Source organism: Eschrichtius robustus, chromosome 12 (genome assembly GCF_028021215.1).
Source record: "Eschrichtius robustus isolate mEscRob2 chromosome 12, mEscRob2.pri, whole genome shotgun sequence".
NCBI lineage: Eukaryota > Metazoa > Chordata > Mammalia > Artiodactyla > Eschrichtiidae > Eschrichtius > Eschrichtius robustus.
Window position 1 is genome coordinate 77,170,864 of NC_090835.1, and position 72,089 is coordinate 77,242,952.

At 40.1% G+C, this 72,089-nt stretch overlaps 1 protein-coding gene across 1 annotated transcript; it reads left to right on the forward strand.

Annotated features, from left to right (window-relative positions):
- The first annotated feature begins 460 nt into the window (after positions 1-460).
- On the forward strand, positions 461-49,755 carry CDC5L (cell division cycle 5 like). The gene is made up of 16 exons (XM_068558405.1): positions 461-623; positions 3,952-4,055; positions 5,473-5,634; positions 6,447-6,574; positions 8,027-8,126; positions 13,646-13,864; positions 15,397-15,541; positions 16,649-16,837; positions 25,829-25,977; positions 27,750-27,912; positions 28,423-28,587; positions 29,817-29,897; positions 31,036-31,278; positions 33,893-34,090; positions 46,872-47,084; positions 47,857-49,755. Exons 1-16 carry the CDS (start codon positions 579-581, stop codon positions 47,959-47,961), a joined length of 2,409 nt encoding a protein of 802 aa, XP_068414506.1. The 5' UTR covers positions 461-578; the 3' UTR covers positions 47,962-49,755.
- The last annotated feature ends 22,334 nt before the right edge of the window (positions 49,756-72,089 follow it).

Sequence of the window (72,089 nt, forward strand, 5' to 3'; positions counted from 1 at the left end):
ACTATTATTACCTCCAGGTTAGGAAATTTAGGCTTAAATAAGCTGTTGCCTTTTCCTGAGTATTCTGTGAATAAATTCCTATCAGTTAAATGCCTAATAAAGTGCTAAATTAATAAATTGACAAAGTTCTTTTTAGACCAGCTGGGCTTAAACTCTACACGCGTCACGTTCCTATTCTCTGCCACTAGGTGACGTCACAACCAACCGCAGCACTACATTCTCTGCCAAGAGCCACCGCCGATATCTCGCGAGAGCCATGGCTTCTTCCAATCTATTTTGGGCATGCGTGCGGCGTAGGGCGCTTTGGCTTAGAGTGGTTTGATGATTTTCTGTCAGTCTTCTTAGAGTAGAGCTTTAACAACAAAGCACTTATTTCCTTTCAGTCACTCGAGTTCTCGCGAGACTTGCTACTCATGCTTCTCCCCACCCCCCCAACCCCGCCTTGCGCCTGCGCAGAGCTCTTCAAGGCAGAAGGTTGCGCTCGGAGGAAGTGACGGCTTTGGGTGCCGTGGCCGTAGCGCCGTTACTACTTCTCAGAAGCTTCACTCGGCCGCTTGCCGAGACACCCCGCCGCCAAGATGCCTCGAATTATGATAAAGGGGGGCGTGTGGAGGAATACTGAGGTAAGTCCCCTTTTCCCGCCGTCCGCTGCCCTCCGCCCCTCCGGCTGCTGGTGCGCAGGCGCCCGGAGGTCGGGGAGGCGGGGAGGTTGCCTGCGGGGTCTGCGTGGGGGGCGGTGTGGGGCCGACCCTCGGGGCCTTTACCTTGTGCCCGGTCCCATGTTATCTGAGCACCTCAAGGACGGGGACTGTGATTTAACCACTTGATTACCTGCCGGGCACTCGTTAGGCCCTCAGTGAACATTTGTTGAATTGAGGACGCGCCCTCTGCCCTGGTGGAACTCACAGTGTGGAGGGAGAGCTAGGATAACCGCTAGAGTCGGTCTTTGGGGCACCCTCGTTCCTCAGCCCAGGCATCGTGCCTCTCTCTGATATTCAAAAATGAAGAAGTGCTGTGGCGACAACTTTGTTTTTTTCTTGACTTCCTTGCAGACGGGAAGCAGTTTGAGTGCCAGGTTCAAAGTGCCCGTTTATGCCCGCATCCCTGCGGTCATCTGTTATCAAGGCATAACTTGTCCGCCCTCCCGTCAGATCCCAAGGCCTGTGTCTTCCTGTCATTCCGCTTCAGCTTGGATAGAAGCCAGATAGGCCTACAGTAGTCTCTTTGCTTCCAGAAATGTAGTGGATCATGCCATTGGTGAGCCAGAGAACAGTAGAGAATGAGTAAAATAGAAACGAGGTTTTAGTGGAGTTGGTGTTAATAGTGCACTGAATTTGTCAGTTTCCCGAGAACACCATATTTTTTCATGCTCTGTTTCTTTTAACATCTTATGCCTTCTTGAAATATCCTCCTACTGCTTGGCATCTTTCTGACCTTCCTTCAAAAACCAGTCCAGAGGGCTTCCCTGGTGGCGCAGTGGTTGAGAATCTGCCTGCCAATGCAGGGGACACGGGTTCGAGCCCTGGTCTGGGAAGATCCCACATGCCGCGGAGCGACTAGGCCCGTGAGCCACAATAGCTGAGCCTGCGCGTCTGGAGCCTGTGCTCCGCAACAAGAGAGGCCGCGATAGCGAAGAGGCCCGCGCACCCGATGAAGAGTGGCCCCCACTTGCCGCAACTAGAGAAGGCCCTCGCACAGAAACGAAGACCCAACACAGCCAAAAATAAATAAATTAAAAAAAAAAAAAAACAAGTCCAGAAACTCCTCTGGAATTTTTGCCTATTCATCCTGTAAAAAGTAGTTGCACTCCCAGTGGTCCTATGACAACTCTTTCATCCACTTGTTATAGTTTGCTTTGTCTTCTTGCAAGCATCACATCCTTCTGTGTGATGCTGGGAGGGTTTCTTAACCTCTCAGAGCCTCAGTTTTCTAATGGGGATGATGATAAATACCTACCTGTCTTGGGGACTAAATGAGTCACTACATTTGGAACATTTAGAACAGGGTCTGTCACATAGTAATCTTTTAGTAAGTGCTAGTTGCTGTTTCTTTTCCCCAGTAGACAGCACTGCAAGAGGGCAGGACCAGATCTTGGTATCTTTAGAACCTAGGACAGTACCAAACAAAATTTGCTTGGGAAATTTTGCTGAATGGATCTAGTAGGGTAGATAACTGTTGTATATACTTCCTTGAAGATGTGATTAAGTATAGCAGTACTGCAGCAAAGTTACACATAAAGTCAGTGAGAACCTTGCCTCAGCTTGCACAGAGGGAACCAACCTAAGTTGGAGAAGAGACGACTTCTGTGGGAGAGACAGGTGTACAAAAATCAAGTAACAGCAGGATTCCTATGATGTGGCCCAAGCCCCACAGTCTTTGAGTCTCTGATGATAGGGGTGTGGAGTGGTGTGGAGTGGCTTATGTATGAGGCATGTAGCTCAAGTTCAATGTGGAAAAAAGCCTAAAAGTAAAATGCGCCAAGTGCATTCTTCTAATATCCCTGGTGTCTGTGATTTAGCTTGCCGGCCTCTCCTGGGATTGGTGAATTCCATATTGGAATGGGTGCCCTGGTGAAATAGTATCTAGAGACTGGGGGAGTCTGGAGACAGAGTTGACTGGTGAGTTAGGGGGAAATACTTAATTCTTAGGTTAGACCTGAGATGTGGATTCTTGGGTCAGAGTTGGGGTTATGGGACTGAAGAGAAAATGCTGTTCGTAAGCTGGAGGCAGGAAGCCTGGGTTAGAGATTGGATTCACCTCAGTCTTTTTTTTTTTTTTTTAAATTTAATTTTATTTATTTATTTTTGGCTGTGTTGGGTCTTCGTTGCTGTGTGCGGGCTTTCTCTAGTTGCGGCAAGCGGGGGCTACTCTTCGTTGAGGTGCACGAGCTTTCTCATTGCAGTGGCTTCTCTCATTGTGGAGCACGGGCTCTTGGAGCACGGGCTCTAGGCGCGCGGGCTTCAGTAGTTGTGGCACGTGGGCTTCAGTAGTTGTGGCTCACGGGCTCTAGAGCACAGGCTCAGTAGTTGTGGCACACGAGCTTAGTTGCTCCGCGGCATGTGGGATCTTCCTGGACCAGGGATCGAACCCGTGTCCCCTGCATTGGCAGGCGGATTCTCAACCACTGCGCCACCGGGGAAGCCCTCACCTGAGTCTTGACTTGCTTCTTGAGGGCTGGATATGTGCTCTTTGATTCTCTTTCCCTAAGTACACAAGACCTGGTACAAGGTTGGTATTCAGGGAATGTTTTTTGAGTGAATGAATGAATGAGCCATATTTTTTTGAAGAGAGTAACAGCCACACACTGTACCCACTCCCAATTATTGGACGGGATAGGGAAGGGGTTGTGTGTAAGGGAGGGTAGGATGTCCTTCTAAGGGAGTTCTTTTTTTTTTAATTAATTAATTTTATTTATTTATTTTGGCTGCATTGGGTCTTCGTTGCTGTGCGCAGGCTTTCTCTAGCTGCGGCGAGCGGGGGCTGCTCTTCATTGCATTGCACGGGCTTCTCATTGTGGTGGCTTCTCTTGTTGCAGAGCACGGGCTCTAGGCGCACGGGCTTCAGTAGTTGCGGCACACGGGCTCAGTAGTTGTGGCTCGCAGGCTCAGTAGTTGTGGTGCACGGGCTTAGTTGCTCCATGGCATGTGGGATCTTCCCAGACCAGGGCTCGAACCCGTGTCCCCTGCATTGGCAGGCGGATTCCTTACCACTGCGCCACTGGGGAAGTCCCTCTAAGGCAGTTCTTAATTTATTGCATTTCACTGATTCTGGCTTGCTGTTTTTTTATTATTGTAATGAAGTTTTGTACTTTCTTCTTAAATCTAGGATATATGTGTGTGTTGATATCTCTAATTCTCCATAGCACAACTCTGTTAGAGTTAATTTTAATTTTGTCTTTTCTCACTTGGAGTTTTGTGATTGAATACACTGTTTTTCTTCAACAATTTACAGGATGAAATTCTGAAGGCAGCGGTAATGAAATATGGGAAAAACCAGTGGTCTAGGATTGCCTCACTGCTGCATAGAAAATCAGCAAAGCAGTGCAAAGCCAGATGGTATGTACCAGTTAATGAGTGGAAAACACAAAACGACCTTAATTATGATGAGGAAAATGTCATTTCTTTGAACCTTACCAAAGAAAGCAGGCATTGTGATATAACAGAAGGTATGGAGTGGGAGATGGGAACTTAGATTTAAGAATTAGCCGTCATTTGCTTCCTATGTGATCTTAGGCAAGCCATTTTCTAGCCCCTCTTTCCTGCCACTATTTTCTCCCAACTGGGGATAATACTTGGCCCTAACTGATGGAGATGTGAGGCTCAAATGAGTTAATGTTGTTTGAGGGTGCTTTGTGAAGCATGAAATAAAACTACTTTTAGGTACAGATGGGCCCTAGCTTATAAATGGATTGTATTCCAAAAGTTTATAAGTGGATTGTTTTAGAACTTACTTTCCCAAAGAAATAAATGATAAATAATGGTTAATTTTCTAGGCTAGCTTACAGTAGTTGAGTTGCCTCATGAATGGTTGAAACATTGTATATTTGCTTCCCCAGAATATAACATAACCCAACATTACATCTGTGGTGTCCCCTTTGAAGTCACAGGGTAGTGGACATATTAAGTTTTTTACATGTATTTTTGGCATGAGTGATCTGGCCCCAGCCCTGACCCATGTGGTACTAGGATCATATTTTGGATTGTATAAGAGTGACCTAATTTCCTGGACACCTGGGTAGGGGAAAGGATCAGAATGTAGAGATTGGCCCACAAAGAGGAAGATGGTCCTCAGCCTGCATAAGTGGTTCTGATTTCTGCTTCTGTTAGTGGAGCTAAGCTCCTACCGCTGTGTTTGGTAAGGCTTATATATTGTTTGCAGGCCTCTCATCCAGCTAAGTAGACTGGATGTGGAAAGGTGGGTCAGGTGGAGCATGAGGAAAGACAGAGCTGACATAGTAGTTTTACTTAAATTAAAAAACTCACCAAACAAATACAATTTTGAAAAGCATTTAGTGAGTGTAAGTCAAATGCTTAAAGAAGTAAGCCAAGGTGTTGTAAGAATCAAATCAAAGCACCAGAAAGTACTATGAAAACTAGAAACACTATGAAAATATGAGGTGGTTTTTGTCTTATTTATAAATGCAAAATGTCTAATAAAGTGTAAGATGAATGAAAACAATTGGTAGTTGAGAAGGAAGGCATATGATCATATTTCAGTCATGTTACCTTTCTTAAACATTACTAACCTTGCATAATTAAAATACAGTAGAATTTAGTGAGATAGGGTATTTGGAATGGGGTAAGTTTAACCAAATAGGGAATATTCTGTTGTAAAAAAAAAAACAGCTTTTGTGATTGAAGGATGAGAGTTAGCTTGCATTTTTCAGATACTAGAAGCCAGTATGTCTATTACATAAGGAGGATATTCATGCTGGGTGACTGATTAAGGTATAAAATGATGTCTTTTTAATAGGTATGAGTGGCTGGATCCCAGCATTAAGAAAACAGAATGGTCCAGAGAAGAAGAAGAAAAACTCTTGCACTTGGCCAAGTTGATGCCAACTCAGTGGAGGACCATTGCTCCAATCATTGGAAGAACAGCTGCCCAGTGTTTGGAACACTATGAATTTCTTCTGTAAGTGAATCTCCAAAAGCAGTGTTAAAATGTGTGTATATCTTCTGAATGAGGCTGAATACACTTTTAGCATTTTCTGTCCTTAAACATTAGTTACAGATCTGAATAAAGCCAGAGGAGCTAAAGCTATTGGATTGTACATTCCAAGTCTCGTGTGGTTGATCAAGATTATGTCTCCTGTTACATACTTTTTAAAGGAATATTTAAAAAATATTATACAGGGACTTCCCTGGTGGTCCAGCGGTTAAGACGCCACGCTCCCAGTGTAGGGGGCCTGGGTTTGATCCCTGGTCAGGGAACTAGATCCTGCATGTTGCAATTGAGAGCCCACATGCTGCAACTGAAAGATCCCGCATGCTGCAACGAAGATTTCTGCGTGCCCCAACTAAGACCCAGCGCAGTCAAATAAATAAGTAAATATTAAAAAAAAAATTATACAAATCATACATGTTCATCATAGAAAATCTGGGAAAAAAATAGTGAAAAAGCAAATAAAAATCACCCATAGTCATACTGCTGAGAGTTAACCATTGGAACATCTTGGTTCTTCACTAAAAGCTTTTTTGTGTGGCTCTGCTGCATTTGTGATTTAGGGAGCTGCTTGGATCCTGTTTCATGGTGAATGGAAACACTGAAATTAGAGAGAAATTTAAAACCATCTCTTTCAGGTGAAGCAATAGTAGAAATGCTTCATTTTTGTTAATGCCCATCCGTTGGGTTTTTCAAAGAAAAGGGTGCCAGCACTAGGGAACCTGGTATTTCTAAGACTAAACGGGTGGTAGTGTGACTGATTACTCTGGGCTCATTCCTAGGGATAAAGCTGCCCAGAGAGACAACGAAGAGGAAACAACAGATGATCCACGAAAACTTAAACCTGGAGAAATAGATCCAAATCCAGAAACAAAACCAGCACGGCCTGATCCGATTGATATGGATGAGGGTAAGTGTATTTTTGTGAGGAATTTATTTCTTTGGTAACCATAGACTTCTCAGGCCTTCTTTTAACTCTCTTCGTTCTTATCTAAACTCCTCTGACTTTTTCGAATTGCGGTTCTGTCTGTAGTTGTTACTCTAAGTATCTTTCCAAGTGTGTCCAACCTTCTATCGTAGAGTAATTTTACTCTAAGTATCTTTCCAAGTGTGTCCAACCTTCTATCGTAGAGTAATTGCTCTTTTTGGATAATGTCCCTTTATCTTTTGATGTTTCAATTCATTTAGTAAGTTAAGCAGTGTGATATTACTGGACATTTCCTGGTGGCTAGAGGTAGGCTCTTTAGGATTCTGTGTTCTCATTCCTATTCCGAGGAGAGAGGCAACAAGTCAGGATTTGGGGATCCAGTGCTCCTATTAACTACTTTTTTGACTTCAGACAGGAAGTTTGATCTTCTTGAAAGGGCAACACTACAATACCATGAGGGAGACTTACGATGCCTTTTTGAGACACTGAATCAGGAATCAGAGGAACTAGATTTTAATCTAGTTTAGTGCCATGTCTGCCACTTATTAGCTATTTGACTTTACATGAGTCATATAATCTCTCTGAACTTTGGTTCTCTTTCCTGTCAGATGGAGAGTAATAATATCTATCTTACTTCACAGGGTTGTCGTGAAGCACTCAGTGAATATTTGTTGAGTTTTTAATTTAAAAGTTTGAAGGTAGTTGTTCCCAAAGGCAGACTGTGGCTAGGCTGGCTGCATCACTGTCACATGGCGAACTTTAAAAAATAAAGGTACCAGGGCTTCCCCAGGAGGTCTGCGTCAGTAAATTGGCGGGGGGAATGGAGGGTAATCCTGGAATCTGAGGGTTTTTTTGTTTTTTGTTTTTTAAAGTTCCCTTGTGATTTCATTGGACACCCTTGTGTAGGAATTGCTCTAAGGTATCAGTAATGAAATTTGTTTTACTCTGGGGAGCTATGGAAAATGTACTGGAGGAGAGAAATAGTTCTGAGGAAAAAAATGAAGGAAAAATGATAATGAAGATTGTCAGTCCCCTTATAATTAAACAGTAGTTTTTACAATATTTCACAATTTGTGCTGTGCCAGATAGTTGATGATAATGAAGGATATGATAATTATAGCCACTGTTTAATGAGTATTTGCTAGATGCTTTACCTATTTCTTTTTCCTTAGTTCTTCTCAACATCCCTGTGAAGTAGGAATTGTTATTCCCATTTTATAAATGGTGAAACGTTACTATCCAGAGTCACATAACTATCCAGTGGTGGGCATGATTTTTAACTTAGGTTTCTCTGACTTCAAAACCCAAGCTATTTCCTTTATGCTGCACCATAAAATGATTATATTGATGGGTTTTCTCATCTTAAGCACTAGGGTATGTCTCTCACCTTGCTTCTGTTGGAGAAGTTAGTTTTTGTTCTCTTTATTTTTGCAGATGAATTGGAGATGCTTTCTGAAGCTAGAGCCCGCCTGGCTAATACTCAGGGAAAGAAAGCCAAGAGGAAAGCGAGGGAGAAACAGTTGGAAGAAGCAAGGTATGGTTGTTTTCCATCTATAGTTGAACAAATTAGTCTGTGCATCCTTAGGCCCAATAAAACTGTGTGATTTATCAACCCTGTTGGGTGAATGATAACTAGAGTTGTCTAATTCCAATTTTGCTAATAGTCCTTAGTTCATTACTTTGGAAAAGTCTTATATATATTTTCCTAACCATTTCAAGAGTAGTTATAGGAAAAATACATATTTAAAAAAAGTTTTGTAAGACATGGCAGAAGTAATGCCCGGGTATAGACATACATGTATGTCTTGGGGTGTTGGATTTGTTCTGTTAGCATGGGGGAGCTTCATTTGTTGTAGCCATCTTGGCGTCAGATGGCTGGAGGACACACGGGGCTCTGGGACTGTGGTGTGACTGCCAATAGTTACTGTCCTTGATTAGTGTTGGGCAGGCACCGGCTGTGAAATAGGAGACTCAGCTGAACGTGGAGGGAGTTAATGAGCCTTGAACCACATTTTAGGCTGTCATAGAAATTTGTATTTAAAAAGTGAGTGGAATTAAGTATTGCCCTCTACTCAAGGTTTTCTCCACTTTCCCCTCCCTTTTGGTCAGATCCATGGTTGACATCATTCCTAATGGCCTAGAAACCCAGATGAAGTGGATAAAGGGAAAACTTGAACTTTATAAGAGCTTATTAGCTTTTGGAATTCAGGCATTGGAATAGCCTCCCCAGCCTCCACAACTACCTTTTATGGTCCCTAAGCTGGGAAGTATTGATACTTCCTGACCTAATAACTAGCATTGTGTTGATGGTTTCCCCAATAATGGCTGTGAAGTGCCAGATCCTGGGATGGAGGATTCTTCTATGCCAGAGGATGCTTTTTGGCATAGCTGGCCAACCACTAGCCCAGAATAGTTACTTATGATGGGAGTATGACTGGCCTGGGACAGTAAACAGAAGCTAAGAGGAGGTTCTAAATTTTCTGCTGAGTTTTAGTCATCTTTCTGTTCCGTATACTATTTAGGGTTAAGTAATGTGAGTAAGGTAAAAAAATTCACTTTTCCATTTTTGTCCATGGTTGTTTGGGGACCAAATTGTTTGAGCCTTTTAACCATGTGGATTGGCCCAGGGATATGACAGGTGTATATATGAAAATCTCCAAGTATGGTTGGTATTGCTTGCTTTAACAAATACATTTTTCCAGATTTAAATTTACCCTACACTTTCTTGTAGATGTTCTTGTAGAACATCTTTATAACTTGTGCATGTATCCTTTTTTTTTTTAACAACTATTTTTTAAAAAAATTAATTAATTAATTAATTTATGGCTGCGCTGGGTCTTCGTTTCTGTGTGAGGACTTTCTCTAGTTGTGGCAAGTGGGGGCCACTCCTCATCGTGGCCTCTCCTGTTGCGGAGCGCAGGCTCAGCAACTGTGGCTCACAGGCCCAGTTGCTCCGCGGCATGTGGGATCCTCCCAGACCAGGGCTTGAACCCGTGTCCCCTGCATTGGCAGGCAGATTCTCAACCACTGCGCCACCAGGGAAGCCCTTGTGCATATATCTTATAATTAACTAGATTGGTGTGTATGCAGAGTGTACTGCAGGACTATGTACTTTAAATGTTAAATTACAGATCTGTTTTATAACTTAAAGCTTTTTATTGATTATAAAAGTAATAACACTTTTCCTACAAAATACTGGTATTGTACTATTTTCTTTCTGGGGCATGGTCGATACAATGCTATATAGCTTGGTTATATTTACTTAGCATTATATTGTAAAGGTTTTCTAATGTCGTTAGAAGTCTTTATTTAAAGAATAAAATTACTTATGAAATGTGTGCCTTCAAACCTTTCTCTTCTCAATATAGACATACATTTATGTGTACTACACATACAGTAACATTTGTATAAAATTAGATCATACTGTATAGACTGTTTAGATGAGAAGTTAGCTCTTAATCTTACTGGGGTTCCCTTGTAAGTGATGAATCGTTTTTCTCTCTCTGTTTTCAAGATTTTCTCCTTGTCTTTGGCTTTCAGCATTTTTAATGTAATGTTTCTGTTTGTGCATTTCTTAATGTTTATCTTACTTGCAGTTCGTTGAGCTTCCTGGATGTGTAGGTTAATGGTTTTCAATAAATTTGGGAAATTTTCAGTCAATGTTTTATTCTCCTTTTTCTAATGTTTTATTCTCCTTTTTCTCTTTCCTTTTGATATTCCTACTGTGCATATGTTGGTGCACTTAACGGTGTTCCACCTTTCTGTGAGGCTCTGTTTGTATTTCTTCATTCTTTTTTTTTTCCCCTTTTCTTTGGATTGCATAATCTTTATCCATCTGTCTTCATCTTGGCTAATTCTTTACTTCGAATCTGTTCTAGTGAAGTTTTCATTTCAGCTTTACACTTTTCAATTCCAGAATTTCCACTTGGTTCTTTTTAATCATTTCTTTTCGTTAATTTTCTCTATTTGATGAACATTTTCATCCTACCTTCCTTCTTTAATCGTGCTTACCTTTTGTTCTTTGAACATATTTGTAATGTCTCCTTTGAAGTCTGTCAAAGCTGACATCTGGTTGCTCTCACAGGCAGTTTCTGTTGCCTGCTTATTTTCTGGTGTGGGTCATGCTTTCCTGTTTCTTTGCATGTCTCACCTTTTTTTGTTAAGAACTGGACACTTTGGATGATATACTGTAGCAGTTCTGGGTACTGTGTTGCCCCCATCCACTCCTTGTTCCTGTTACTTGCTTGCTTACTCCTTTAGTGACTAGCTGGATTGTTTTAGTGAAGTCTGTTCTCCCCATCCCCCACCTAGAAATGTGAAGCTTCTGATGTGGCTCCTCTTGGGGACACAGTCTTGGGTGTGCCCACAGTCGCCTTGGGATGAGGTGGTTTTGAGGGGACTTTCTTTGACATCTTGTTCCCTGGCTACACCCAGCTGTTAAACTCTACTAATTGCCAGCTTATTGCTGTATTGTTTTCAAGGATGGCTTGAGGCGTTAATTGCTCCACAAAGTGTTCCAATCAAACTTCGGCTCCTTTGAAGGGATAGTTTCTGAGGTCAGTGTTTGGTAGTTGTTCTCATCCCAGGAGGGCTTCTCCCACTTTTTGGAAGAGATTGATTCTCTCTGGCAAACTAGTGGGCCTGCAGTTTAGCTGCACCTCCAAAGAATCTGTCAGTTTCTTCGCAGTTGCCTTTCACCAGGACTTCCACTGTTTTTGAGAGTGCCCTGAGGCCTGAACATCTCCATTTCCTGTTGCAAATGAAGTCAGTTTCTTTGGGGAGAGTTTGGAATTCTCTGTTCTATCCAGGGGTGCTGATGTACTTGTCTTTTGAGTGGCACCCCCACTTTAGGAGCTGCGTGTTCAGTGTCGGGGGTGGGGGTAGGCAGCAGCCCCAGGTCCCCTAACCCTGACCCTGACCCTCATCCCACAGGCCCAGGCAAGGATCGTTGGGCTCCAGTATTCTCAGTAGCACTGTGCCCAACGTAGAGCCCCTGGGCAGAAGAAGGAAACCCCTCCTTCTCAGTCACTCTTGTCTGAACTTAGCCTCTGCAGTGGCTTCCAGGAGGCAGGATGAGAAATGCTGCTGTCCTGCCCCTCCTGGAATGAAAGCCAGGGAGCTGGAGGGGAGAGAGAGCTCTGTGTTCTTGGCTGCACCAACAAGTGTGGAGTGGAGTTTCTGTCTCCCTGAGCTGGGACGGGGGAAGAGAAGAGGGAGTGGGTCTTGATTTGAATACTACAGGCTCTCACTTTTCTTATCAAATTTTTGTAGATTTTCTTGAATAAACGTTTCTTCATTTGCTGTATCTCCTTTAGGATCCTTCCAGAGACTTAACTTTTTTTTTTTTTTTAATAATTTTTGTCAGTTTTGCTGGGGAGTGGGTTTGTGAAATTGCTCCTATATACTGTTTTATAATTTGATTTTTCTCCTCTTTAATATTCTGAATAGCTTTTCTAATCATTGAATCATTAACATTATAGCATCTTGGGAAAGCACAAAGGAAAAAGTAAAAAATGAAATTCCAACCTCCTATGATTATCACTGTTACTGTTCGGGTGAACACCCTTTACATCTCCCCATGCACGTATTCACTGATAGATATGCATATAATTTTACATGTTGCTCCATAACATGTAAACTGTGTAACATTGTTTTAAACAGCAGTGTGTCTTGAGCATCTTTCCATGTCAGAGTAGATTTACAGATTTCTTTCTATCTATCTATCTATCTATAGATTTCTTTCTATTTATCTATCTGTCTCTCTATCTATTTATTTATTTATTATTTTTGGCTGCGTTGGGTCTTCGTTGCTGCACGTGGGCTTTCTCTAGTTGCGGTGAGCGGGGGGCTACTCTTCGTTGCAGTGCACGGGCTTCTCATTGCAGTGGCTTCTCTTGCTGCAGAGCACGGGCTCTAGGCGTGCGGGCTTCAGTAGTTGTGGCACGTGGGCTCAGTAGTTGTGGCTCGCGGACTCTAGAGCGCAGGCTCAGTAGTTGTGGTACACGGGCTTAGTTGCTCCGCGGCTTGTGGGATCTTCCCGGACCAGGGCTCGAACCCGTGTCCCCTGCATTGGCAGGTGGATTCTTAACCACTGTGCCACCAGGTAAGGCCCTACAGATTTCTTAAAGGTTATTTAGATGGCCGTATAATACCCTGTCTTATAGCTATGTTATAAATTATTTTAACTAATTTCTTATTGTTGGATGTTTAGGTTGTGTCTATTTATCTGCTTTTCTGAACAGTGCTTGGTAACCAGTCTTGTAGCTAAGGCCTTGTACATGTCCCTATTTATTTCCTTAGGCTAAAGGCTGAAGAGTGAAGTTGCTGGGTTAAAAATGTAAAAAAGTTAGGGGTATTAATGTGTATTTCCAAATTCTCTTTGGGGAAAGCTATACCACTGTACTTTCTCATTACCATTGTGAGAGACTGTCCACTTTTTGCACCCTTGCCATTAAAACAAAGCAAAAATTGAATGCTGTTGATTAGATATGTAAAAATGGTACTTGATTTGATTTGTGATTCTTTAATTATTAAAGTACACTCTGTCATTTTAGCTATTTGCATTTTTTTCCTTAGTGAACTGTTTATTTCCTTTTGTTCTTCCTTTCCCTTGGGTACATTTTTAAAAAACTTGCTTAGATTCTTTATATCTAACCATTCTTAATACTAAGTGCAAAATTTTTTCCTATTATTTGCCTTTTAATATTGTTTTATGATTTTTAAAAAATGGTGCTACAGGGATATAAATTTTAAAAGTCAAAGCTGTTGATCGTTTTTTTCACCCTTTATTTAATTTATATTAAGTGAGTATATTCCCATCCAGAGATTAGATACCTATTTACTTATAGTTCCTTCTGGCTTTTCTCTTTGCTCTAGTGTATGTGTGTACCTTTAAATCAAAACTGGAATTGATTTTGGTGAACGGTGTGAGGTGGGGATTTAAATAAATATTTCTTCCCCAAGTGACCGGGTAGTTTTCTTAACTCTGATGGCTGATCCATCCTTTCCCAATGGTGTATGATTTTGAAGGTGATTTGCGTTCTCTTTCTTCAGGCGTCTTGCTGCCCTCCAAAAGAGAAGAGAACTTCGAGCAGCTGGCATAGAAATTCAGAAGAAAAGAAAAAAGAAGAGAGGAGTTGATTATAATGCTGAAATCCCATTTGAAAAAAAGCCTGCTCTTGGTTTCTATGATACTTCTGAGGAAAACTACCAGGCTCTTGATGCTGATTTCAGAAAGTTAAGACAACAGGATCTTGATGGGGAGCTGAGATCGTAAGTTGCCTTTCTGTTTTTATAAGTGGAAAAGTATAGTAGTAATTTTATGGAGGGCCAAGTATTATCCTTGTCAGAGCCAGATATTTCTTAGCACAACATGGTTTACATAATGCTTGTACTTATTTAATGGATTCACCTTTCTGAGCAAACCAGTGACCCTGGCTGTAACGTTTTTAGCACAGAACACTGTTCGAAGCTCTCGAAATGTCAGCGCTTGGCTCTTAGTTAACTGTCTACTCAGAATCACAGTCTTAACATTTACGTACCTTTGGGAAGAGGTTAGTTATTTTACTAATGGCCTGAAGGAATCTGTCAAAATCTGTTCTGCTGCTTCTTAGTTTTTTTTCTAGTGAAAATTTTATCTTGTTTTTCTGGGGTTTTTTGGCCGCGCCATGAGGCTTTGCGGGATCTTAGTTCCCTGACCAGGGATCACACCTGGGCCCCGGCAGTGAAAGTGCCGAGTTCTAACCACTGGACCACCAGGGAATTCCCTCTTGTTTTTCTTAAAATGAAATTAAAAGGAAAAACATTACCAATGCATTTTAAAATCTTTTCACTTAATGGCGATTAGTAGGTATATTTATAAAATGTCTTAGAATACAGAGGATTTTGTTTATTTCTAGGGATTTTTAGAGTTTTTAAATTGTTATATCTGAATGTTGTGGGGAGAACCTTTTAGGATTATCAAAGATTTTTAGTTTTCTACTCCCCCAGTGGCCTTCCATTTCTGTTGACATAAATTGTTAGTAAACAACAGATGTCAGTCACTGTGAAACAGGATTTTCTTGGATGTACTCTGTTGTATTTATTTTTCAAATTAGGACCTTGCTTTAGGTAGTCCCTACAAATAAAGAGATTGAAGAAAAAACAGTCATTTGGAAGGAGTAGACTAGATGGAAGTAGAGGATGACATGCAGAGGGGGAGAAGGCATTCCTGGTCCTTTAAAAGATGGCCTTGAGCCTGGCTTTAGACCCTAACAACTTTCTGGTGTCATTTGTCAGGACTTAAATATCCTTTAAAAAAATTTATGAATTAAAAAAAATCATAGCAAACAATTGAAGAATAGTTTTAAAGGAAAACTTTAAAACTCACGTTTTAATTCTGTTCCCTTCATTTAATTGTTTCTGTTTTTGTATACTTCATCATTTTCCTATGTGCACACACATATTTTTACATGAACATAGTCACAGTGTAGGAGTAGTTTTATGTTTTTCTTTCCATGTTATATGTAACATTTTGCTTATCATAGTCTTTATAGTTACATAGTTTAATATTTATTACTTAAATTACTTAGTATATCTTATTTTCTTAATAATTCTATTGATATTCTAAGTCTGCATTCCTCTTGAGTATAGTGGGTAGGTAATGGTGTAGGGAACAACTTAATGTATATTGTTTTGTCTTTTCATCATAATTTTATTAGGAATGGGATTATTTCGTTCAGAGCATATGACTATTTATATGGCGTTTAATGTTGTTGCCTATATGTAACTTTAAAAAATCTGTTCTCCACCTTGATCCATGACAGTGAAAAAGAAGGACGAGATAGAAAAAAAGACAAGCAGCATTTGAAAAGGAAAAAAGAATCTGATTTACCGTCAGCAATTCTTCAAACTAGTGGTGTTTCTGAATTTACTAAAAAGAGAAGCAAACTAGTACTACCTGCCCCTCAGGTAATCTGATAAAAGCAGGTTTTTCATTGTATGAACTCATATGCTTACCATTTATCCAGCAAATGTTTGCGGGCCTATGTGCCAGGCTTTTGCTGGGTGCTTGGTACCTTTAAGAAATATCAGGCCTTGAACTGCTCATATGATGGTTTAGTAAGTAATTGTCAGCTCTTAGCAATTTTTCAGTAGGCTAGGGCTCCAGACCTCTTTTTTGTAGCTGATAAAGGTGGTATTTGGCCTTGTGGACTTCAGGCCACTTTCTTTTAGGGAAGGTTTTGTTGTGTCACACCTCCTTCTCTTTTTGAGACAGTAGCTGTGAAAATCAACATGGGAGTTGTGGAGAAGAGAAAATTCATTTAGCTCATCATAGGCTCTGTTCCTTTGAATTATAGTTGGTCAGAAACATGGGGATTTTGAATAAGCTCTTGTTTTGTTTTGACGAGTACAGCTCTGTATAATTGGGCAGTTAAATGGAGCAGCGGGATGGATTTAGGAGGCTTGAACAGCTTCTTTCCACAAATGAGTGCCCTGGCTGCACCAATACAAAATTCTTGGGCATAAACATAAAATAATTTTGTTAGATGCTGTTATTCGTAGTAGTGATATTTCTTAAACTGAGATTTTGCCTGTAATTTTTTTTTAGTTCTTAGGATATTTAGTTTGGTAAAATTACAAGGATAACACCTTTTGATTTTCTTAGGGATATTGTGGCTCTGTGGACTCTGTGTGATATTTTAATTGGTTTTTAGTACCCACCCTCCCCCCAATTGATAAATGGTTTTGTATAAACACTATTATTTTATGTTCTTGATTTATAAATATTTTGGTTTGAAAGAATTTCAGTATGGAAATACTGAAAAGGAATTTAAGTATTTGCAGCTTGATTCCATGTCACATATGGGATTCCCCCCCCGCCCCCACATTAAATAGGGAAGACTTTTAAAAACTTTATTATGGAAATTTTCAAACCCACAAAAAGTAAAGAGAATGCTACAATGAGCCCCTGTGTACTCATCACACAGCTTCAGCAATTCATTTTCTGGAATGTGGAAGTTTTCAGCTGTGTTATTCTCGGTTAAAATATTGCTACTGTGATAACTGTGTCTTTAGATTTCAGATGCAGAACTCCAGGAAGTTGTAAAAGTAGGCCAAGCAAGTGAAATTGCACGTCAAACTGCTGAGGAATCTGGCATAACAAACTCGGCTTCCAGTACTCTCTTGTCTGAGTACAATGTCACCAACAACAGCATCGCTCTGAGAACACCACGAACACCAGCTTCCCAGGACAGAATTCTGCAGGTAGGCTGCCATATGGTAGAGTGAACCTTTCACTTTGTTTATTGTCCTTAGAAGTATTTTAAAGGAGAACACTAAATGGTTTGGTTTTGTGTGTTTTAGGGTAAGCAGTTTGAAACAGTCCTGAGTGCATAGCTGCTAGAGATTTCTGTAGTAGGGAAGCTAAATCCTGTCAGTAAAGCATAGCATTTAAAAATTTCACATTGCCTAGCAGTCCTGGAAAAAAAATCAAACACGTGTAGTCAGTAACTTTTAAAACTTTCTTGTGATTCTGTACTTAGCTTGGCATAGACTGCCTTCAGTACTATTTCCCTCTCTCTCCTTAGCACATAGGGTGTACAGCTCTGTGTGTTCTTTAGGGTGTCTGCATGCCAGAGAATAGACAAACCTAACAGAATACTACTGAGTCTTTTAACACTCTTACATCTCAATTTTCTAATAGTCAAATATAATTTTAAGGTACTGATTCAGGAGTCAAATAGTCCTGCAAGACTTCGTAAGAAAAACAGTGCCCTTCATTGCTTGCTCTCTACAGGCACCAGTGATAGCTCTTTGTTTTTACCACCTTACTGCTAAGACACTTGTTACATTTTGGTTTTATTTTCAGTTTTAGGCACCTTTCCACCAAGGATTTGAACATCTGGCTCTCTCACACCTTCTGCCTCTACTGTGCATACACACTCTTTCCATTTTCCCATCTTCCATTATAGTTAATCATAATTTTGGTTAGCTCCATATTTATGGTTTATGTTATGACTACGTAAACTGCATTCATTCACTATGTAAACTGTGGGTCAAACTGCACTTGACCCACAAAATGCCTTATAATTACTGTGCAGTATTTTGTTTTTCTTTGAATTAATACTTGTTTTATTTAGGTGCTAAATTTTCTGATTACTTAGCACACATTCAGTTCTGGACTTTATACCAACTGTAAATCTCCTGTAATCTGGTCACATTTTAGGTATTCTTACTTTTTTCAATGACTTGAAGTCATTCCCAGAACTTGTGAATGTTCTAGTCTAGACTGATTACTCTTTAGATCTTGTTACAGCTTGTTCTCTTGCTTTCCCTTCACTGTCGTCCTAGAAAGTCCCTTGGGTCTCCTCTTTCTTGGCTCCCATGTCTCTGGCTTTTTTGGTTGACTCCCTTGTTGGTGAAGTGTATCTGTCAGTGGCTTTCTGAGGAAGGTTTCATGGGAGATGGAATTTTTAAGACCTTGAATATCTGTAAATTACTGTCCTATCCTCTTATCTGATTGATAGTACAACAGGGTATAGAATTCCAGATTGAAAGGGTTTTTGTTCACAGTTTTGAAGGCAGTGCTCCAGTGTCTTCTGGCTTTCATTGTTGCTATTGATACGTCCTGTGCCATTCAGGTTGTTAATAAGAAAGCTGGTTTTTTCTTTCTCTGGAAGCTTATATGATCTTCTCTTTTTCACATGCGTGTTTCTTTTTTTTTTTTTTTTTTGTTTGTTTTTTTATACTGCAGGTTCTTATTAGGCATCAATTTTATACACATCAGTGTATACATGTCAATCCCAATCGCCCAATTCAGCACACCACCATCCCCACCCCACCGCAGTTTTCCCCCCTTGGTGTCCATATGTCCATTCTCTACATCTGTGTCTCAACTTCTGCCCTGCAAACTGGCTCATCTGTACCATTTTTCTAGGTTCCACATACATGCATTAATATACAATATTTGTTTTTCTCTTTCTGACTTACTTCACTCTGTATGACAGTCTCTAGATCCATCCACGTCTCAACAAATGACTCAATTTCGTTCCTTTTTATGGCTGAGTAATATTCCATTGTATATATGTACCACATCTTCTTTATCCATTCATCTGCTGATGGGCATTTAGGTTGCTTCCATGACCTGGCTATTGTAAATAGTGCTGCAATGAACATTGGGGTGCATGTGTCTTTTTGAATTATGGTTTTCTCTGGGTATATGCCCAGTAGTGGGATTGCTGGGTCATATGGTAATTCTATTTTTAGTTTTTTAAGGAACCTCCATACTGTTCTCCATAGTGGCTGTATCAATTTACATTCCCACCAACAGTGCAAGAGGGTTCCCTTTTCTCCACACCCTCTCCAGCATTTGTTGTTTGTAGATTTTCTGATGATGCCCATTCTAACAGGAGTGAGGTGATACCTCATTGTAGTTTTGATTTGCATTTCTCTAATAATTAGTGATGTTGAGCATCTTTTCATGTGCTTCGTGGCCGTCTGTATGTCTTCTTTGGAGAAATGTCTATTTAGGTCTTCTGCCCATTTTTGGATTGGGGTGTTTGTTTCTTTGATATTGAGCTGAATGAGCTGTTTATATATTTTGGAGATTAATCCTTTGTCCGTTGATTCATTTGCAAATATTTTCTCCCATTCTGAGGGTTGTCTTTTCGTCTTGTTTATGGTTTCCTTTGCTGTGCAAAAGCTTTGAAGTTTCATTAGGTCCCACTTGTTTATTTTTGTTTTTATTTCCATTACTCTAGGAGGTGGATCAAAAAAGATCTTGCTGTGATTTATGTCAGAGTGTTCTTCCTATGTTTTCCTCTAAGAGTTTTATAGTGTCCAGTCTTATATTTAGGTCTCTAACCCATTTTGAGTTTATTTTTGTGTATGGTGTTAGGGAGTATTCTAATTTCATTCTTTTACATGTAGCTGTCCAGTTTTCCCAGCACCACTTATTGAAGAGACTGTCCTTTCTCCATTGTATATCCTTGCCTCCTTTGTCATAGATTAGTTGACCATAGGTGCGTGGGTTTATCTCTGGGCTTTCTATCCTGTTCCATTGATCTAGATTTCCGTTTTTGTGCCAGTACCATATTGTCTTGATTACTGTAGCTTTATAGTCTGAAGTCAGGGAGTCTGATTCCTCCAGCTCCATTTTTTTGCCTCAAGACTGCTTTGGCTATTCGGGGTCTTTTGTGTCTCCATACAAATTTTAAGATGATTTGTTCTAGCTCCGTAAAAAATGCCATTGGTAATTTGATAGGGATTGCATTGAATCTGTAGATTGCTTTGGGTAGTATACTCATTTTCACAGTGTTGATTCTTCCAATCCAAGAACATGGTATATCTCTCCATCTGTTGGTATCATCTTTAATTTCTTTCATCAGTGTCTTATAGTTTTCTGCATACAGGTCTTTTGTCTCCCTAGGTAGGTTTATTCCTAAGTATTTTATTCTTTTTGTTGCAATGGTAAATGGGAGTGTTTCCATAATTTCTCTTTCAGATTTTTCATCATTAGTGTATAGGAATGCAAGAGATTTCTGTGCATTAATTTTGTATCCTGCAACTTTACCATATTCATTAATTAGCTCTAGCAGTTTTCTGGTGGCAGTTTTAGGATTCTCTATGTATAGTATCATGTCATCCGCAAACAGTGACAGTTTTACTTCTTCTTTTCCAATTTGTATTCCTTTTATTTCTTTTTCTTCTCTGATTGCCGTGGCTAGGACTTCCAGAACTATGTTGAATAATAGTGGTGAGAGTGGGCATCCTTGTCTCGTTCCTGATCTTAGAGGAAATGCTTTCAGTTTTTCACCATTGAGAATGATGTTTGCTGTGGGTTTGTCATATATGGCCTTTATTATGTTGAGGTAGGTTCCCTCTATGCCCACTTTCTGGAGAGTTTTTATCAGAAATGGGTGTTGAATTTTGTCAAAAGCTTTTTCTGCATCTATTGAGATGATCATATGGTTTTTATTCTTCAATTTGTTAATATGGTGTATCACATTGATTGATTTGCGTATATTGAAGAATCCTTGCATCCCTGGGATAAATCCCACTTGATCGTGGTGTATGATCCTTTTAATGTGTTGTTGGATTCTGTTTGCTAGTATTTTGTTGAGGAGTTTTGCATCTATATTCATCAGTGATATTGGTCTGTAATTTTCTTTTTTTGTAGTTACAAGTCTTTGTCTGGTTTTGGTATCAGGGTGATGGTGGCCTCATAGAATGAGTTTGGGAGTGTTCCTTCCTCTGCAATTTTTTGGAAGAGTTTGAGAAGGATGGGTGTTAGCTCTTCTCTAAATGTTTGATAGAATTCACCTGTGAAGCCATCTGGTCCTGGACTTTTGTTTGTTGGAAGATTTTTAATCACAGTTTCAATTTCATTACTTGTGATTGGTCTGTTCATATTTTCTATTTCTTCCTGATTCAGTCTTGGAAGGTTATACCTTTCTAAGAATTTGTCCATTTCTTCCAGGTTGTCCATTTTATTGGCATAAAGTTGCTTGTAGTAGTCTCTTAGGATGCTTTGTATTTCTGCGGTGTCTGTTGTAACTTCTCCTTTTTCATTTCTGATTTTATTGATTTGAGTCCTCTCCCTCTTTTTCTTGATGAGTCTCGCTAATGGCTTATCAATTTTGTTTATCTTCTCAAAGAACCAACTTTTAGTTTTATTGATCTTTGCTATTGTTTTCTTTGTTTCTATTTCATTTATTTCTGCTCTGATCTTTATGATTTCTTTCCTTCTGCTAACTTTGGGTTTTGTTTGTTCTTCTTTCTCTAGTTTCTTTAGGTGTAAGGTTAGATTGTTTACTTGAGATTTTTCTTGTTTCTTGAGGTAGGCTTGTATAGCTATAAACTTCCCTCTTAGAACCGCTTTTGCTGCATCCCATAGGTTTTGGGTCGTCGTGTTTTCATTGTCATTTGTCTCTAGGTATTTTTTTATTTCCTCTTTGATTTCTTCAGTGATCTCTTGGCTATTTAGTAACGTATTGTTTAGCCTCCATGTGTTTGTCTTTTTTACGTTTTTTTCCCTGTAATTCATTTCTAATCTCATAGCGTTGTGGTCAGAAAAGATGCTTGATATGATTTCAATTTTCTTAAATTTACTGAGGCTTGATTTGTGACCCAAGATGTGATCTATCCTGGAGAATGTTCCGTGCGCACTTGAGAAGAAAGTGTAATCTGCTGTTTTTGGATGGAATGTCCTATATATATCAATTAAATCTATCTGGTCTATTGTGTCATTTAAAGCTTCTGTTTCCTTATTTATTTTCATTTTGGATGATCTGTCCATTGGTGTAAGTGAAGTGTTAAAGTCCCCCACTATTCTTGTGTTACTGTCGATTTCCTCTTTTGTAGCTGTTAGCAGTTGCCTTATGTATTGAGGTGCTCCTATGTTGGGTGCATATATATTTATAATTGTTATATCTTCTTCTTGGATTGATCCCTGGATCATTATGTAGTGTCCTTCCTTGTCTCTTGTAACATTCTTTATTTTAAAGTCTATTTTATCTGATATGAGTATAGCTACTCCAGCTTTCTTTTGATTTCCATTTGCATGGAATATCTTTTTCCATCCCCTCACTTTCAGTCTGTATGTGTCCCTAGGTCTAAAGTGGGTCTCTTGTAGACAGCATATATATGGGTCTTGTTTTTGTATCCATTCAGCCAGTCTACGTCTTTTGGTTGGGGCATTTAATCCATTCACGTTTAAGGTAATTATCGATATGTATGTTCCTATGACCATTTTCTTAATTGTTTTGGGTTTGTTTTTGTAGGTCCTTTTCTTTTGTGTTTCCCACTTAGAGAAGTTCCTTTAGCATTTGTTGTAGAGCTGGTTTGGTGGTGCTGAATTCTCTTAGCTTTTGCTTGTCTGTAAAGCTTTTGATTTCTCCATCAAATCTAAATGAGATCCTTGCCGGGTAGAGTAATCTTGGTTGTAGGTTCTTCCCTTTCATCACTTTAAGTATATCATGCCACTCCCTTCTGGCTTGCAGAGTTTCTGCTGAGAAATCAGCTGTTAACCTTATGGGAGTTCCCTTGTATGTTATTTGTCGTTTTTCCCTTGCTGCTTTCAATAATTTTTCTTTGTCTTTAATTTTTGCCACTTTGATTACTATGTGTCTCGGCGTGTTTCTCCTTGGGTTTATTCTGTATGGGACTCTCTGCGCTTCCTGGACTTGGGTGGCTATTTCCTTTCCCATGTTAGGGAAGTTTTCGACTATAATCTCTTCAAATATTTTCTCTGGTCCTTTCTCTCTCTCTTCTCCTTCTGGGACCCCTATAATGCGAATGTTGTTGCGTTTAATGTTGTCCCAGCGGTCTCTTAGGCTGTCTTCATTTCTTTTCATTCTTTTTTCTTTAGTCTGTTCCGCAGCAGTGAATTCCACCATTCTGTCTTCCAGGTCACTTATCCGTTCTTCTGCCTCAGTTATTCTGCTATTGATTCCTTCTAGTGTAGTTTTCATTTCAGTTATTGTATTGGTCATCTCTGTTTGTTTGTTCTTTAATTCTTCTAGGTCTTTGTTAATCATTTCTTGCATCTTCTCAATCTTTGCCTCCATTCTTATTCCGAGGTCCTGGATCATCTTCACTATCATTATTCTGAATTCTTTTTCTGGAAGGTTGCCTATCTCCACTTCATTTAGTTGTTTTTCTGGGGTTTTTTCTTGTTCCTTCATCTGGTACATAGCCCTCTGCCTTTTCATCTTCTCTATCTTTCTGTAACTGTGGTTTTTGGTCCACAGGCTGCAGGATTGTAGTTTTTCTTGCTTCTGTTGTCTGCCCTCTGGTGGTTGAGGCTATCTAAGAGGCTTGATGGGAGGCTCTGGTGGTGGGTAGAGCTGACTGTTGCGGTGTCGGTCAGAGCTCAGTAAAACCTTAATCCACTTGACTGTTGATGGGTGGGGCTGGGTTCCCTCCCTGTTGGTTGTTTTGCCTGAGGCAACCCAACACTGGAGCCTACCCGTGCTCTTTGGTGGGGTTAATGGCAGACTCTGGGAGGGCTCACGCCAAGGAGAACTTCCCAGAACCTCTGCTGCCAGTGTCCTTATCCCCACGGTGAAACAGAGCCACCACTCGCCTCTGCAGGAGACCCCCCAACACCAGCAGGTAGGTCTGGTTCAGTCTCCCCCAGGGTCACTGCTCCTTCCCCTGGGTCCCGATGCACACATTACTTTGTGTGTGCCCTGCAAGAGTGGGGTCTCTGTTTCCCCCAGTCCTGTCAAAGTCCTGCAATCAATTCCCACTAGGCTTCAAAGTCTGATTCTCTAGGAATTCCTCCTCCCGTAGCCGGACCCCCTGGTTGGGAAGCCTGACGTGGGGCTCAGAACCTTCACTCCAGTGGGTGGACTTCTGTGGTATAAGTGTTCGCCAGTCTGTGAGCCACCCACCCAGCAGTTATGGGATTTGATTTTACTCTGATTGCGCCCCTCCTACCGTCTCATTGTGGCTTCTCCTCTGTCCTTGGACGTGGGGTATCCTCCTTGGTGAAGTCCAGGGTCTTCCTGTCAATGATTGTCCAGCAGCCAGTTGTGATTCTGGTGCTTTCGCAAGAGGGAGTGAGAGCACGTCCTTCTACTCCGCCATCTTGGTTAATCTCCTCCTTACTTCTCACATGCGTGTTTCTTGATGTGGGTCTATTTTTAACCACTGTGCTAGGTACTTGGTGGTTCTTTTAATTCTGTAGACTCATGGCCTTCAATTCTGGGAAGTTATTTTGAAAATTAAAAAATTTCCTCCCTTTCATTAATTTATTTTGCTACTTATTACTCTCTGGTGTTCTGTCTTAATTGACTTTAATTTCATTGCTAGGAGATTTTCCGAATTTTATCTTTTTTTAAAATTTCTACTGTCATATTTTTAATTTCTAAGAGCTCTTTTTTAAATGTGTTCAGTTTTTAAACGTCTCATTTAATTAATATCTTTTTATTCCTCTGAGGCTGTTAATGATGGTTTTGCTTTGTTTTTATAAGTTTTCTTTTTCCTGCTCAGTGTTTAAGTTTCATTTATTTGTTTTGTTCTCTGTCTTTCATATTAGATATTTCCTCAAATACCTTTTGATCTTGTTCTTTGCCTATATCTAGGGAATAAAGGTAGGGCAATTAAAAGCTGACTAGACACTCCTTGGGTGTGGGTAGGACCCCTTGACTCCAGACTTTCCTGTGGGCTGAACTGGCTGGGATGTTTTTTTTTTTTTTTTTTTTAAATTTTAATTTATTTATTTTTGGCTTCGTTGCTGTGCACGGGCTTTCTCTAGTTGCGGCAAGAGGGGGCTACTCTTCGTTGCGGTGCGCGGGCTTCTCATTGCGGTGGCTTCTCTTGTTGCAGAGCACGGGCTCTAGGTGCGCAGGCTTCAGTAGTCGTGGCGCGTGGACTCAGTAGTTGTGGCACACGGGCTTAGTTGCTCTGCGGCATGTGGGCTCTTCCCGGACCAGGGCTCGAACCCGTGTCCCCTGCATTGGCAGGCGGATTCTTAACCACTGTGCCACCAGGGAAGTCCTGGCTGGGATGTTTTATTAGGGAGATTTCTTTTAAAATTGTTTTACTTTTAAAATATATTTATTTATTTATTGAAGTGTAGCTGACTTACAATACTGAATAAGTTTCAGGTGTACAACATAGTGATTTGATCTTTTTATAGATTATATTCCATATAAAGTTGCTGTAAAATGTTGGCTATATTCCCGGTGCTATACATTACATCCCTATAACTTATTTATTAGGGAATTCTTATTTATTTATTTATTGGCTGCGTTGGGTCTTCGTTGCTGCTTGCAGGCTTTCTCTAGTTGCAGCGAGTGGGGGGCTGCTCTTCACTGCGGTGCGCGGGCTTCTCTTTGCGGTGGCTTCTCTTGTTGTGGAGCATGGGTTCTAGGCATGCGGGCTCCAGTAGTTGTGGCACGTGGGCTCAGTAGTTGTGGCGCATGGGCTTAGTTGCTCCGTGGCATGTGGGATCTTCCCGGGCCAGGGCTCGAACCCATGTCCCCTGCATTGGCAGGCAGATTCTTAACTGCTGCACTACCAGGGAAACCCTATTCCAGAACTTCTGACATGCTAATGTTAGGTTGACAGAAGGAATGGAAGTATTGAATTCTGCCACAGCTCAGTATTCATTTTCTCTCTTGGTTTTCATTGAGAAAAATGTATAAGAATTCGGCCTGTTTCAAGATTTGTGTAGTAGGACCAGAAGAGAGGAATTTGCTCTTCTGTCTAAACTGTTAAAACATGCTTCTTTATCTTCTTGTTAATCAGGAAGCCCAAAACCTCATGGCTCTGACCAACGTGGACACCCCATTAAAAGGTGGACTTAACACCCCTTTGCACGAGAGCGACTTCTCAGGTGTGACTCCACAGCGGCAGGTTGTACAGACTCCAAACACAGTTCTTTCTACCCCATTCAGGTACTGTAAATAAATAACTGTTTTCTGTTTTAGAAAAACTTGAATCCGAGGACTTGGACAACATGTTTGCTTTAGAAATGCTGGCAGAGAATGGAAATAAGTGTTTAACTTGCTTTTTGATTTCTCCTCACTCATAGTAGCAAATAACATTATAGTATCCAGGAAATAGTCAAATACCAAATGGAGCTTCCTTTCTTTTTCAGGGTTTCTGGTGCTATCACCTCGTTTCTGAATACTTTTAATCTGATTTAAAAGAGCAGATCAATCCATTGTTAATGATGATTTGGCGAATTTTATAAAAATTCTAAGCCTTTTTATGTATGTATTACTGTTGCTTTTCCCCCAACATTTTATTGTGAAAATTTCTAACATTCAGAGAGGTTGAAAGAATGGTAAAGCAAGCATCCATATACTCACCACTCAATTCTCCAGTTAATATTTTACAGTGTTTGCTTTAATCACATATCCGTCCATCAATCTATCTTATTTTTAATACATTTCCAAGTAAGTTGCAGGTATTAGTCCATTTCACCCTGAACACTTCCTCGTTGTGTATATCATTAGCTAGAGTTCAGAGTTCAGTATTTGTTTATACTTCTTTTGTTTTAAGCTACTGTTTTTAAAGAAGAATTTTTAAGATACAAACATTATAGAAGCAATTTGTATTAAAATGGAATTTGAGCTTTTAAGGTTAGAAATATTTAGGGTTTACTTTTAATTTTAAAATATGTCCTCCTACTGGTTGTTAAGTATATGAAGACTGTTAACAATTGCACATGACAGCAGGATCAAGAAACATTGGCACCCAAAACCTTATATAAAAAAAAAAAAAAAAGGCTTTGAACAATTAAACTGTAAGGTGCAAAGTCTATGGCTTTTATTCCTAAGAGAGTTTCTTAGCCGTAACTCAGAGCTATTCATATTTAGATGTGATTCTAAAAGCCTGGTGTTTGGTTTGCAAACAAAATGTAGAGGGAGGAAGTATTTCAAGTATGCACATCTATGATGATGATGATGTGATAGCCAACAGCTACAGGCAGGGAGGAGACAAATGATAAGTTGAAGATACTGAACTCAAAAGGAGTCATTTGGGATCTTGATTGTGGTGGCCAACTTCTCTGCCCACTGTGTGTTCTCAGCCACCCTGATGTGTCAAGAAAAGGTTGTGGGACTTCCCTGGTGGCACAGTGGTTAAGGATCCGCCTGCCAGTGCAGGGGACACGGATTCAATCCCTGGTCCAGGAGGATCCCACAAGCCGCGGAGCAACTAAGCCCGTGCGCCGCAACTACTGAGCCTGCGCTCTAGAGCCCGCGAGCCACAACTACTGAGCCCACGTGCCAGAACTACTGAAGCCTGCGTGCCTAGAGCCCGTGCTCTACGAGAGAAGCCACCGCAACTAGAGAAAGCTTGCACACAGCAACGAAGACCCAATGCAACCAAAAATAAATAAATAAAAATAAATACATTTATTAAAAAAAAAAGGTTGAAAAATGTTTGGTGGACCTAGTTATTAATAAGGTAAGAAAATATCAGATGTAATGACTTTATTTGAAGTTATTAGAATAAATATACTGTGTGTAAATACTGAGTAGCTGAACCAAACCTTTATTTTAACCTAGAGGTCTAACTAAAAACCAGGTAGGGAGATGGAATTTCTGGAATCTTTATTTCTTTTCTGTTTTCCTTGTAAAATAATTTATGTGAAAAACATTTGAAAGCACGATCCAAATAAAATTGGCACTTTCATTAATTGGAATTTCTGTCTTTCTAGAACTCCTTCTCATGGATCTGAAGGGCTGACTCCCCGGAGTGGGACAACTCCCAAACCAGTTATTAACTCCACCCCGGGTAGAACGCCTCTTCGAGACAAGTTAAACATTAATCCCGAGGATGGAATGGCAGATTACAGTGATCCCTCTTATGTGAAGCAGATGGTACATGTCAATTCCCTTTTAGTATTCTTTTTTTTTTTTTTTAATTATTATTATTTAGTTTTGGCTGTGTTGGGTCTTCGTTTCTGTGCGAGGGCTTTCTCTAGTTGTGGCAAGTGGGGGCCACTCTTCATCGTGGTGCGTGGGCCTCTCACCATCGCGGCCTCTCCTGTTGCGGAGCACAGGCTCCAGACGCGCAGGCTTAGTAGTTGTGGCTCACGTGCCTAGTTGCTCCGTGGCATGTGGGATCTTCCCAGACCAGGGCTCGAACCCGTGTCCCCTGCATTGGCAGGCAGATTCTCAACCACTGCGCCACCAGGGAAGCCCTATGGTTGGTCTTAAGGTAGGGAAGAAATGGAGATAGAAATTAAACAAAATCTTGTTTCAAATCTGAAGTTAGGGGTCATTTTTCTAGAATTAAAATTAGGCTAATTACTTTTTAGAAACTCTTACACAATATTAGTTGCATATTTTAATGTGTATGAATTGAGAAGGACCAATTTTTTTCTACAGGAAAGAGAATCTCGTGAACACCTCCGTTTAGGGTTGTTGGGCCTTCCTGCCCCTAAGAATGACTTTGAAATTGTTCTACCAGAAAATGCCGAGAAGGAACTGGAAGACCGTGAAATAGATGATACTTACATTGAAGATGCTGCTGATGTGGATGCACGGAAGCAGGTGGGTGATGACTGTTACATGTCTCAAGATCTCTACTTAAAAGTTCTTTCAGTATTAAAAAAAATTACACTGAAGAAAATTACTTACATCATTAATAATATTCACTCACATAGTTCATAATATACTTAGAATATCTTGATAGGTATTCTTAAAATGTATAATTATATGGATAGCCATTTAAATATCCTGTCAAATTCATTATGCTTCTTTAAAATACATATAAGTAGTCTTATAGACATTGCTTTCACTCTAGCCAAGAAAAGATGTTATTATCAGTCTTAAAAACAAGTACATCTTGGATTGGTTGAGTAAATGGTTTTTCGTCAGTGTAAACTAATAAAAAATGTGGCTTTGGATATGTAGCGAGCGTCAGAATAAAATTAGTAACACCTTCTACTAATACATCTTCTAGTTAATTACTTTCTCATTTGCGCATAACAACCAGGTGATGTAAGTAGGGTAAGTGTCAGCTTCGTTTTAGAAATGAGGAAACAGGCTCAGGTGAATTAAGTTAACTTCCTCAGGTCTTGTGGCTGGAAACTGGTGAAACTTGAACTAAAACTGAGATCATGTGACCCACTTCAGGCATTCTTGCTGCAGTCCATTTCAGGATGGTTTTAGAAATTGAATAATTTCCCGGGGTTGGATTGAGAATGGCATCAATGGAAATCGTTTTAGAGGGAAACCACATGAATGTGCTTTTTGGTGGGGAATAGATGATAATACTTTATGTGTTTAGTTCTCTTAGCTATTTTGAGTTACATTTACTCTCAGAACTGGTTTGCAGTTCTAATGTGTTAACCCACATTATTCATAATTTAAGAATCAGGAAACAACACATTCATTGGCTGGCTTTTTAAATTAAAAATCAGTAGCTTTTGAGGTGGAAGGGAAAGGTTGTGTTGCACGAGGGATAATTGGAAGCATCCCCTCTACATTTAGGATTTGATTTAGACAAGAAAAGAATGATTATCTGATGGAGGGAGCCATGTAAATCTGGAGAATGCTCCTGGTAGACGTTGGAAGTTCTTAGTTTCTACTGTAACAGGAGAAAGAATAGGCTGATTAATTTTAGTGGCCTTATATTGCCTTTCTACACACTTAACACAGATTCCTACAGCTTTAGCTCTTGAACATACACATTCTTACAGACTAAAGTGTTTTCAGCTTTACTGAAATGTGTCAAATACTGTTTAGCTGCAAAAATGGTTTTTAAAATAATTTTTTAGGCCATACGAGATGCAGAGCGTGTAAAGGAAATGAAACGAATGCACAAAGCTGTCCAGAAAGATCTGCCAAGACCATCAGAAGTAAGTATTAGAATTTCTGGCTTAGGAAGTTTTAAGTTTCTTTTTATGTGATTGATGTTTTTTATATTATAAAGTCTATAAAACGACATTTCATCTACTTTCTGGAATATAGTAAAGCAGTTCCCAGATCCAGTCTTTGAAATGCTTCACTGGTACAAATACGAATTTTAAAAATAAATTGATTGATGATTGATTGATTGATTGGCTGCGTTGGGTCTTCGCTGCTGCATGCGGGCTTTTTCTAGCTGCAGCTAGCGGGGGTTACTCTTCGTTGTGCTGCGCCAGCTTCTCATTGTGGTGGCTTCTCTTGTTGCGGAGCACGGGCTCTAGGTGCACGGGCTTCAGTAGTTGTGGCTTGCAGGCTCTAGAGCACAGGCTCAGGAGTTGTGGTGCGTGGGCTTAGTTGCTCTGTGGCCTGTGGGATCTTCCTGGACCAGGGCTCAAACCCGTGTCCCCTGCATTGGCAGGCGGATTCTTAACCACCGACCCACCAGGGAAGTCCCCAAATAAGAATTTTGAAGAAAAAAAGAAAATAATTTCTTTTGAAAATGTAAAACTGCTTTAGGCATACATCGGAGATATTGCAGGTTTGGTTCCAGGCCACTGTAGTAAAGAGAATGTCACGCAATAAAGTGAGTCACACGAATTGTTTGGTTTCCTTGTGCATGTAAAAGTTATGTTTACCTAAACTGTAGTCTTTTAAGTGTGTAGTAGTAGTATGTCTAAAAAAAAAAGTACGTAACTTAATTAAAAACTACTTGATAGCTAAAAAACGCTAATTATCATCTAAGTTTCTGAGCCTGAGTTGTAATCTTTTTCCAGTAGTAACATTAAAGATCACAGCTCACCATAACAAATAGAATAGTAATGAAAAAGTTTGAAATATTGCAAGAATTACCAAAATGTGACACAGACACAAAATGAGCAAATGCTGTTGGAAGAATGGTGCCAGTAGACTTGCTCAACGCAGGGTTGCCACAGACTTTGAGTTTGTAAAAAAACACACTACCTACAAATCACAGTAAAGTGAAGCCCAGTAAAATAAGGTGTGCCTGTATTTAATTCATGCTAGTAGAACTAATAACGTTAGTATGTTGCAGTGACATGTTTAATAATTGTACTTGTTTTAAAATTTTAGGTAAATGAAACTATTCTAAGACCCTTAAATGTAGAACCACCTCTGACAGATTTACAGAAAAGTGAAGAACTAATCAAAAAAGAAATGATCACAATGCTTCATTATGACCTTCTACATCACCCTTATGAACCATCTGGAAATAAAAAAGGAAAAACTGTAGGATTTGGTACCAATAATGCAGAGCACATTTCCTATCTGGAACATAACACTTATGAAAAGTTTTCCAAAGAAGAGCTGAAAAAGGTATCATTGAATATTTCTGTCTCAAGATTTAAGTATTTGTTAGATACCATGTATCATGGACAAACATTAACATATTTTCCCTTATTGATGTTCATAAGCAACTGAAATATATGGTTAAGAGATAAATATTCATATTAAGTGTTATGCAAAGGACATACCACCCCCCCCCCACCCCTTCCCACGTTCAGTGGCAGGCCTTTATCAGATAAACACTGGCTGTGATGGCAGAGTGTTGTTGTCTCATGGGTGTATGCCTGATTGATAGTTGCTACAGTTGCTATTTTCTGTGTTTAACTCTGCTGTCTCTGAATAGGGTGGAATGCCTTTAATACTTAAACCTCACTTATTTAGAATACTATGAAAAAACAAGAATATATTAAAAGTATTTACAGATTAAATCTTTCACCTATTCACAGAAAGGAAATATTCACTGAATTCATTCCCCTGACATGATTTCCCCCTACCCTTTTGGATAAGGAAATAAAGAAATGTTTTGTCTAAAGTCTGTCCTGCCTCTTCCTCCATATGCATTTTATTCTTTCTGCTTTGACAGAGCAAACAGCTGTGATTTTGACTAGAAATCTGTACAGTGGCATAAGATAATAGAGTTAGTTTCATGGTTGGAAGCAGAGTGGTCATTAGCTTAAAAGTCTTTTTTCTTTAGTCTTTCGCCCTGAGGGGCAGTGATAGACCCATCCATTATAATGGGCTAACTTGGGAGAAAACCAGTAAGGTTCCTTTGTCTGGCTTCTCTCCTGCACTTTCCCTCTCTCCTCTCTTTTTCTTACTTTCTCTTTTTCTTATTGCATACGTGATACATGTGTATTATAGGACTTTTAAAAAGAAAATAGAGAAAGGAAGGAGGGTTTAGATTTGTGTTTGTTTGCCCCTGATTCATGAGTAATTTTGACTTGCTGCCTTTTAGTAAGTGCCATGGAAGCTGTCCTCTGTTGAGTGCCTGCGCTTTGGCAGGCACATTCAGTCACCGAACCGGGTGAGAATTAGACAATGAACTTGATGCTTGAACAGTTTCCTCTTTTTAGAGTGAAAATATGAGGGGAAGATGGAATTTAGGAAATAAATTTTCCTAAATTTGTTGTATATATGGAAACCTGAAATAAAGATCACGTTGTTGCTAATAGAGATTCTATAAGGGACAAATTGTAATAAATTTTTTGATAATAATATAAGTAGTGCTTTGGAATTATTTGAAACGATTACACAGTAGTTTAAATATCCTCCCATATTTTATTTATCTATCTATAGTCCCCTTTGTTCCGAAGAATTTGAAGCAGCTATTTACTTAGCAGATTCTTTAGGGACGGTTTAAATAGAACTTAGCTGTACTCTCTCCTAATTATTATAAGAGCTGAATTTGTAAATTTTTACTGTGTACAGTTTCAGAGTGAAATACCATTTCTCTGATGATACAGTGCCTGATTTTCATTAAGTGTGTTAAAATTGGTTTGTTTCCATTATTTCCCCTAAGAGGTATTGTTTAAAAGTATCTATTCCTTATCTTCTAGAGACTTGATTTTCCATTTTTTTGTTTAAATTTTTTCATATGCTGGTTATTTATCTTGACTTTATGTATTTTGGCCTGTGTTTATTTTCTGATGTTCCTGGAGTGATTGAAAGCTTTCTATAAAGCACAAAAAGTAATTGTCAGTTTTTCATGAGCCATGAAGCAAAGGGCTGGAAAAAGTTCATGTGGTATGTTCATGGAGTCTGTGTGTCTGGTGTTGGGCTGGCTCTTTGTGTATACTGTATCACTTAATTCTCATAACAAACATGTTAGGTATTATCTCCACTCTACAGATGAGAAATGGGCTCACAGAAGTTCAGCAAGTTCAGATAGCTACTTAAATGCTAAATCTGTGATTGGAGCCCACGCTTGTCCAGCTCCATCCTCATTCTGTCATCTTAAACCGTATCTTTTCTAGTGAACAGAAGCTGGTCTATGACCCATCATTATTTGATTTGTGCCTCCAGTCTTATTCTCTGGCAATGGCAGGGACATTCTTTCAGATGAGAAAAAAGGCAGGTGTCAAAAAAACGCCTACTTCCCCTTCACCATACTGGGAAGTCCAGAGTGTAGCGGGGGATGGTAGAGTGGGAGGAGCACCCGCACGTGTTGGTGCCCAAGCATTGGCTTGGGTGTGACCTTGCCTTGTCCGCTTACTAGTGTTGTATTTTTGAACAAGTGGTTTAACCTCGCTAAGCCTTAGTTTCATCAACTTTAAAGTGAGGTTAACGTTGACTGCTTTGTAAGGGTGGTGTGCTGTTTGGAGATAAAGTAGGTAAAACTTCTCAGTTCAGTTCCTGGCACATAGTAGGTATCTGAGAAATGGTAGCTGCTATTACAATGAGTGAAGGCAAAGGACGTTTACATTATCAGGGATGATAATGGATGCTTGGCTTTTCAGATCAACCTGCATTGACTTCTAGGCTTCTTAATTCATTTTGCTTAGGTATTATAACCCCCTTCCAAAAAAAACAGTTAACCAGAGCTCATTGTCTTTGCCCAGAGGAGTAAAAACTAGTCTTTTAAAGCTTTTTGTTGATGGCAAGTATCTCTAGTACTCAAGCTTATTGTTACTATTATTGTGAACAGGCCCAGGATGTTCTGGTACAGGAGATGGAAGTGGTAAAACAAGGTATGAGCCACGGAGAACTCTCAAGTGAAGCTTATAACCAGGTGTGGGAAGAATGCTACAGTCAAGTTTTATATCTTCCTGGGCAGAGTCGCTACACACGGGCCAACCTAGCTAGCAAAAAGGACAGAATTGAGTCACTGGAAAAGAGGCTTGAGGTTGGTATCCTTTTAAAATTCTAATTTAAATGTACTTTGATTGAAATAATGAACCAGATAATACCACTGGAGACAACTTCAGAAAAATAGATCTAAGGTAATTGTTTTCGAATTTCTTGAGGAAAAACTACACTGAAGTGTTTTATCTTCCTTGGCCTTCTTCATTGGTTTTTCAGAACTGCTGGCCTTCGTGATGAAGAGTGCCCTCCAAGTTGACCACAGGTCAATCAGAACCTTTTAGATGTGGGGGCAAAGAGCCAAGAAGTGAACACTGGTCACTCAGAAGAGTGTAGAGCAGTGCTAGAAGAGCAATGCAGTTTTCTCTAGGGGGGATCTCAGTGTACCAGGGAGCTTTCTTTCTGTAGCCAGAAGGGCACACTTACAGAACTTTGGTACCTTTCTGCTCATCCTCGGATTCCTGTCAGTTTGTTACAGAGAGAGCACTGAGCTGGATTATCCAGACAATGGCTTCCGTGATTTTTCATGTCTATGAAAATGTTGAAACGTACTAGATGGGAGTTTCATGGCATGTGGTCTCTTAATATAGTCTGCATGTTTTGAATTCCAGAATCTGTGTATGCATTTTGCCAATGGTATGTAAATTGTGGTTCACAGACCGCTAGGCTGCCTTGTGAATTCTTAATGGTGGTCTTCAGGGATGTTTCTGAGGCCAGCATATCTTGGGATGGGAAGGAGAAAGGGGTGCTTCAGGCAATCAAAGTGGCCTCAAATTCCGCTTATGTGATTACCAATTTCTCTGCAGAAAGTAGATTTGGAAATATTTTTATTTGGGGTTAAAATAAAAAAATAGTAAAATCACTTAGGGGTGTTTGGGGCTGCGTGGGGCTAGGGAAATGAACTGGAAAAAGCGATATCCTATTAAAATTAACATTTTTGATTTTACCTTTAAGGTCACATGTATAGACCCTAATGGTAATGCCTGTGCACATCTTTTATCATTTAGTGGGAAATCAGACTTTCTGAAGTAATTCTCATCTGGGCTGAAATTTTAGCAATCCAGTGCTGCTGGTTACTCTAGCTGTGTTACTAACTTCCAGCAGGGTGTGCTGTTGCTCTGTGTTTTAATTCACAAAGTCAGGGAAAGTAAAAAGAACATCAGTGGTTAAATTTAAGTTATATTTTCTGTTATGGAGGCTTCATTTCTTAAAAGTGGTAGTTAGCAGTGTAATTCTGATCTAAGGTCAGTATCATAATTGATTGGAAAGCTATTTGGAAAGCTTCCTGTAACACTTATACATAAATACTTAGGTCTCTCACTTAGTTTGAAAATCTCATTTGAGGTGGGTAAACTCTTTCTTCCTCAAGTGGTAAGGACATTTTGTGCTGCTTAAAATATAAAAAAAAGTTTTTCCCTAAATCTCATTTACTTTGTTGAGGCACTAACTTTCATGACAGCAAATAAATGTGTCACAAAGTGAGTGGTGCCATAAAGTACAGTAATTTTTATTTCTGTGTTGAATTGGTCTTGTGAGTTTTGAAGGGAAAAATACAGAGAGAACCACTGCTGTTCTTTTGGAGATTTATTTGGGTTGTTTATAAGCAACCATTAAAAACATGTGGTTCTCTTTGTTCAGTTCAGTACCAGGAACTGAAATCTTCCGTTGAACTATTTTTGCTGAAGGATTGGTGATTTTGGAAGAATATTCATAAAACGGTCTGAAGGAATTTTTCTTTTCTTGACTCCTGGATAACTTGCTTTAATGTTTACCCAACTAGTTACTTTTAAAGAACACGTAATCAAATCCTTTAATTTAGTAAACTATGCTTATTTCAAACGAAAGTTATTAAATCTTTAAAAAGAAGAAAAGAGACTCAAAAACCCAAATAAACAAGTCCCCCATTTTATTTGTATTCATTCCCTAATTCAGAACTAGGTTTGTCTTAGCTTATTTTAGTTTTTGAAGACACAATTCTCCTGGTTTGAAATACATAAATATTTTATTTCAATTGTAATTCTTTCATCATTTCAGTTGATTGCTAAATTATAAACATTATTCAAAGTTTGTTGTGGGGAAGGAACTCCAGTTGTATTATATAAACTAAAGGCTGTACTTAAATTATCCTTCCACTCTTAGGTTCAGGGAGGTATGCCTTGCTGTGCAAGCACAGTACACCATGGCTGCCAGTGTGTTTGAGTTTTGCTGCCATGAACTCTGGAACAGTGAATCTAAATTATGGCCCTATCACAGCGTATCAAGCAAGATGAAATCCAGCTTTGTCGTGGTTGGTGTCTCCTAAATGGATTAAAAAAATATGCCCCGAGGTTTATATTGGAGCTAGTCTTTGAGCCATTACTCCTGATTAATATTTGAAACTTAGAACTTAACCGAAAATCCTTAAGATACTCATTTAAAACTAGTAGAACCATCTCAGATTTTATGTAGAATGTTGTGGGTGGTACAAGGAATCTGTTAAATAAATAGAATCAGTGTAGTTGCAGGTCAGAAGTAAGTGGGAAAGACTTCTGAATTGTAACCAAGTCCATGTATTTTATTCTGCTTGGGAGGTAGAATTAATTTCAGGACCTTACCAGACATTTGTGTGTAAAATAAGGCAGCAGCTGCAAACAGAAATGACACCTAATATCAGAAAAGGAAAAGTTATAAAAACATAGCATGTTGAGGCCATTTAAATATGGCAGCAAAAAGCCCTGTTATTTGAATAGCTTTTAGGGTATTATGGGTATATGGTAGGCGGGTAGAGTGATTGCTCTTTATAGTGATACCGCAGTTAATAAGAAAAGCTTAACTTCTGTTCAGTGTTATGTTTTTAAAAAAACAGAAAAAGAGGGATGGCTATAACTAGAAAAATTTTCATCAAGTGGTTAAAAGTAAAAAGCTTTAGTACTTTATTTAATCACACATTTAGTGAATGTTAACTGAGCATCTACTCTGTGCCAGCCCCTGTACTAGGCCCTGGGGATATAGCAGGGAACGAGGCAGATGAGCTCTTTGCTCTTGTGGACTTCACGTTAAGGGTTTTCCAGATAAATGGAGAAGAACCTCATTTTCCGATGCCAGATAAATGAGTCATTACTGTATTTGGGAAGTGCAAATAGAATTTGAAGTGTTCTAATTTGTTTCCACTTTAAGTGGAAATAGGAAATCGTCTGAAGACATAATTATTTTGAGTGAAATAATTTCCAGTAGGTGCAAAAGTGAAATGAGAAGTCTGAATTTAGGCCTGCCATTAAATTTAATAGTATTTGAAATAGTATCTAAACTGCTGTGTTGAGGAAGTTTGGCTGAAAAGCAGATTTTGTCATGTTAGCTGTAAAAATGGAAAGGCTTTCCTTAGAGGTGGAAACTAGGTCCAGGGGTAATACTTCTCCCTGTATTTTACTGGCACAGTCAATTTAGTCAAGAAATACTATGTAACATTGACTTCTTGGAAATAAAGTAACTTAAAGAACACAGATAACACATTTAAAATCCTTCTCAGTGTATTTGTAGAACTCTTTTTGGGGACCCCTGACTTTACGGAATGGTTATATTTCAGCAAAATTGGCTGCACAATGGATCTCATTTTCTCAGTGACTTTCATTATAAAGTTAGATATTTTTACACAGGAAAAAAATTCCCTTAATACTTTAAAGAGTGAAAACTTAGGGTAGGGATTAAGTTGGTGGGCAGTTCGGGGTGGAGGGATTATATGTTGTATCTCAGCAGGTTTGCGCTTATGTTCCCTTGTGGGTGTGTGTGGGGTGGCATGTGGTGGCAGGAGACAAGTCCCCAGTACTCTGGAATGCTCTCATTCTTAAGTTCTGCTCTCTGCCATGGCCCTTAAAGGCATTAACAGATTTCTTGGTTGTTTCTACTAAGAACTCTGGGAGCTGGACCAGAGATCTCCTATGATAAAACTGTGTTGCTTTTGTTATGCCTCAATGTTGAGTTGAATTTGTTTCGTGCAGTTTATGAGTTTCATTTCCTAACTTACGCAAATGTAAAATGCTCTCGGCATTGCTTTATTGGTACATTACTGTTCTTGGAGATGTGTTTAGTAAGGTTTTGCCTTATTGCTTAGCTTGCTTTGCAGGGATGCAATCTGATGGTTGCTAACTGATAGATGCTGACAATAATCACTAAATTGGACCTGCATCTCATCAATATAGAGATGGTTCACTGCTAAAACTTAATGCTAGTGAACAGTATAGAGATTAAAGGAGAGTCACTCGTGGTCTCTTGTTTGCAAACATTTTGGTGGCTGAACCACATCTTTACTGCTATAGGATCATATTGTGGAATGATGGACTAGGAAGTGGAGCTGCCATTAACTATATTTATTTTAGGTATCCTGAAACCTGTTTTTCTAGTGGTATAAGGTTATATTCTGGGTCCCCAAGCAAGAATTTCAGTAAGGGATGCTCTTAATGTTTCTGAACCTCAGTGTAACAGACTTTAACTGAAGACAGTATGGAGACCCAAGGATTATGTGTTTACTTTGGAATTACTTAAGCTTAGTAACCTTAACAAACTTAGTGAGTTTGAAAGTAACAATTACACTTTTATAAGTCCCATACAGCCCCCTTTTGTAATGACCCGAGGAAACACTTATGGTTCCACTGATTCATCTCCTGGGGACCATCAGTTTTCCATTGGTCTCTGGCCAGTCTTTTTTAGACAGTTTCTCTTCTATGCATTTAAAAAATAACATTTGTAGGCTTTTTTTTTTCCCTAAAAATAATACCTGTACTTTGTAGAAAATTTCAAATAAAAAAAAAATAAAGAGAAAAGCCTACCATTCAAATGTAATCACCTTAAACATCTTGCGGTGTGTGTATGTATAAGATTAAATATGATAGAAAAAGATGAATATATGAGCATCTACACATATTTATGTGTGGGTGAAAGGAGGAAGGCCTTTAAAACTAAATTGGGATCATTTAATAGTATAATATTGTAAGTATCATTAAAAAAAAAACATCACTTGCTCTCTTTTTAAAGTCTGTTGCAAAGGATTAGCTTTGGTGAAATCTGTAAATAATTATTCTAGTTACATTCTGCCCAACTTCTTAAAAAGTTGTCAAATAACCTTTTTTGCCCATAAGAATTTCTGAGATGTTTGTTTTCCTGTAGTCTTACAGCTTGTTAAGAATAAAAGAATTAGGAATTAAAAAATATAAGCGGGGGAAATGCTTTTCTCCAGTGTCAAACAAAATTCTTATAAGTGGCCTATGTACAGGTTAATGTCTAAATCAGGGAAGGAACGATGGGCAAATTCATTAATTGAGATCTTGTTTATGTGTGTCTAGAATAATTTGTTTTTCAGTGAACTGTCTGGTGACATTAAGCCATTTAGCCCCACAACTTGACTTTCTTCAGGCATGTTTGCATTTCAGGGGCTGAGGCAAGGAGGACATCTGGTGTATTAGCTGTGGTGTAGCCTAATGTGTTGGACTTTCAAGTGGGACACAACTGCATAGCTTCATCTCTTAGTGACTCCGTGGCCTAGAGCAAGTTACTTACCTCTCTGGGTCTCAAATTTTCTTACCTGTAAAATTTGGGTGTGTAATAGTTTTTTAGTCTCATGGAAGTGAGAGTTTGAGATAATGTAAGATTAAATGAGATACTGTGTGCCTGGCAGTTGGCAAGTTTTAGTGAGTAGGAGTTCTCTCCCATGTTTCTTAGATTCATATCATTCTTAGTGTTAGCTAAATTAGATTAAATTGATATTTATCAAGTTATTCACCTTGAATAACAGGCTGGGTAAGTTTTTTGTTCTCTGAATTTTGATGAATGTCTGAAATATGAGACATGGGTCAATTTTAGGAGAGAGGTTTGAGTAATACTTAAAGGCTCAGATTTTGTTTAATATAAATGAATTTTACATAATTGTGGATTTTAACATTTCATATGTACATTTTGGTATGTTGAAGTAGTTGACATAAATTTTAATGTCTCCCTTATGTTTCATTGTACTGATGTTTCATAGTTTGTGGTGTATGGTCTTAACAAAATAGTTATCCTTTAGAGTAGATATTGAATTTGAATTTTTTTAAAAAAATTAATTAATTACTTTATTTATTTATGGCTGTGTTGGGTCTTCGTTTCTGTGCGAGGGCTTTCTCCAGTTGCGGCAAGCGGGGGCCACTCTTCATCGCGGTGCGCGGGCCTCTCACTGTCGCGGCCTCTCTTGTTGCGGAGCACAGGCTCCAGACGCGCAGGCTCAGTAATTGCGGCTCACGGGCCCAGTTGCTCCGTGGCATGTGGGATCTTCCCAGACCAGGGCTCAAACCCGTGTCCCCTGCATTGGCAGGCAGATTCTCAACCACTGCGCCACCAGGGAAGCCCTGAATTTGAATTTTAAAAAACCTTTTATTATGGGAATTTTCAAATACAAGCCAAAGTCGACTAGTGTAATGAGTCCTCACGTGTTATCACCCAGCTATGACAGCCACTCTTATTTCATGTTATTCTCCCTCTCCCACTGTTTGAAACAAATTTCAGACATCATATCGTAAAACAGAATTATGATGCATGAAATTCGTCAGCTTGGTCCCCCTACACGTTTGTATTAGATATATTCTCATTCATCTCCTCTTGAACTTTATGCTTTTATTTTGGATGTAGTCAGCTTTAATTATATCAAGTGTTGCCCTGCTTTAAAATCCTAATAGTTATAGTGAACTTCATTTAAGATTATTAGAAATTTTGTGCTGATACATATTTAAGCACAAACTTCCATTATAATCATATTTGGGAGGCTTGTCTGGTGACACGTGAACAAAGTATTTAATCCTAATTCCATTACTAACTTTGTTAGATGTTTTAAGAAGACTTTAAAGTATATCTCTAAGTGCAGTTAAGGATTTGAAAAAAATGATTTTGACAACTTTTGGTAAATCAGCTATAAATGCAGTGGTTTGAAAATCATTTTTTCGAAGAACTTTTGGTAAATCAGCTGTAAGAGGCAGTGCAAGCTCCTTAAGCCAATACTGTTTTGTTCAAAATAAGTTGTCCTGCAGGGCAGTTGCTGATGCTTAATTGTAGTTTTTAAAAGGGCTTAGAAATATTAATCTGATTAAACCTGAGTCTGGTTCTTCTCAATTCTGCATATTTTAAACAATAAGTTTTTATACTCTGTTGGACTTTAATGTTGTTTCTGTGTATGAATGTGGGGCGGGGGAGTTGGGGCTGATTTAAGGTGGTTCTGTTCCATACATGCATGTGCGTTTCATGCTTGAGATTTATTGGCTAGGAAAAGGCCAGACGTTATAGGTTAGTTTATTTTCCTCCTAAAATGTATCGAGCAGTCATAGGTTGAGCATTTTACAAAGTACTGTGTGCAGATATCTTCCTTTACGTTTTAACGATCAGATGGCAGATGTAAGATAAGTAAGCTAAAATTGAATATTAAAAGCTGGATTCCATTTCTTCTTTATATTTTTATACTAACTTATATAGCTATTTGATTTTTTTTTGTACTTTAATTTTTTGGTATAATTTATTACCATATTTGCTTGGAATCTTAGCACAATATTTGAGCCAGAAGATGTTAATAAAGCTTGAGCTAAATTAAATAAAATTGTTGGCATTAATAAAATTGTTGGCATTAGCAACTTTGCAGTTTTTAAATCTTTGGTGTTTTGGGAATAATAAATGACTCAGCTGTGTGAGGTGAGGTAACTCCCAGATACAAGGTACCAGTCATACTAAATGTGCCTTGATGACTAATTAAACACTTTCTGAGCGTATTATGATGTTATACCAAATTGGAAATTGGATTTCCATGGAGTGCAGTGTATAGCTAACTGAATTATCTTAACCAATAAAAATGATAATTTGTATGACTAATTTAAAAAAGTATGTATTAATTTGAAATTCTGTGCTGTTAAGGTTTTTGGAACGTGTATTCGAATCCACATGTGATTAGAATATCTAATGTTGGTATTCTTGGAACATGCTGAATTATAGTATAAGGAACTTGATGCAACTAACTTATGGATTTAGTTCACTTTTTATTGGGAATGAGGACTTTTTGGTAGGTCTAGTTAAAAGAAAACAGCTGACACATAGCTTCTGTAATGACAGTGGCTGAAACAGGATTCTCCATCCTTATTGCCTATTAGAATCATCTGGGGGCTTTAAAAATACAGTCGTCTGAGACCATTGAAATAAGGGTCTCTGGGTTTACAGCACTGGTAGACTTTAAAAGCTGTACGGTTAATTCTAAAGGTTAGCTGGGGTTGAACAGCATTGGCTTAAAAAAATGTGCTCCAGTACCGGTTACTTGGTGTGGTGGTCCTCAAGAGGCAAACTGCTCACTTACAAGAAGGAACAGCTGTTTTTCCTTGCTTTAGTCCCAGGAAGGGGATCGCCATCATTTTTAAAATTGAAGTCGGAATTTAAAGGAGGGTTTTAAAGTGTCATCATCCATAGTCCCTTGGTCCGTTAGAGAGGAGAGCAAAATGGTTAAACTCGTAGTACCTATAATAATTGTAATCAGAGCTAACATTTGTTGACTGCTTAACTTTATGTCACTTACTGGGTGGCTAAGGGCTTTTCTGTACATTATCTTAGGGTTCATAGTAACTTTTAGCAATGACTGCCATTTTACTGATGGAGAAAAGGAAATGCAGAGGTTAAATAACCTACATCAACTCAAAACAGCTGGGTGGCCGTGCTGTGTAGACAGAGTGACTCACTTCTCCACTCCACTGTGCTGCTGACTTGGCCCAGTATTTCCTGACTCTTAGAAGACAGATCATTGCTGTGGAACTCACTTTGATTTGTTATCTGTTAGAGGAAAATGGCTCTTTTATAAAGGACATTATTTATTCATGGATTTAGTCTTCAAGTGCTTTGCAGAGGAATAAAAGCTTATTAACTTTTATAAAATGCTGAAGATAGGAATTGTTTTAAAAGAGCTTTATGTAAATTAATTTTAGATCCATCTCATGTTCTTAAGGCGCACATGCAACGTGTCCCTTCCCTGCCATCCCCTCTGCCCTAGACTTATTTGACTTTGACTTCAGTAAAGTAAGCTGGAGATGGATAGGTATGAAGTACTACTTTTCTAGTAGAAGTGTACTTTATATTATGGGGAACACTGTGTTTCTTGGTGTTCTTACATATTCTAAAAAAAAAAAGGCATTGAGATTGACATGTTTGTTTTAAAATCAGACGTAATGCATTGAAGTGCATGTTTCAAAGTTGTTATCTTGGAAAGCTATATATGTCTTTTGGTGATTATGTTGTTCCTAAATATTTAAAAAAAATCCTGTGAACAGCTTTCTTATCAATATTTTGTATTTGACAATATTTTCCCATGGGACCATTTGTGCTTATCTCCCCCCCACCGCCACATTGAGTATTTCAGGAAAAAAATTGTCACACTGTCTCCCTTGTTACAGGGTGCTCTCAGTTACGTTATTATGAAGTACAGAGTATCATTTGGGTATATATTATCCTGAAACTACTTAGTTTTGATTGCTTATAGAAGTCACTTGATGGAATCAGTTTGGAGGGGGGTGGGGGAGGAACAGATAGACACAAAGAAATTAACAGAGATTTAATAATTATCCCTAAGGCTTTGACCTCACAATTTTAAGTGTTGTATGTTGGAAACAAGCATTTGCAGGTCATGATGAAGTGATAACATTGTGGGACGTAGAATGTACACCTGGAGAAGGCGTTATGCTAATGGGATTCTGCATCCCACATCTCCTCCCTTCTCAGCTGTCTCTCCTTGGACCCTCTAAGCTGGGGCTTTCTCTGCCCTTCTGCATCAGCTCTAGAGTTTTGTTGAAACCTTCTGCTAACTGTCCCTCTCCAGTTCTCTTGTGAGTTTATACATTTTAAATTCTTTTCACCTAATTTTAGACTCATCTGAGGAGGCAGCCCACTTGTGCTCAGTATACATATTTAATAGGAAAACTGTCATTTCTCTTAATTTTATGGTGTCTTTTTGCTCCTCAAAAATTATAACTTTTTTTTTGTTACCAAATGTGATATTCTCTTTCATTTATTTGGTTTTATGCCAAATTTAGGATTATAACCTTATAAAAATAATCTAGTAATTTTGTACTTTGAAGGGGTTATGTTTTGATCACAGCTTTGGTACATTGATTGGATATTATTCAGTTATTAAAAATGTGCTCGATGTATAATATATAGAAGTGCATTTTTGAGATATAGATGGTGAAGATGCATTGCTGTCAGTCAAAGTTGTTGCAGATTAATGATGGCAAACGTTATTTTTGGAGGTAAAGGTTAGTTTTCCCCATACTGTGAAATTCAAGCCTTCTTTGAGATTGAATCATGGGTGACGTTATTATGAATAATTTATTTGGGACTAACCTGTAAAACTGTTCAAGTGCAGGAGAAGCCCTTCTTAAGCCTAATTTTGTTTTGTTTTGTTTTTTTTCAATTTATTTATTTATTTATTTTTGGCTGTGTTGGGTCTTTGTTGCTGTGCGTGGGCTTTCTGTAGTTGCAGTGAGCGGGGGCTACTCTTCCTTGCGGTGCGCGGGCTTCTCATTGTGGTGGCTTCTCTTGTTGTGGAGCTCTAGGCGCACGGGCTTCAGTAGTTGTGGCACATGGGCTTCAGTAGTTGTGGCACATGGGCTTCAGTAGTCGTGGCTCCCGGGCTCTAGAGCTCAGGCTCAGTAGTTGTGGCGCACGGGCTTAGTTGCTCCGTGACATGTGGGATCTTCCCCAACCAGCGCTCGAACCCGTGTCCCCTGCATTGGCAGGCAGACTCTTAACCACTGTACCACCAGGGAAGCCCTTGAGCCTAATTTTGTATTAAGGTAGTTGAAGTATAAGAAACTCTAATGTATTTTTTTTTCTTTCCCATTATGATTTATCATAGGATACTGAATATAGTTCCTTGTGATATACAGTAGGACATTGTTGTTTATCCATTCTATATATAATAGTTTGCATCTGCTAATCCCAAACTTGCAGTCCATCCCTCCCTCCCCCGCCGCCCACCCTTGGCAACCACAAGTCTGTTCTGTATGTCTGTGTGTCTGTTTTGTAGGTAAGTTCACTTGTGTCATATTTTAGATTCCACATATATGTACGTGATCTCATATGGTATCTGTCTTTCTCTTTCTGACTTACTTCACTTAATATGATAATCTCTAGGTCCATCCATGTTGCTGCAGATGGCATTATTTCACTCTTTTTTATGGCTGAGTAGTATTCCATTGTATATATGTACCACATCTTCTTTATCCATTCATCTGTCAGTGGACATTTAGGTCGTTTGCATGTCTTAGCTATTGTGGATTGTGCTGCTGTGAACATAGGGCTGCATGCCTCTTTTTGAATTATAGTTTTGTCCAGATATGAGTGGGATTGCTGGATCATATGGAAACTATTTTTAGATTTTTGAAGAATCTCCATACTGTTTTCCATAGTGGCTGCACCAGTTTATATTCCCACCAGCAGTGTAGGAGGGTTCTCTTTTCTCTACACCCTCTTCAGCATTTGTTATTTGTAGACTTTTTAATGATGGCCATTTTGACCAGTGTGAGGTAGAGTTTTGATTTGCATTTCTCTGATAATTAGTGATGATGAGCATCTTTTCATGTGCCTATTGGCCATCTCTATGTCTTCTTTGGAGAAATGTCTATTTAGGTCTTCTGCCCATGTTTTGATTGGGTTGTTTGTTTTTTTGTTATTGAGTTATATGAGCTGTTTGTATATTTTGGAAATTAAGCCCTTGTCAGTCGCATCATTTGCAAGTAGGTTGTCTTTTCGTTTTGTTTATGGTTTCCTTTGCTGAGCAAAAGCTTGTAAGTTTGATTTGGTCCCCTTTGTTTATTTTTGCTTTTGTTTCTATTGACTTGGGAGACTGACCTAAGAAAACATTGGTATAATTTATGTCAGAGAATGTTTTGCCTATGTTCTCTTCTATGAGTTTTATGGTGTCATGTCTTATATTTAAGTCTTTAAGCCATTTTGAGTTTATTATGGTGTGAGGGTGTGTTCTAACTTCATTCATTTACATGCGGCTGTCCAACTTTCCCAACACCACTTGCTGAAGAGACTATCTTTTCCCCATTGTATGTTCTTGCCTCCTTTGTCAAAGAGTAATTGACTGTGAGTGTGTGGGTTTATTTCTGGGCTCTCTGTTCTGTTCCATTGATCCATGTGTGTGTTTTTTGTGCCAATACCATGCTGTTTTTTATTTATTTATTTATTTATTTATTTTTGGCTGCGTTGGGTCTTTGTTGCTGCATGCAGGCTTTTCTCTAGTTGCTGCGAGTGGAGGCTACTCTTTGTTGTGGTGTGCAGGCTTCTCCTTGCGGTGGTTTCTCTTGTTGCGGAGCACGGGCTCTAGGCATGTGGGCTTCAGTAGCTGTGGCTTGTGGGCTCTAGAGTGCAGGCTCAGTAGTTGTGGCGTACAGGCTTAGTTGCTCTGTGGCATGTGGGAATCTTCCCAGATCAGGGCTTGAACCCATGTCCCCTGCATTGGCAGGTGGATTCTTAACCACTACGCCACCGGGGAAGCCCCCATGCTGTTTTGATTACTGTAGCTTTGTAGTATTGTCCGAAGTCTGAGAGGGTTATGCCTCCTGCTTTGTTCTTTTTCCTGAGGGTTGCTTTGGCAATTTTGGGTCTTTTATGGTTCCATATAAATTTTAGGATTATTTGTTCTAGTTCTGTGAAAAATGTCATGGGTAATTTGATAGAGATTGCCTCTAATGTACTTTTGCTTTGAGGTAGTAGATGACCAGTTGTGCCTTTTTAGTCCTGTTATTTAGCCTGCTTTTCTCATGTGTGCTGATGTGATCTTCCCCGACCCCCAGATAAACAGGGGTCACATGACGACAGAAGCCAAGAGAGCTGCAAAGATGGAAAAGAAGATGAAAATTTTGCTTGGGGGTTACCAGTCTCGTGCAATGGGGCTCATGAAACAGTTGAATGACTTATGGGACCAAATTGAGCAGGCTTACTTGGAGTTACGCACTTTTGAAGAACTCAAGAAACATGAAGATTCTGCTATTCCCCGGAGGCTAGAGGTAACGTTATTGGCTTGCAGCATTGCTTAGAAAGAGAGCTCCAAAGAATAATCAGGGCTTTCTTCTTTTCCTTTCCTGTTCAGGCTATCTTTTGCAGTTGACATTGACTGGCTTTTTTTCAGTGAGAGCCTAAAGTTTTTGACTTTCTAGTCTAGAATTGCCTGTGTGTAGGTGGATAGACCAGGCCAGTTTTGGATACACAGGCTTTTCCTGTACTAATTTTTTGTTTTGTATATAGATGCACTGTGAAATGGAATAAGTAACCCTTGTGATTTTTTCCCCTGAAACTTAATTGCGTCCCATTCATATAGCTCTCTGAGGTACATTAAACCAGTGTCTTTTTGTTTTGTAATTTAGGATGCTGGGAATATATCAGTAGCTAGTCATCCCAGAGCATCAAGTTCCTTTGGCCAGATTTGGTTTAACTTTATTTGCCAAGTGTGCATGATAGCCCCTGCCCAGATAAAGGGCAGCCAGGGCTTATTTAAGTGCATTTGTGGGTATCGATAGGACAATAATGGCTTGTTTATTTGAGATAGCAGCAGAGGTTTTATAACAAGATGGTAGTTGTATGACCATATCAAAGAATGGCCACAGGACTGGTTTTATAGCAGAAGTAGTTACTATTTTTGTTTCTCTTTGGGGAATACTTACCTCTTGAAAGTGTTGACTTAACTCAGCTGTTTGTAAGATGATAAAGTACCATAAGATATTTTTAATTTTCAGTGTGCTTACATATGAAAAAATTATTTAATGGTTTTGTTTCTTCAAGTGTCTAAAAGAAGATGTTCAACGACAACAGGAAAGAGAAAAGGAACTTCAGCATAGATACGCTGATTTGCTGCTGGAGAAAGAGACTTTAAAGGCCAAATTCTGAAGCATATTCTCTCACAAGATGAATTAATTGCTGGTGTTCATACCCTGGAAGGCTGATACTGATGTTTATCTTCATTGACAAATTTGCCCACCATCTGTGGTTTTTCAGTTGTTTATTTTAAATGATATCGATCTTACACATTTATGTATGAAGACTTTGTAACTCCACAGGACATTTTAGGGTTTAAATTATTAAGACGGTCATTCTTTTAGAAGTGTCATATTTGCAGATTTTTTTTAGTTTTGGCCTTTAATTTTAAAAGCCTGATTTTAAACTGCCTGGAGTAAACTCTCGAATAAAAACAAAATATAAAAAATTGAGAATGTAGCCTTTTGTTTGAAGTAATTAGATTCTTAGAGTGCCCACAAACCAGCAAATATGTACTCTGTGTCATATTTAATGAGTAACTCTCGGGTGATCAAAATGGCGATCCAGTATCTTAATTTAAATCCTTAAGAGGCAATCCTTTTGTGGCTTTGTTAGTTTTGACTGTTTTTGCATAGGATGGTCATTTCTCTATACGTTGACAAGATAGATTAACTTTTTAATACCTCAGTGTTTTTTTCAGTTTAACTTTAGGAAGGTCTCTTCTCTGCCCAGCTACTTACACAGTTCATGGATTAGGACTCAAAAGATTTAACATTTCTTGACCTGTTATTTTCTTGTAAACATTTTTTTGACGAAGGCATTTTAAAGATTAATTTTAACAGTACTATCAAACTTTATTAAAGCTCCTTGTTTATCTAAACAAGTCAGTCACACAAGTGTAGAATTTGGGGAATGCGTAGAGGTGGGAAGATCTAACTTTATAACAATTCATATGGAATCGTTAGTTGGCTACAGTTCAGTGTAAGCCAGTAATATGTTGGACTCACCAGAAAGTTTGCTTAATCTTAGACTGCTAGGAATTAAAGGGAGGGGATGGAGGGACTCATTCATTCGTCAGATGTTTATTGACTGTATAGCCAGTGTCTGAGTCCTGGAGATAGAACAGTGACTAAAATAGGCAGGGTTCCTGTTTTGTGGAGTTTACAGTCTATTGAGAATGATAGACAATGAAAATTCAGGGAAGAAGAGCGACTCTTCTTATGCACCAGGCACTTATTTAAGTTTTGGAGATGAACAGTTATTAAGACAAAGTTCTTGCTCCCATGTAGGTGACATTAGTGGGAGGAATACCAAACATACAGGGAAAAGTATCAGATCGTGAACTTTAGATTTAGTGGAGGGAATTAAAATAGGGTGATGAGAGATAGTACCTGGGTGGCTGCTGTAGGTTGGATGATCAGAGAGCTCTCTGAGGAGATGTAGTTGGCATCTTAGAAGGAGCCATCCTTGTGAGGTTCAGGGAAGAGCAGTGCCGACAGAGTGAAGAACTAGCACAAAGCCGCTTCGGTGTATTTGAGGAGCAGAAAGGAAGACAGTGTGATTAGAGCGTCAGCAATGGCATTTGTATGAGTCCTGGTTGGATAGGGCCATATAGGAAGCTGTCGTATGATGGGAAGCTGTGAGAAGATTTTAGCAAAGGAATGACACTATCAGATTTATCCTGTGGCTATACTGTTATGTCTCACCAGGCTGAAGGTAGGGAAGCCAGTTAATGTAGGAGCCTGATGCAGTAATCCAGGCAAACAACAATAGCGACTCAAACTAGGATAGAGCCAGTCCTGATGGAGACAGGTTGGAAGAATTTGAGCAGTAATAATTCTGTAGTCTCATTTGTAGTCTTTATAAATAAATTTATGTTTTCCAGGTATCTAGTCACTTAATTCTAGTACTTTTTTCAGTAATTTCACATGTATTTTTAGGAAATACTTTGATCTTTGGTTAATGATAATGTTTCTTCTAATAGTTTTATTTAATTTTTATTGCATGTTTTGTTGGCTGAAATGTTAAATAATGACGATGGTGATAGTGGACATTCTTGTTTTATTTCTCATTTTAATGGGTGTGTTTTACCTATAGGTTGGCTGTTTTGAATCAGGTATTCTTTATCTAGAAAGGAAATACCCTCTATTTTTAGATTTTAAAGAATTTGAATTAGAAGTGGCTCTGGAACTTTGTCAGATACACTTTTTGGGTATCCATTGAGATGATCGTATTTTTTTTTTTTTGGTTTTTTCTTTTTTTTTTCATTTGATTTGTTGATGATGCTTTAATAGATTTTCCAACATCAAACCATCTTTGAATTCCTGCAATCAGGTCAGTTAGTTAAAAAAAAAATTTTTTTAAAGATTTACAGTTTACTTGCTTTGTATGTAGACTTGAGTTATAAGGTTTAAAAATAGCTGATCAAATAATATTAATAAAGAGTCACTTTGTTTTTGAAATTTGAAGTAATGCACATACCCATATCCTAAAAAATGACCAAGAATTTCATCATTTTGAAACTGGCAGTCTTTCTGCAATTGTAAACTGCTCATGATTTTGCCTTTTAGCAGTGCAGCTTTAACTGATAAACAGATATGCCATCCTTTGTCAGTGTCCTGTAATGCCTCGGGGTTCTTTACCAACACCCTCTGAGAGCAATTTGGGTGGCTGTTTTAACATTCACCTTTATTGTATTCTCTTACAGGCGTTCATTCAGTGGTGGTATACAAACTAGTGTTCAAAAGCTCGTTCAAGTTTCAGTAAATTTGGGGCAGAAATTAAATGTGATAAAGAGCCAAAAGAAACCACCACTATGAGTGAGAGCTCTCTTTGAGATTATCAATATTAGAAATAATGATGAGATAAGAAAAAGTAGCCTCAAAGAAAAAAATACACTACAGTGATTGTAGACTTACGCTCTCCAACCATGCATCCTCTATCTACATTTATTTTCCTGGGAAAATTAGTTTTGAAACATGGGATGTCCTTTGGAATCCATTTCTCGTAAAATGTGACTGCCCTATTGCTACTATAGAATTTGATTTGCTAATATTTTATTTAGGAAAACTGCTTTTTTACATGAGTGTGTTTGGTCTTTTGGGCTATCGTCCAAGTTTTGACATAGGGGTTTTGCTAGCTCTATAAAGTGAATAGGATAACTGTATATATTTTTCTGTAGTTATATATAATAGTTAATATAGCAGTTATATTATAGCATGGGAGTGATTTGTTCCATGAAGAATTGAAGGACCATGCTTATAAAACTTTTGAGTTCAGACTCCTTTTAGGAAATAAATTTTTGATAACTACCAGTTTCTTTTGTGCTATTAGTATGTTATGTTTTTTTAAGTTTAAGTAACTTTAAAATTTTTTGTTTTAAAATGTATATCTCCTTTTGTGTTTATTATTTACTAAATTTATACTTTTCCAGAAAACTTCTCATTTTTTTGAGATTTAACATTGTATAATTTTAATAGAGAATAAAAAAGTCTCTTTTCTATTAAGCTTGCTACTTCTAAGTTGTAAGAAATTTATCTTAGTTCTACCATTTTTTTCCCCCTTGATTAGACTTGCTAAAGGTATCTTTTTTTCCCTTAAAAAAAAGAAAACTGTGGATTTATCAATTGTGATTTTGTTTTAAAATGTATTACTTTCTCATTTTATGTTTATTATTTCCTTTGTTTGCTCTAGATTTTTTTCCCTGTACCTTTTTGAGTCTGATACTTTTTGTTTGTATACAGTTGAATACATTGAAGGTTTTTGGTTATCTCTGATTTCAAATATGTTCACATCCCAGCTATGTTAATGTGTCTTGTTTTAGTAGTTTATTTTTGTGTCTTAAGTTTTTGGTTCAGTAACTAAGAGTATTTAAGAATTCCTGTGTGGTTGGCCTATTTTTTTTTTTTTTTTTTCATTTTTTGGTACTTGTAGCATTTTTACCTTGAAAGAAAATATGGCTTACGTGGTTTCTGTTTTTAAGAATTTATTGCGGTTTGGGGGCCTAGCATTTTTTAAGAGTGTTCTATGGGTGTTTTAAATGAAAGTTTATTCAATTTGTGTGGGATAGAGGTGAATGTGTATCTATTCAGCCACTTTAATTCAATTTTTGTTTTCTTTTTTTTTAATAAACTACCATAGAGTAATAGTATTGTCTTAGAGTCTCCTATTATAGTTATTTCTCTCAATTTCATCTTGTCTGTCTAGCTTTTGCTTTGTATATTTTGATTCTGTTACTTAGTATATAAATACTTGTGTCTGTTAGGTACAATTCATAAGGAAGACTTAACTAGTCTAAAGTTACTCTTTATCTCCTATTTATGCTTTTTGCCTCAAATTTTACTGTTTTTGATATTAGAATATTTCTCCTCTTTTTTGTTTGTATTTGCTTGATAAACTATCTATCCTCTTACTTTTAACTTTCATATAATTTCTAGTTGTCTCTTAAACAGTGTGTCATGTTGGATTTTATATTTCAACCCATTTGGAGGGTCTTTGCATTTTAATAGGGAGTCTAATCCATTTGCTTTTATGTTAATTACTCACTTTGGTCTTCTGTGATTATGTTTTATGCTTTCTCACTGATTTCTCTCATTTCCTAAATGGACTGTATTTTCCTGGTTTTAATTTTCTTAGTGATTTAGAAAATACACATCCTCAAAAAAAAAAATACATCCTCTTGTAAATTTTACAGATGATTTGTGTTATCGTTTAAGGTTCAGGATCCATTCAGGAGAAAGAAATACCAGTAATTTGAACAGGGAAGGTTCACTATGAAGAATTATTAACTAGGTAGCAGGGGATTAACCACTAAGAGGGGCAGACATCTCTAAACACCTGAATAGCAGATGTAGGGAGCAGCCACTACTTGTAGACTGAGAGAGTCCTGAAGGAAGGAACAAACTTGAAAGAGCCCTTTCTCTCCTCCCCCAAGGCTGATATTCAGGTCTCATTGAAGACAGTGTGGTGTGGCCCACTGGATGGAGAAGTTTGCTGAGGTGCCACAGTTTAAGGTGGCAGGCAGGGTGTCAGGGAAACTCGCTAGGAAGTCACTTGCTGGGGTGCCTGTGACCCTTGGAGGAAAGGTGCTTCATGAGGTGCCAGCAAAATTCCGGAGAGAGTGTGCTGCTGGCAGAGAACCTCCCGCTGGCAAGAAAGCCACATGCTGACAAGGATGCATTAGGAGCAAGAAGGAAAACCACCGGAACCGGGAGTGAAGCCCCTTCCACTTGTAGTGCCCCTCCAGTGCCCTTCTGCTGAGAGCGCCTAATAATGTGTCACTGGTAAAGGAGGAATGTTTATAGGTCACAACTCTAGTATCACACGGCAGTATCGTTTGTGTCCCCTTTATTCCACATTTGGAGTCAGAAATAAAGCCAAGGAGGGGAGTGCAGACGATATTCTCTCTTTTAAAATTTTTAGTTTTATCAGTCATACATGCATATGTTTAGAAAATCAAATTCTGGAATGATGGTGCTGGATGGAATATCTTTTAGATTTTTCAATTTTCTTACTCCCTACATAAAAATGTAGCAACTAAAAACCCCTGGACAGCACTTATAAGAACTAGACAACAAGCTATCCCCATGGACTCCGAAATATGAGGGGGTGGGGATAAACCACAAACAGGCACAGGACCTGTGTGCTTTCGTGTCTGTGCAGGAAAAATAAAAGGGAGGCAATGGGGCATCTGACAGACGTAAGAACAGGAGAACCCTGAAGTAGCCAACAGGTATTCATGGAATGAGTGGTAGCTAAATTTGAGAACGATGGATAAAATTGGGAAGTGTTTTGCCCGCTGGGATAGTGGGTGAGTGAAAAAAGGGAGTAAAAGTCTGAAGACAAATTGGTAACCTCGATGATTGATGTGTTAACGTTTTTTAAGATAGGTCTAAATATTTCAAAAGTCTGTCTCAAGGCAAGATTTTTTCCTTTCAGGGGGAAAAATGCAATAACTTCTTATAGATGGGTGTTAAAATTACCAGCTCTAACATATTTGTTAAACTACTATGTAGAGTTGCACTGTCTAGTAGCCACTAGCCACATGTGACTGTTGAGTACTTGAGATGTGCCTGGTTTAAATCGAGTTGTGCTCTAAGTAACTTTCTGGATTTTGAAGACTTAGTATGGAAAAAATGTAAAATATCTCAATTTTTAAATATTGCTTACATGTTGAAATGAGAATATTTTTGATATAGTGGGTTAAATAAAACATTATTAGAATTAGTTCACCTGTTTTTACTTTTTAAAATGTGGCTAGTAGAAAATTTAAAATTACGTGTGTGGCTTGCATTGTATTTCTACTGCCAAACACTGTTCTAATTTTTTTGTTATTGATTTAATTTAATTAATTTAATTCCACTGTGGTTTGAGAATATACTCTGGATGATTTCAATCCTTTTAGATTTATTGAAATTTGTTTTATGGTCTACCATATGGTCTGTTTGGGTGAATGCTCCTTGTTCACTTGAAAATAATGTGTATTCTGCAGGCTGTAATGTTCTATAAATGCCAGTTAGGTCACATTGATTGGTGGAGCTCAAGTTTCCTATATACTTAGTTGCTTTTTTCTCTCCACTTGTTCTGTAAGTTGCTGAGAGAGATACGGTGAAATCACCAACTATAGTTGTGGATTTGCCTATATGTCTCCTTTTAGTTCTGTCAGTTTTTGCTTTTTCCATTTAGGAGTTTTGTTATTGTCTGCACTCACGTTTAGGATTATTGTGTCTTCTTGTTGAATTGTCCCTTTTGTCATTGTGAAATGTCCTTTATATCTGGCAACATTTTTTGTCCTGAAGCCTGCTTTATCTGATACTATGTCAGTATGCATCTTTTTCTGTCCTTTTACTTTTGACCTCTCTATCCTTACAGTTACGGTGGGTTTTATCATGTGGTAGGCATGTCTCTTAAGACTGCTTGATATTCCACATGTCACTGAGGCTCTCTTCTTTTAAAAACTTATTATTCCTTTTCTCCTCTGTTCCACATCTTGCATAAATCCTACTGCAGTCTTTCAAGTTCACTGATCTTTTTTTTCTGCAGTATCTATTTTTCATTATTCCTTTCCAGTGAAATTTTCATTTCAGATATTTCATTTGTCTTTAGCAGTTCCAGTGTGTTCTTTTTTACATCATTTCTCTAACAGTATTTGTATTTTCCTTTACATTCTTGAGCATAAAGAGCATGTTTACAATAGCTTTTTATTTTTAATTTTTTAATATATACAATTCTTATTGAAGTATAGTTGATTTACAATATTAGTTTCAGGTGTACAGCATAGTGATTCAATATTATTGTAGTTTATACTCCATTTAAAGTTTATAATAGCTTTTTTTTTGGATTGGAAAATGCATCATTAATTTATTATTTTTATTTTTTTATTGGAGTATAGTTGATTTACAATGTTATGTTGATTTCTGCTGTACAGCAAAGTGACTCAGTTATACATGTACGTATATATATATATACACACTTTTTTTTAAAAATTCTTTTCATTATGCTTTATCCGAAGACATTGAATATAGTTCCCTGTGCCATACAGTAGGACCTTGTCCATCCATTTTATATGTAATAGTTTGCTATAATAGCTTTTTAAATGTCCTTATCTGCTAATTCCATCATTTGTCATTTCTGGGTCTGTTTCTATTGACTGATTTTTCTCTCAGAAGGTCATTTTCCAGTTCTTTGTAGGTCTAGTACCTACAAAGGATGGTATACATTGTTAATGTTACATTGCTGGCTTTTGTTTTCTTTATATTGGGCTTTATTCTAGCAGGTAGTTAATTTACTTGCAGATCAGTTTAATCCTTTGAGGCTTGATTTAAAGCAGACTATGGCCCATGCCTGTTTTTGTAAACAAAATTTTATTGGAACACATGAATCCACCTTTTTGATTTCATGAATAATTATGGAGGTTCTTTCTACATCTTGGGAGTATATCTTGTACCGGTAACCTTTGAAACTGAATTCATGGAAAAGCAGTTGTCATCCTGCTTTCCACCAAACGTCGCTTGATGTTCTGCCCCTGCCCCTCTCTTCCACTGAGAACGTTTGGCTGAATGTACTCAAAGACTGTCCTGCTGTAATGAAGTGGCTAAAAAACAGAAGTTGGACCAGATTTTAAAAACGCTGCATGCGGCTAGCCTCTAGGAGGTGTATGATGGGTTAATTGGAAGATTAAACGTATAATTTACTCTCTGCTTCCAGAGTAGCCCTTGCAAAGAAACTTAATATCTAACTGAGAGCAGAACTGTTCAAAATATGTGGGTGATGGTTATTTGATTACTCCAAGGAGAACTTCCTGCCCACCCATAAAAAAGGTCAGGTTTGCCAACTGTAGTTTTGTGTTTAAAACTCTTTACCTGAGGGAATTCCCTGGCGGTCCAGTGGTTAGTACTCGTTGCTTTCACTGCTGGGCCCTGGGTTTGATCCCTGGTTGGGGAACTAAGATCCCGAAAGCTGCGTGGCCGAATTAAAAAACAAAACAAAACAAAACAAACAAACCTCTTTACCTGAGGAAGGAGAGGTCAAGAAAACCTGTTCAGATTTAGGATTTGCGTGCTTTCTTGAGAAATCTAGAAGTTTTTAATATCCATAGACGTGTCCAGTGTCTGCCCCCAGAGTTCAGGCTTGGTTCATAAGATCTTGTGGAAGGGGAATGACAGCCATGTTTAATTTGGCATTGGGGTGGCAGGAGCAAGCTGCTTCTCTGGTGAGTTAGGAGGAGCCCATGTGAATGAACTGCCTTTGAGTACTTACAGGATTGCACTTTGGAGAATTGAGCTCACAGGGAAGGTGGGGATCTTAGCAGTGATGAGGCTGCAGATGGGAGTAGGCACTAAACTAGAGGGATTTGGGGGCATTTACCCTGCAGAATCTGTCATTTTTCAGAAGGAAGGGGAATGGAACTAGAGGGTGGGACTTGGGAGCATCATGACTTACAGACTCTTGTGTGGAATTATTTTCCCAGTCACCTGTGTGGTTTTATTTTCCGCTCTTGCTTTGATGGTAATCAAGTATTTTGTTCTTGCCTTTAATAAGAATTAGTTCTGAAGTGACAAGCCTGTTATGGTTGGTTAAGGAAGTCGTGGCCTACCTCTTCCAAATTCCCACTGACTCCTCTGTCACCAGGGCTCAAATGCCATCTAGTGGTTGAATGGAGAAGTTGCTTTTAACTGAGGGACCAACAACTGGCCCTTCAAATTTGAAAAATAGAGCATGTTCATTCTCAAATGTCATCACTATCTTCAAGTGAACTTGCTCTTTCGGAAATACTTATTTAGAACTAGATGAATTCCAAAATAATACTAGGTCCTAAAATCCCTAGCAGTTAATGAGGAAATAATAGCAATGATTTTGCTTGATGACAAAACCACAGCAGATATGTAAAGGGAAAAACCCAAACAAAACCAGTGCTCTCTTGAGAAACAGCTTCATCCAACCTGAGACTTAAGTCTCCCTCAATAGACTGAGCTACTATAGGGAGCTCCCTGAGTATGGGTGCGGCAGTGAAGACCTGCGTCTCTCTAACTGTACCTGCGACGTGGCTGTAAGGTACCACAGTGATTGTGGAGCAATTTCATAAGCATCAGGACACATGTGTGTGGCCCTTTCCCAAGTAGTCCCCTAGGAAGTCAGGCACTTACTGCAACTATGCTTCCATTGCTTTAAAAAAAAAAAAAAAAGTCTTTGGAGCTACGTATCGGGATTGTTTTGAAACCTCCAGTGGTGCTTGGGAAAGATTGACCTGGAGGCAGTTCCTGTAATGGGGCTGGAAAGGAGAGAGGCAAAGGCAGGAAGACTGGTGAGAAGGTATTGATTGCAGGAGTCCAAGAACAGGTGACAAGGTGTGAGCAGTGGAGACAGAAGAGGGTGGATTCAAGAGGCTTTGTGAAGGCAGAACTGAGAAGTGTTGTACTTGGATATGGAGGCAGAAGATGCCTGTGGGTTAGTTGCCTCTGAGAGGGACAGTGATGGCACCTCTGACAGGATGGCGAGGGAGACTGATTTTTGGAGAAAAGATGAAACGTTTGCTTCTGGTGGAAATACCGAGCGGGCATTGGGTCTGGAGGTGAAGAGGGAGATTGTTATTGGAGACCGATCTGTACTTTTTTTTTTTTATAATTAAAAAAAGTTTACTTATTTATTTATTTATGGCTGTGTTGGGTCTTCATTGCTGCGCACGGGCTTTCTCTAGTTGCAGCAAGCAGGGCCTACTCTTTGTTGTGCTGCGTGGGCTTCTCATTGTAGTGGCTTCTCTTGTTGCGGAACACGGGCTCTAGGCATGTGGACTTCAGTAGTTGCAGCACGTGGGCTCAGTAGTTGCGGCACGTGGGCCCTAGGGGACGCGGGCTTCAGTAGTTGCGGCACACGGGCTCAGTAGTTGTGGCTCGCGGGCTCTAGAGCGCAGGCTCAGTAGTTGTGGCGCATGGGCTTAGTTGCTCCGTGGCATGTGGGATCTTCTCGGACCAGGGCTGGAACCCGTGTCCCCTGCATTGGCAGGTGGAGTCTTAACCACTGCGCCACCAGGGAGGCCCACCAATCTGTGCTTATTCATGGAACAAACATCATAAAATACCTATAATAACACCTTGCATTTAGTAAGCATCTGTCGTACTTGGACAGTGCTAAACCCCTCTGTGCACTAACTTAATCCTCACAAAATTGAGAGGTACAGGTGCCCTATTTTCCTCATTTTGTAAATGGAGATAAAATGGTTTGAAAGGGCAGATTATACCAATTTCATCCCGAACTAAGGCTGAATTAAGTGAGCAGTAGTAGAGAACAAGAAGAAATAAGTGAAAACACCAATGTTATTATCAGTGAAACTAGAATGGAGGATGGAGCTTAGATTTGTGCTAACAGGTTACCCCCCTGACCCTCAGGCCTCAGAGCAGACCCCCTGTGGGTTAGTCTGAATTTGTGGAGCAGATGCATTCACTCAGACTGCTGCCTCCCACTGGTCTCTCAGGGCTTTGGTCCTATATGTTTGGTCAACTTTGAAAAGGTCTGTTGATTTCTGGTTGCAGCAGGTGAGTTTATAAAGCGGGGCTGAATTCCTAGGAGACAGGCTCCAAGATGATCGTTTCAAGAGAAACTAGCCCTTGGCAGGCAGGGGTGGGCTGGGAGTCAGGGCCCTGGCAGCCGCCTGCCAGATGTCCTGAGTGGACTTCAGGAGCATCGAGGCCTAGAGGCTCACTGTGTAAAGTGTGGTCTCTGCACCCACATCTTTGGCACCACCCGGCCCTGCTGAATGCGAATCTGCGTTCTAACACGACTCTCCGGGTGGCGTGCATGCACATTAAAGTTGGGAAGCTCTGTTGGAACTGTCTCCAGGAGCTGCCTTGTACATGAAGGAGAAGCTTGTTTTTCTCCTGGTTGCCCCCGTGCTCGGGAAACCTTGATTAATATTCTCCTCCCTGCAGAGGCCTTCCTGCTCCAAAGGCTGCCAACCGGCCCTTCCTTCGATCACTCGTTACATCAACAATTTGTCCGTTATTTGGGAGCAGGGAGAAAAACCTTCTCAAAACATGCCCTGAAGCTCATGGGGCATATGTGATAACTTACTCAAACCAACCTGATACTTATTTCATTTCCCTGCATAGTCCACTCCAAAGAGTTTTTAAAAAGTAATTTTCTGAAACCTTTGGATAGGCCGTTTGTTTCGCTATAAGACTTTCTCCCCAGAGGGATTTGTGATTATAACTGGAGTGAGAAAACTCTGTTATTAGAAATAATATTTGGTCCTGGAAACCTCTAGAGAACCTGGGTGGAAGGGGGAATGGTAGAAAGGGCAGGGGGAGTTGGGGGTGAGGATGGGGAGGACAAGGGCTCTTGCTGTATCCGTAGTTCCTATGTTTGTACTTTGACAAAGACGCAGACAAATCCAAGGAAAAATAAAGGTTCAGAAAGGTGCTACTTCTTCTAGAACTGTGCTGTCCGATATGGACACTAGCTGCATACAGCTGTTACAATGAACATTTTAATTAATCAAATTTACATAAGTCTAAACAGATTTACATTCACTCACCCTACCTGCATATCAAGTGTTCAGTAGCCACATTTCCACCCTCAAGGAAGTTCTGTCGGGCAGTGCTATTCTAGAAAGTCATGTCGGGTGGTAAGGCATGTTGGCTGCTAAGATGTAGTAATTTATTTCTAATGCAGAATTGAACTGCATGAGAAGGGGCCTGAAAGTCTGCATGGTTTTCACTAGGCCTGGGTGGGTAAGTGTGCCTTTTGACTCTGGTGCTTTGAAGGCAGGAAGTAAAACGGGCATCTGTGCCCATTTCCTCTTGGAGTGACAAGGAGCTGCGGGCCACATGCGGAGCCCAGAGCCAGAAGACCGGTGTTGCTGTCTGCCTTGTGTCACACTGGACAGTTGGTAACACTAGTGATCTCCTTATACAAGGACGGTGTCTGTCCTTGACTGACCGTGTGCTTGTGTGCTGGAGAGAGCGGCTGTGCAATTCTGAATTGCACATGGGCTGAGAAGATGAAAACCTTCATGAATCCTCATTTAGTTAAAGAAAGCAGCAACAACAAAAAATACACTCCTGTCTCCCTGCACTTCCCATAAGGTGCATATTATTCTCTCTAGAAGAAAACTCAGGGGCGAACATGGCATCAGTGAGCTTCTTAAACTGTATTAAAATATGACATTGTAGAAGTTTAGTGTTGCTTTTGTGATTCAATTTTAACAGGTCTGAACCAAACCCTGATGCTGGCTGTTTTGCATAACAAAATCTTAGTTTGGCAGTTCAGCAAAATGATATTGTAAAACACAAAGGTATTTGCATTCTTATACAGCTCAACGTTTTAGGTAAGAGTTTGTTCATGTAAAATGTGTCTATACATTTCCTGCCTAAAATTCAGGGCACCTTGTCCTGCATTTTTTTCTCTGTCACTAAGGGGAAGCTTTTTTTCTTTTCTCCCTGTGTATAAGTAAAACAACGTCTAAGAGATAATCCTATGTCTGTGTTCTGATGTTTTTTTTTTTTGTAATACACATAACACAAAATTTATCATTTCAACCATTTCAAGTGTACAGTTCAGTAGCATTTAGTATATTCACGTTGTGCAGTATGCAGGATGGACTTTTTCATTTTGCAAAATTGAAACTCTAAACCCATTAAACAACTCCCCATCCCCTACTCCTCCCAGCCCATGGAAACAATGATTCCACATTCTGTCTCTATTAATCTGACCACTCAGATGCCTCATGTAAGTGGAATCATATAGTATTTGCCTTTTTGTGACTGGCTTATTTCACTTTGCATAATGTCTTCAAGGTTCATGCATGTCATAACATGTGTCAGAATTTCCTTCATTTTTCAAGGCTGAATAATATTCCATCCAGGTATAGTTTTTTGTTTGTTTCTTTTTGTTTAATTTTGAACTTTGTATTGCTTTTCAGTTTCCCGTTTCCACTGTTACTTTCTAGTTTCGTGCATTGTGATTAGAGAGTTATCTGTACTCATCCTGCTTTTTGAAATGTATTTTTGTTTGTTTGTTTTTGTGCTTTACATCTGGTCATTTTTAAAATTAATGTACATTGGTCTTTCATAGCATATCTCAACATATTTCAGACTCACCTGAGATCACATCTTGTAGGTGCTGTGAAAACAGGTACACACTTCTAAGTGACACTGAAGTGGATGAGAGAAGGGATGTCCAAGTCAGGATCGACAGTGAAAGACAAGGTTAGGATTGTGGCACAGTCTAAGAGGCTGACATGGTCCAGCCCTGATCTGTGACCACTCAGTTCCCAGTCTTGCACCTGCTTCACCATCTTGTGCCTGGGGTTGTGGAAGTCACTGCGAGAGGACAATGTCCTCCCCACACCCTTTTAAACAAGCCCTGCAAATACCGATCCGTCTGAAAACTTGGACATTTTCCCAAACCACATAAAAGACAGAGTGATTGTCCACTATATTTGAGTCAATGTGGAGTTTACAGACCCGGTACATTTGAAAAGGTTAGAATATGTTTGTAAACCTTAATTTCCCTACATTTCCTCAAATACGTGGTCAGGGCACAAATTACCATGTCCCTGAGATGGAAAGAAGCAGAAGAGCAGCCCTGGGGCTGTCTTCCTACAGGAAAATCCCTGTCTTCCTGGGGGATTTATGCTATAACATAAGGGAAATCCATTACACATTGTGTAAGCGAAAAGCTGGGAACACCTAGATGTCCATCAGTTGATTCCATGCATCCTGGCAACACCCATACTGAGGAGTACTGTGCAGCCCTGCACCCTCGGGCGGAGGGGCCTCCCCTGCTCACCCTGCTCCCGGCTGGTCTTCCCTCCATCCTCATACTGGGCTCTGTCCAAACCCAGCCAGGCCAGTTCCAGCCCACCCTTCCCCACTCAGCCCTCCTCTGTCACCCGTGGTGCCAACGTGTGCTTGGTCTCTTGTATTTTAGTCCTCCTTCCTGTGTTGTGTCTTTGCTCTTTAGCTAGATCATAAGCTTCTTAAACCATGTCTTCTGTCCAGAATGAAGACTGCTCCCTCAATCTGTCTCTCTGTCTCTGCTTCTCTCTCTGTGTCTCTGTGTGTTTCTCTCTTCCTCTTCTTGTCTCTAGGTGCCTCTGGTCCACAAATACCAGATCCCCACCTCTGGCACCCATACCAGCAGGATGAGCCTTCACTCTGGAAATTACCAGTTGACAACAGGGAGTGGGAAAAGTGGAAGCACTGAGGAGGAACTTCCTGGGAACAGGATCAAGCTCTGTTCTCAGAGTCAGAAGTCCTGGGTTTGAGTCCTGCCTCTGTTATTTTTAGGCTGTGTGACTTAGGGCAAGTTACATGATGTCTCTGAACTTCTCTGTGTGAAATGCGGCTGTGCCTGCTCTCCTGAAGGACCGTTTCAAGAGTCAGGTTGGTGTGGTTGGTGAGCCACCGAGTGCCCACACCTGCAAGACTTCCCTACCGCCTGGGCTCTTCATGACCTCTTTTTTTTTTTTTTTTTTTTTTTAGGCATTACAGGTGTATCTCTTTTTTCAAAAAAAATTTATTTATTTATTTATTTATTTATTTATGGCTGTGCTGGGTCTTCGTTTCTGTGCGAGGGCTTTCTCTAGTTGCGGCGAGCGGGGGCCACTCTTCATCGCAGTGTGCGGGCCTCTCACTGTCGCGGCCTCTCTTGTTGCGGAGCACAGGCTCCAGACGCACAGGCTCAGCAGTTGTGGCTCACGGGCCCAGCTGCTCCGCGGCATGTGGGATCTTCCCAGACCAGGGCTCAAACCCGTGTCCCCTGCATTGGCAGGCAGATTCTCAACCACTGCGCCACCAGGGAAGCCCCTCTTCATGACCTCTTGACTGGAGCCCACAGAGCAAGAACCTAGAGAGAGCCTCACACCAGATTCGGAGCCGCAGCGTGGTCTGTGGAGGAGGAGGGGGCTGGCTGGGGAGGCTGGGAGCGCCTGCAGGCTCACCATCCCTGGTGTCTTGACCTGCCATGTCCTTGGCATTGGTTTCTGTCTGAATGAGTGGATGTGCTGATTAGTTGTACTTGGTGAACCAGAGACACAACCAAAATATGTTGCTCTGTGGGATTTAAAAAAATGAACAGAGCAGTGTGGTAATGAGTGTGGAAACACATTTCAGTTTTAGTTTTCAACCATTAACACATATGTTCTAAAAGCCAGTCTGGGAAAATGCGCTTTTGTCAACTGCACAGAAGCTGGGTGTTGTCCCTCCCTCCTTAGCGCTAATGGGGGAGACGTGAGGGTGGCACCTGTTGTCCCCTGAGTGGAAAGAGCTCTGGATTCATGAAGGCTCGACCACAAAGGAGCTGTGTGACCTTGGGCAAGTTACCTACCTTCTCTGAGCTTCAGTCTCTCACCTGTAAAGTGGGGTGCTCCTTTATAGGGTCTTGTGAAGATTAAATGTAAAGCATCTGGGACCTCGCCCGGTACACAGTGAGCCTCCAGTCAAGGGAGGTTTAACTATCACTTTCATACAGTCAGGAACAGGATACAGAACCAAACCACTGTTACTTTGGGGTTTTCTGTTACAGCTGAACTTAATCCTGGCTAATGCGCTTGCTTTACGAATAAATTCTCCACGTCTCTTAGGAAAGGAATCCAAAGTTACAAGCCCCAAACTTCCTACACATGGCCTAGCCTCTAAGCCTGGTTTGTATTTTTCCAAAATAACTACCGCTCTCTCAGCGAACATTCTCGGCACTCTTTTAACAGCCCGTTTTCCAAGCCCATATAAAAAAAAGTTGTGCGTCTCAGTTCTGGCCAGAGGGGCGGAAGCAGAAATATCAGAGATGTGTTCTTAAAATGAGAGGGGGTGCCCTTCCCTCTTTCTGCACTGTTTTTCTTGCATTTCTGGCACCAAATGTGTAGTTTGCCCCCCGACGCCAGCCTGTTCTCCAATTCTCCTGACACCCACTGTGTGTCCTACAATCTAGCTCAGTTCTGACACTGTGACCACTTGGAATTTTTATTTGTATTCAAAAATTAAACAAACAGTGCAAATGGTGAGTTGTAATATTTTTGTTTGATAAGTGCAAATTTTAGATCAATCAATGTTTTAATACGTAAAAAGTGAGATGTGTTAAAATATGATGACTGTGGGTATCAAATATGCTGAGTGAGGAGGGGTGCTTGCAACAGTTGAGAAATCAGGGGAAACTTGACTGTCCCAGGCAAACTGGCTATCCCATTATTCAGAAGGTCAAAGGGTGACTCTTAGGGGTGCAGTTCTTCTTTTCACAGAGACTAGAAAAGACCAATCCTGGGAGAAGGTTGCAGGAGAGGAAACACTGATGGGAGATGAGGACCACCAGGAGGGAGGACGAGTCCAAGGATGACCTGATGTATCCTTCAAAAATATGCGTATAGGGCTTCCCTGGTGGCGCAGTGGTTGAGAATCTGCCTGCCAATGCAGGGGACACGGGTTCGAGCCCTGGTCTGGGAAGATCCCACATGCCGCGGAGCAACTAAGTCCGTGAGCCACAACTACTGAGCCTGCGCATCTGGAGCCTGTGCTCCGCAACGGGAGAGGCCGCGACAGTGAGAGGCCCGCGCACCGCGATGAAGAGTGACCCCCACTCACCGCAACTAGAGAAAGCCCTCGCACAGAAACGAAGACCCAACACAGACAAAAATAAATAATTAATTAAAAAAAAAAACCACACTGCTTAAAAAATGCGTATAGTTTAATAAAAGTGCAATATACATGCAGTTTTGTAGTTGGCTTAAAAAATGTATAATATGGTAAATCTTTTCATGTCATTACTTTTTCTTTCTGTACTATTATTTTTTGTGGCTGCCATCTTGTCTCCAAAATTCCCTTCTGGGTCTCCTTGCCTTATCTCTCTACCCCGCACCATACACAAAAATAAATTCCAGATGCCATAAGAAATTAACATGAAAAATAAGTTCTGACACTATTAGAAAAAAATAGAAAACTATCTTTAAGAACTTAGGAAGGGAAGGTGCTGTTAAATAAGATTACCACCCCACTCTCCAACCACGAAGGGAAAGAACAATTTGATGTCATTTTCAGAATGGCCAGAGATATCACATAAAAATGAAAAGACAAGGAACAAATTTGTAATCTACAATATATGGAAGGCAAAGGATGGGTAACCAGACTTCATAAAGAACTCCTTCAATTAAATTAAAGAAAAAGACAAATGACTCAATGGGAAAAAATATGAACGGGCAAGTTATAGAAGAGGACATCTCAATGGCTAATACACAGGAAAGGTGCCCAACCAGTAATCAGGGAAATTAAAATTAAAACAACATTGGGATACCATTTTCACTCATCAGACTGAAAAAGTTAAAGTCTAACAATATCAAGTATTGATGAGGATAAAAAGAAAAATGGTAGTTTCCAGACACTGAAGGTGGGAGAGAGTGACTCCACAGAACCTGGTAAAATAGAAAACGTGTATATCTTGTGGCCCAACAATTCTATGTCAGCATTTATACCCAAGAGAAGCTCTTCAGCTTGTGCACAGGGAGAAGTGTACAGGGTTGGAAGCAACCTGAACATCCATGAGTGGGGAAAGGATACATGGGATGTGGAAAGGTCTCAAGAGGAATTGCTGTGCAGCAATTGAAAGAAGTTACCGAGAAAAATGGGATGCAGAGTCATACACTTAGCAAGACAGCATTTGTGAAAATTTAACCCACTTGTTCATTGGGTAGGACTAGGAGCTGATACACAAATATTTAACTGGAATGATAATGTAAACCAGGCATACATATATACACACACACATCAAAAGTTAAAAATATATTCTCTTTTATTCTCTAAGTGGTAGCACAAATGGTGATTCGTCAAATAAATCAGATAATTTCTAAATGATTTGTTCATGTATAGGAATTGTTGGTGTGAGCTTTTGTTTGGTGTGGTTGACCTACTGAAATGATGCAAGTGTCTGGGCCATGATTTGATACAGGAAATGGCATCAAACTCTTCCAACAATTTCCCTCTTAAATTATAGTCATTAGGTAACCTGTAGCCTCAGTAAGTGGAAAATCTTTCCGACTGTCAGCGATATTATAAATGGCGTTGATCTCTTCTCAGATTCTGCTAAACTAACAGCAATTAAATTAAACATCTTCTAGGCCTTATAAAGCTATCCGAGCTTTCCACACATTCCGTATCTCTATTGTTGACTAAATCACTGAAAGTCGGTCCTTGAAACGTCATGTCTAGTTAGGTCAAGTCTAATCTCTCAGGTGGCTGAGAGGGGGTGCATGCTCGCCTGGTGCATGGGCTCTGTTGCTAGATTGCCTGGTTTTGATTCCTGGGCTCTGCCACTTATCTCTGTCATCAGATTCCTCATCTGTAGAAATGGGATGATGATAACGATGATGTGGATTGTTCTCAATAAAGTACAATACATTTAATATGGTGCCTGTCAGTGAAATAGTACTATGTAAGTGTCAGCTCTCATTTTTATTAATTAAATTAAGATTGTTAATGCCAGTGGATGAACAGCTGTCCCATTAAAAAGAGGTGAAATTCAACAGGGATTACAGAAAGGGGGACCTATACTCCGGGTGGCTTCTGGCCCTGAACTGCCTCTACAGGTCCGGGCCATCCTGTATCCCTTCCTCCTGTCACATAGGTGACCCATCTTGGAAATGCAGCATTTGACCAATGGTCCCTGTTGCTGGCTGCCCACCTCTTTTCCTGACTCTTGAGTGTCAGTCCTGCAGGGGCTGCAGTGCCTACATGTGGCCATGTGAGGGCGACTCCAGGGGAGCGGCAGTGGGCAGGGACCTCTACAGCCTTTGGGAGTTGGGGTGGAAGGATGGTCTTTTCCACGCAGGATGTGAACATCACTGCTAAGGAGTCCAGGCTGCTGTGGCCAAGGAGGTATGTAGGGACGGAATCTTACACTCAGGAGCTTCAGAGGGCCAATGGGACAGTAACCTAGGTCCTGGGGCCCCGGGCTGTGCCAGGTGCTAACCCTTTAGGTGCTGGGTTGTAGACAGGTGCAGGAGTTTTAGGGAAGGGCCCAGGGTGAGGGCTATTCACCAACCGGTATGTAAGAACTTCAACTTTTCTCCAACCAGTATAGCTGGACACTATTAAATACAGCTCCCTTGTCATGGATCCATAATAAAAGCAGAGCAGGCATGATCATACCTCATATTTATTTTCCCTGTGAAAATGAACAACTCTTAATTCAGGGTGGTGTGAATTTGAGTGATTGTTATTATTCTTTATACGTACTTGTTTGTATTGAGTTAAAAAATTCCCAGAAAGAGAAAACTTGGGTCATCCAAACCAGTTTTGAAAGCCTCAATTGTGCAACATCTTTAAACAAAAATCACCATAAACAAATAAATCTACTAAGGTGTCATTTGGCACCGGCAGCATTCTTAACCAATTTGCTAAAATTTCAAATTAGGTAATTTTATCTTCAAAATTCCTCACTCCAGTTTCTGTTTCCTGTGTCCCCCAACTCCCTTGTTACCACTATCTCTGTGGCCGCTTCTGCTCCCCATTGTCTGAACTTGACTGTGCTTGACTTTCTGTACAACAAGACAGGTGATTGACGGGTGTGTGATGTTCTTCCTTTTTCATTCAGCCCCCAGCTGTTTTATTTTCTCTTTGGGGCTCAGAATTGTTTCTTCCTTGAAGATGTCCGAAGGACTTGAATATCCAAAGTTTTGCTTTGTAATAGCAAAAATTTCTTCTTTTATTCCAATTTTAACTTGCTTTTCAGAAACTGACAAAAGTCCAGATGCTGGATTTATAAACTTTAGCAGTTTATAGCCTGGTTTCACACACGTGCGTGCACGCGCGCACACACACACACACACACACACACACACACACACACAATAAAAAATGCAGTTCAGTTAGTAAATCTGTTATTTTCTGACCAAATTGTACTTTTAAAAACAGAAACGGATTCATGGATACAGAAAACAAACTAGTGGTTGCCAGAGGGGAGACGGGTAGGGGGTTGGGTGAAATAGGTGAAGGGATTAAGAGGTACAAACTTCCAGTTATAAAATAAATAAGTTGCAGGGATGTAATATACAGCATAGGGAATATAGTCAGTAATATTATAATAACTTTGTATGGTGCCAGATGGTAACTAGACTTATCATGGTGATCATTTTGTAATGTATATAAATATAGAATCACTATTATGTGTACCTGAAACAGACAAATGGATAAAGAAGTTGTGGTATATATACACAATGGAATATTACTCAGCCATAAAGAAGAATGAAATTCTGCCATTTGCAGCAACATGGATGAACCTAGAGAATATTATGCTTAGTGAAATAAGTCAGAGAAAGACAAATACTATGTGATATCACTTATATGTGGAATCTAAAAAATAATGCAAATGAATGTATATAGCAAAACAGAAACAGACTCACAGATACAGAAAATAAACTAGTGGTTACCAGTGGGGAGAGGGCAGTGGGGAGGGGTAAGATAGGATAGGGGATTAAGAGGTACAAACTACTACGTACGAAATAAATAAGCAACAAGGACGTATTGTACAGCACAGGGAATTATAGTCATTATCTGGTAATAACTTTTAATGGAGTATAATCTGTAAAAATACTGAATTACTTTGCTGTATACCTGAAACTAATATAATACTGTAAATCTACTATCCTTCAAAAAAATTGTGTATTTCCTGCTTAAGGAAATAAACAGCTAGTGCTGTCATTTCAGGTACGGACGTTGCAGTTAGATCACTTGGGCAGGGCTCCTCACTGGACTGGTCAGACTGCACTGGGTGAACAAAGGCTGGCCTGGTGGAAGTGAGAGGCCTGGAGCCCGTAACCCAGCGTCAGGGCTGCTGCAGACCAGTGGAGGGGACAGTCTGGGAGGGAGGCAGTGGGCAGGTGTTGGGGTCCTGGAAGGAAGTGCAGGGCAGGTGTGAAGTTGAAGGGACATGACCTTCACACCAGCTCCCCTTCTGGACCTCATTACTGGTAGAACTCCGATGGCACGTGCAGACACCTGGGCCAAGGGACAAGGAGGCTCCTGCAGCCCTTGCACCAGAGAGGGCATTTTGTAGGTGTCCAGGGGGCTCAGGTGCCCCAAAGCTTGCCCAGGGGACCTCTCCGCCACTGGCCCTAATGCAGGAGATAGGCTGCTTTGCAGCTTGTTTCTCTTACATGTCGTTGCCTTTGGCTCCCCTGACTGGCACCACCACCTCCTTTACTCTTCCTGATAGGCTGCTGGAAACCCTCCAAGGTTATCCCTTCCTGGAGCATTTGTATTTTCAAAGGAGACAGTAGGGCAGCAGGAGAGGGCAACGCTCTAACCCAGAGAATGCAATAAAAACTAGGGTGTGATGAGCACCTACAGCGTGTCAGGAACTTGCAAAGCGTCACCTCATTTAATCTCCATAACAACCCCACTTAACTAACAGATGGAGAAGTGGAGGTTTGGGGGCTTAGAAGGTGCAGTTACTTGGTCAAGGTCACAGAGCTGGTAGCTCTCTGGTGGGGCTGCACTTGAATGCACGTTGGGTAGAGTCTCAACCCTCGGCCTTTTCTCAAGACAGCGCCCCTTCCCCTCCCCTCCCTCCCCTCCCAGGTGCCCCTGGCCTCCAGAGCCCACCCGGGAGCCAGGCCCCTCGCCCCTTGCCCAGGCGCCTGGGCTGCGGCGGGTGGTGGAAGAAGGGCTTGCTGGTCCCGGCTGCCCTTCTGCGGCTTGAACAGGAAAGAGACAAAGGTCCCATTTTAGGGCCGCTGTCTGTTTCCATGTCTCTAGTTGCTCAACCACCAGGAGGAAAAGCATTTGAGGTATTTCCATGGGAAATGGTAGCCAACAAAAGCGCCGTTGGGTGGTATTCTAGTTAATTGCAGGAAGGCGGGCAGCCCTCCAGGATATTACCTTTCTTGGGCTGGAAAGTGTTTCTTTGAAAAACGTTTCGGTTCAGCCGAGGCCTCCTAAGTTTTCGCAGATTTGCTTGTTCATAACTACGAAGTCACCAAGTCGGTCCTTCGGGGGCTGGGAGGGGGTAAGGTGGGAGGGCGGGGAACGCAGGAGGGAACCACTCCGATGACAACTATTTGCTAAATGATGGCTGGAAAACACTGGATTATATTTCCCAGCCGGTATAAATTCCTAAAGGGGGTCATTCCCCGGAGGCCTGCCTCCCCCAGACGGAAACAGAATCTGCAACCCTGAATGAAACGTCTCTGCCCCTGTGAAGGGGAGAGGGCAGGAAATGAGGAGAGGTGATCACTCTTCTTAAACACACTTTAAAAAAAATAATGAAAAGAAAAGCATTCGCAAAGGTGCATGAATCCAAGTGTGTTACTCCTGACACCTTGGGTTTACATGTGCTTTTGCCTTTTCAGAATGTTTCCAATTCACGGCAGCCCCAGGAGGTGAGCAAGGCCTCCATCAATCTTTGCACCTGAGAGAGGAGGGCTCGGAAGTTAATGACACACAGCCCAGGTCACTCCTATGGTGACAGAGAGCTGGCACGTTCCGTCTGTCATGACTACGTATTTACCAGGCACCCCTTTGTGCCCAGCGCTGGGCTATTGGCAAGGACGTTGAGGCGGCTGCTCTCTGGCCGTGGATACAGGCGCCTGGTTGAAGTGGAACTGTCCAGAACAGCCCAACCTGAGCTCCAGTCCTCCCTACCGGAGCCCTGAGCAGGGAGGGATGAGGGTGGTCGGAGTGGGAAGACAGGTGGGACCTCTACCCTCCTTCTCCCGTAGGTCTATACGCTCTTCCCCAAATGCAATATTTTAATTATCGTTGGCGATTATACATTTCATATATGGCAGTTATTATAAATTCAAATACAGCGACATAGGAAGTAAAAGGTCAAAATGTCACTTCCCCTACTTCCTGCAATTCCGCCCCCTCCCCCCACGATGAACACTCTTAACACTTTATCTCGTTGGTGGGTATCCTTTTGGTCATTTTCACATGTATCCAACCCACGTGGGTCTCTTCCTGGGCACTCCTCCAGGCCCACCCGCCCTGCCCCCCTGCTCTGCCTCTACAGGGGACGGGCATGGCCGCTGGGATATTTACTCCCTGGCCGGCCCCCTCTCTGCCAGGTCAGCTGCTGGCGGCAGCCCTCGGCTGCTCTGTGGGACAGAACTCCTGTCAGGCAGCTTCCCCTCCCGGATTCCCGTAACTGCTTCCTCCCTCACCCTTCATCCCTAGGGATGGCTGCTGGCCCCTGTGTGCTTCCTCATCCCTTAAACCCCATAAAGAAACCCTTTTATTAAACTCTCCTCAAATCACCCCCCTCCTTTTGCAGGACCTTGACTGATAATATATTATTTTGTAATCTGCATATATATATGTATATGTGTGTGTGTGTGTGTAGAAAGTAGCATAAATGTATATATGAATCTACTTGTGGGATCTTAGTTCCCCAACCAGGGATTGAACCCCGGCCACAACAGTGAAAGTGCCAAGTCCTAACCACTGGTCCACCAGGGAATTCCCTAGATCTACTTTTTAAGATGAGCATAGTATTCTACAGTATCCCATTGAGTGGATACGCATTATTTATGTAACCAATTCCCCTACTGATAAACATTTAAGGTTGTGTTCAGTTTTTCTTTTTGATATCATGGCATTCCCGGACACGTCTATGACTTCTTCCAGGAGCCTGAAGCCTGGCATAGAGCAGTGGAAGTGAGCTGTGAGATGCTGGGCCAGGCACTTCACTGCCCCAAGCCTCAGTTCCCCCATCTGTCCAATGGGAACAGCATACTGTATTGATCATTAACCCCGGAGACACGGGATGGCCTGTGATTTTGCTGA

Bases quoted from the DNA above. Each gene is read 5' to 3' on its own strand.
- CDC5L (XM_068558405.1), top strand. From the start codon at position 579: ATGCCTCGAATTATGATAAAGGGGGGCGTGTGGAGGAATACTGAG. The intron at 4,056-5,472 runs GTATGTACCAGT...TCTTTTTAATAG, and splicing joins AAGCAGTGCAAAGCCAGATG to GTATGAGTGGCTGGATCCCA. The intron at 47,085-47,856 runs GTAACGTTATTG...TGTTTCTTCAAG, and splicing joins CTATTCCCCGGAGGCTAGAG to TGTCTAAAAGAAGATGTTCA.